At 45.7% G+C, this 70,018-nt stretch overlaps 1 protein-coding gene and 1 long non-coding RNA gene across 8 annotated transcripts; both read right to left on the bottom strand.

The window, feature by feature from the left end:
* Positions 1-16,340: 16,340 nt before the first annotated feature.
* Positions 16,341-23,850, bottom strand: LOC102549265 (uncharacterized). Of its 3 annotated transcripts, XR_005502443.1 has the most exons (4): positions 23,719-23,850; positions 23,467-23,629; positions 19,240-19,355; positions 16,341-17,513 (listed from the first exon to the last, which is right to left on the bottom strand). It is a non-coding gene; the product is annotated as an uncharacterized LOC102549265 (long non-coding RNA). The 3 variants fall into 3 exon arrangements; XR_001837236.3 differs by having other exon boundaries at positions 23,467-23,809; XR_010064892.1 differs by lacking the exon at positions 19,240-19,355 and having other exon boundaries at positions 23,467-23,822.
* Positions 23,851-31,409: 7,559 nt separating this feature from the next.
* On the bottom strand, positions 31,410-45,305 carry Slc20a1 (solute carrier family 20 member 1). 5 transcript variants are annotated; one of them, XM_006234991.5, is made up of 11 exons: positions 45,166-45,305; positions 44,098-44,712; positions 43,828-43,968; positions 43,433-43,518; positions 39,557-39,653; positions 36,475-36,594; positions 34,986-35,249; positions 34,323-34,881; positions 33,653-33,838; positions 33,020-33,104; positions 31,410-32,336 (listed from the first exon to the last, which is right to left on the bottom strand). In XM_006234991.5, exons 2-11 carry the CDS (start codon positions 44,441-44,443, stop codon positions 32,175-32,177), a joined length of 2,046 nt encoding a protein of 681 aa, XP_006235053.1. In that variant the 5' UTR covers positions 44,444-44,712; positions 45,166-45,305; the 3' UTR covers positions 31,410-32,174. The 5 variants fall into 5 exon arrangements, with proteins under 5 accessions (XP_006235053.1, XP_038961855.1, XP_038961856.1 ...); NM_031148.2 differs by lacking the exon at positions 45,166-45,305 and having other exon boundaries at positions 31,421-32,336; positions 44,098-44,494; XM_039105927.2 differs by lacking the exons at positions 43,433-43,518; positions 44,098-44,712; positions 45,166-45,305 and having other exon boundaries at positions 43,828-43,952.
* Positions 45,306-70,018: the final 24,713 nt, after the last annotated feature.

Below are 70,018 nucleotides of genomic sequence, written 5' to 3'. Positions count from 1 at the left end.
GTTGGTTTTCCCCCCCTTTGTTATTTTTGTTTTGTTATGATCATTTTCAAGTTTTGTTTGGTTTTGAGACAGAGTCTAACTGTATAACCCTAGTTGACCCAAAACTCTCTATGTAGACCAGGCTGGCTCAAACCCGTGGAGATGAGCCTACCTCTGCCTCCCAAGTGCTGGATTACAGGTGTGCATCACCATGCCTGCCAAAAATCCTGGTCTTTATGCATATGAGAAAGTTATGAGCTTGCATGACCCCTGACCTGTTATGTTAGTACAGCCTAGCACATGTCTGCAGTTCCTTGTCTTATGTTATCTTACGATTATGGGAACATCTTCCCCCTGTCATTACATAGCTAGCTATTTGGGGGGGGGGCATGATATATGTACGTATGTGCAAGTTCATATGTTCACATGAATCTCCCATCTCCCCACAGGGGCACTGGAATTACTAACGTGTGCTACCATACCTGGCTTCTCTACAGGGGTTCTGGGGTGCTAAGTGCGGACCCACACTTGTATGGCAAGTACTTTACACACCAAGCCATCTCCCCAGCCCCAGTAACTTGATTCTTAATGACTTCAAATGTCTATCATACAGAGTAATGTATACACTATTCCCCTGTGATGGGCATGTATTTTTTTTTCTTTCAAATAACTCAGTAGTGAATTTCCTCATCCTTACGCCAGATTTTAGAAGTTACTTAGGACTCTGTTACAGGTTGCAAAATGACACCTGACATCACCACGAGTAAAGTCAGTGGAGTCACTGTGCTTGTGACACATTCTGATTCTTGTAATAACAGCCAGAGCTTTCTTTTAACCAGCTCCAGCTCAAACCGGATCAAACACAGAGGCTTGTGGAGCAGGTGACTTCATCCTGGATCCGTGAAGGACTTTGTGACCAAAGCCTAACCCAGCACCCCTTCCCAACCTTAGTCAGCTCTCAATGGGTGAGGCTGCAGAGACAACTCCAGAGTTTGGAGGATTAGTGCGAGTAAGATATCATGTCCAATTACTTACGATGTGAATCAATTGTGATTTTGTTTTCTTCTTATCCTGAGGGTCACATTGACGAAACAGTCCAGCCCCTAGCTCCTGCCTTAAGGTCATGAGTCAATGACATAAAGTAGAAAACCACATTGGTGGGGCTGGAGAGATGGCTCAGTGGTTAAGAGCACTGACTGCTCTTCCAGAGGTCCTGAGTTCAATTCCCAGCAACCACATGGTGGCTCATGACCACCTGTTATGGGATCTGATGCCCTCTTCTGGTGTGTCTGAAGACAGCAACACTGTACTATACATAAAATAAATCTTTAAAGAAAAAAAAAAAAGAAAGAAAGAAAAGAAAAGAAAACCACATTGGTGCTTAAGGTTTGATTGAGAGGTGGCAGTCATCACTCCGCTCTCTTCCCATTGGCCCAAAGAGGTCATATGGTCAGCCAAGCCCGATGCCTATGAGAGGAGAGAATTCAATTTTCTCTCAGAAAGGTGCTGCAGCTCAAATTTGGGTGCGAAGATTCAGAATGTCCTTACAGAGGGGTGAAGGACAGCGAGGAAGAATGCAATCCCCACAGAGATGGGCAGTCAGACCTCCACCACACCCTGTTACTAAATCTGTCATCAGGGATGTTGGCTACCAGAGCCTTTTTTCCATCTAGAAAATGCCTCATCCTGGATACCTTCTCCAGTGAGGGTGTTACTGAGGTGTTCCTCTGTGCAAACGAAGGAAAAAACTCAAGCCTGAGATGGTGTACACATCTGCGATCCCAACGTTTGAGAGGCTGAGGCAAGAGTCAATGAGGGCACAGAAAGAAGAAGATTGTGTGTGTGTGTGTGTGTGTGTGTGTGTGTGTGTGTGTGTGTGTGTGTGCATGAAAACACATTTATAAAGAGCTCCATTAAAAGTAATAGGGCGCTGCTAAGTGTACCAGCCACCTTCAAGCTTCAGTTTGTTTTGCTTTTGGTTTTCAGTTCTGGGAAATGAACCGGAGGCCCTGCAGAGTCTGCACTCCAGTTTCTTTCTTTCCTTTTTTTTTTTTAAAGGGTAGAATATTTCCCAAGAGACCAAAACAAAAATCTCTGGGGGCTGTGGTCATTTTGGGGGCACAGAGCTAAATGACTGAAGGTGGGGGAGGGGCTTGCTTGTCATCAGCCCCCTAGCTTCCAGCTAGAGTGTGTGACATTCTCCCTCCTCCGGATTTTCTTTTAATTGAAATTCTTTACTTGTACCTTCTCTCTGACTCAGGCTCTCACGTGGCCTTCCGTCTGTTCTTCCTTCCTTCAAGGATCCCTTATTAGCACATGCCCTGACCCCCCAGACCTAGAGCAAAGTTTTCAGAAAGCACTGGAAAAAAACCAAGAACAAACATCAACAATTACAAAGCAAAAACCAAAGGGTTCGCACTCCATTAGAGGCGGCCCCAGTAGTGAATGGCAAATGATCCACTCATCACCTCCAGATAAGCCCTGAGTGGGGCAAGATGAAAAGATTAAGCTAAACTCACTCATGAGTCAGGACTCCCACCCTGACAAGGAGAAACAAAGACAGTAAACAACAGAGAGAGCAATGTGACAAAACCAGTCGGGCTGGCTGAAGTCCAAGGCCAATGGTGCCCAAGTCCCAAGTCAGGGCAATCTACAGATGCACATGGTACCATTCTATGCAGAGACCACCCCCCCCAATCACCCACACATCCCACTCCTGTTCCCAGTCTTCGGGAGGAGCCACTTTGCCCTTCATGCTGTGTGGGCAGTTCCCTTTGCAAAAATGGAAAGGCCTGGTATTTGCCATCTGGGTGCAAAGAACAGACACAGCACCACTGGGAAAGCTCAGAAGCCTGAAGCCAGAGGACAGCCTGAGGACACAGGACCTTCAGAGAGAGTGGGATCCCTGGAAAGTGTGGGAGATGGCTAGAAGGCATCAGATTTGGAATTCAGACAAACTGTGTCTAAATAAGCTAAACTTGATGTAGATTCAGGATCTCCAAAGATCCCATGTGTTAGTCACCACCAGCCTATAGTCAATCAGGAAACTGAGGACTAGTGGGTGATCTTCTAGTAAATGGTGCCATGTCCTTTAAGAATTCGTTGGTGCCCCAGCCCTCTTCTCCTCCTCTCTTTGGCTTGACTAAGAAAAGCACAACTTTGTGGTTGGGGATTTAGCTCAGTGGTAGAGCGCTTGCCTAGCAAGCGCAAGGCCCTGGGTTCGGTCCCCAGCTCCGAAAAAAAAAAAAAAAAAGAAAAGAAAAAAAAAAAAAAGAAAAGCACAACTTTGTTCACCTTGAACTTCCTGCCATTATATCTCACTTTGCAACAAACCTAAAAACAATGGGTCCAACCAGCCGTGGGCTGAACCCTCCAGACCATGAGCCAAAATAGACCTTTCTTCTCTGTAAATTTTATCTCAAAAATGTTACTACAGTGCTGCGTTGGTGGTATAGTGGTGAGCATAGCTGCCTTCCAAGAATGTTCCTACAGTGGCAGAAAACTGACTAATGCAGTAAGACCTGGAGCCCACAGTGGTCAGTAAGGCATGAGCACAGGGGCTCAAACTGAATGGCTTTGCACAGATGCTGGAGGGGCTGCACCGCGCCGCTGATGATGTACTCTTGGGGTTGCTAGAAGATGTCCACACACTTAGAACCCTTCTGTCCACTCTAACAAGACCACTATGCCCTAAAGAAACGTGCATTTGCAGAAGACACTGTTACTGAGGTATTGACTGGAGCATCTTGCTAGATTTCCTGATTAAACTCTCAGGGCAAGAGACAGGTTCAGAAGGACTAGCACAAATCCCTAGACTCCTTGATCCAAAGGTTAACATGACATCCTTAGGGTCCCACGGAACAGAGAAAGCATGATTAAGTAGTATGGTGACATACATTGTAAGCAAAGTCAGGAGTGTTGGCACTCACCTCTAATCAGAGCATTCAGGAGGCTGAGGCAGAAAGATTTGTGAGTCTGAAGCCAGCCTAAACTAAATATCAAGACCCTGTCTCAAAAATAAAGTGTGTGCATGTATGTCTACTCTCAGTATAGTGGCTTATAATTTCTTATGAGTTCGAGGTCATCTTAAGCACATAGTGGGTTCAGGCCAGGCTGGACTGTTATCAGACCTTATCTGTGTGTGGGTGAGTAAATAAATAAGTAAAGTCAAGGAACACCCTGGGACTAGGGACAAAAGGCATGTCACAACCTGCAGGGGAGAGGGCTTTGCATCTTATGTCACAGGCAACGTTTTCTAAAAGTGCAGTTTCTAAAAGAAAATCAATAAAAGACAAAGAAGCAAGAGGCTCTCAGCTGTGTGTGTGTGTGTGTGTGTGTGTGTGTGTGTGTGTGTGTGTGTGTGTGTATGCCACCATCAGACTCATCAGAGAATTGCAAATTAAAGTTACAGATGCCAATTTTCACCTATGAGATTGGGAAGAATTCCGGGAGTAGAGAACACGCTCTGGGGATACATGAGGAGGTGGGCCTTTTGCATCATCTCTCGTAGAGGCGTAAATTGGAACAGCCCCTTTGGGAAGGCAACTGAGAGAAATCCTCTTCACACATGAGACTGGCTTACATATATCCAGAACAGCCGGGTGGACACAGATACTCAGGGCTGCACTGTCTACAACAGCAGGGACAGTTCATCAATGCTACCAAGAAGGGCTAGCCAGGGACGGTAAGACACCTCCACAATGGGTGTCTTATACACATGTATGTAGACAATTCCTCCAAAAGAACAAAGGCAATAGTAAGGAGGCTTCTGGGCAGGGGCAGGAGACAAAGGACACTTTCTGCTATGAGGTGGGGAGTCCCAGAGATCTGCCGAGGAACCTGGCACCTACAGGTCACATCATTGAACCATATGCTCCAGGATGCGAGAGTCAAGGCCTGGCATGGTGGACTCACCTGTGATCTCAGTATTTAGGAGACAAGAGGATTGGTAGAAATTCACAATCAGCCTGGTACATATAGTAAGCTCCATCCAGGCTAGCCTGGGCTAAAAAGCTCTTGTCACCAGGAAAGAAGGAAACGGGGACACTTACAGGTAACAACTAAGTTTATGGCATCTCATATATTTATCTCCAACACATTAGGATGTACCCGGGCAGTACAGACAACTTTTGTAAAAGTCAGTCATACTTCATTTGTGATAAAAGAGTAGGATAGCCCTTCACCTATCAATAAGAAAATGTTTTCAAGATATGCCAACTACTGGGGGCATAGGGAGCCTGAAGAACAGATAGGGTGTCTTGGTCTCTGGATAGAAGGGTATGAGAGTCCCTGTTTAGATTGGCTCCTTGTTTGTATAAAGAAAAGCTGGGAGAATATCTGAGAAACTAAAAGTTGAGCTTGAGGAAAGAGAAAATGATGGGAAAGATAGCAGTAAATAAGGGGTAACGGTTGTCTTCCACAATCCCCTGGGTCATGTTTTGCAGTTGTGAGCCATGTGCTGCATTACCTGTTCATAAAAGTAAATGAAAGACTACGGCTAAGTATCATATAAGAAGAGGTAATTATAACCAAAACCAAAATTATACCCCAAGCGCCACAATCACACCCTAGGATAAAAGATGGGTTTTAAATTTTATGTTGACACTTGGGTGTGTACTATTCTTTCTCTAAGTCTCCCTCCCTCCCCCACCCTCTCTCTCTCTGCCCATGCTCAAATCTATATTAAAACATTTTCTCATTTAAGCTCCGACTTTGCTTCAAGAAACCAAAGGAAAAATTCATATGGGCAAGATATAAAATCATGCATAAGGTTTGAAAAAAAGCACTTCAAAATAATTTGTCAGAGAAACATGCTAAATAAACCTGAACTATCAAACTAGGGAACTGGTGTATATCTTCATTTTTTTTATTGAGCTTTTGTTTTGAGACAGTGTTTCATACTGGTCTTTAATACGTGACAGTCCTCCTCCCGATGTCTTTGAGTTCTAAGATCACAAGCTCGCCACCACTCAGGGGAGCACTTTCTTATTTTTGTGATGTTACCGTAGAAAGGGTGCAGTGAGGGTTTTGTTGTTGCTGCTGCTGCTGCTGCTGATGTTTTCCTGTTTTTTTTGGTTTGGTTTGATTTGGTTTGGTGTGTGCTTATAGGAAGGAAGGAAGGAAGGGAGGGAGGGAGGGAGGGAGGGAGGGAGGGAGGGAGGAAGGAAGGAAGGAAGGAAGGAAGGAAGGAAGGAAGGAAGGAAGGAAGGTCAGTCTTCTAGAAACCCTATGGGCTTTCCAGAGCCCAGGATACTATATTACTTGAAAAGCTGTTGTGTACAAAACCCAGCGAGCTTTCTGAGCGGTTGCAGGACCAACCAAGACACATTGTAGACCCCAAGTTCAGCAAAAGCTTTGCTTGAGGATAACCAGGAACCAAGTCGGTTTCCAAAGTCAGCTGAACAGGATTCCTTCTGCTTGGTTTGTCTTGTTTTTTTTAGTTTGTTCATTTTGGTTATTTGATTGTTTGCTAACTTGGTTATTTGAGACAAGATCTCACTACAGAACCCCTTAGCTGTCCTGGAAGTCACTGTGAAGATCAGGCTGGCCTTGAACTCACAGAGATTGGCCTGCTTCTACCTTCCAAGTGCTGGGACTAAAAGAGTGTGGACAGGATATTTTAAGTTAGTCATCCTTTGTCCCCTTTTGGGATACATAACTCCTCTGGGGGATAAGCAGAGCTCTGCTGCTTTTAGGAGAAACTGATGGTTAAGAGGTTTCTGTCTTGCCCCTCTAAGCAATAACCACAGAGTGCCTCAAGCACTTGTTGAAGTTGGATGCCTCGTTTCCATGGAAACACAAGAGGGGGATTTGAAGACCTGGAGGTGAGTATGGGAACTGCCTAGGGAGTCAGGGGAGCAGCAAGGATTGTGGGTGCCCCGCTCCTATCATGCCCACCCTAGTTTCCCTTCCAGGTCAGAGGCAGTCTCCTTTATCCAGTTCATATGTTAAAATGCTTATCCTCCTCACACCGCCTGATATTCTCCTGACAAAGCAGAAGAGACTCATAAATGGAGTAACAGTGTGGCTGGCATGTGCTGTGTTAAAGCCTCCGTGGTTTCGGCTCACAGCCCTTTCTGCCCTGCCTGTGTTGCTCCTGCCTGACTTCCCCAGCACAACCACCCCTCAATTCCCACTTCTCCAGCCACACTGGGTAAGCCAGCTTCCTCTCTTCTTTCCTCTCCCAGAACCCAATATTCTTCTATTCCAGGCCTAGTTCTGACGGACCTCTTTCAGCGTTCACTGGAGAGCTGCCTGTTCCAGAGAGGACCGGTGCTTCTCTAGCCAGGCAGACTGGCTGTACAGGGTCAGACTCAGGCTAATGCAGAATGGGCAGGCAGGAAGCCCCTCCAGGCCCCTCCAGGCCCCTCCAGGCCCCTTTTCTCTCCTTTCTGGGGATGTCCCCTCACGGCTTCAGGCGCAAAAGAGACTTATGCTGGGAAGTTGAAAACTATCAGAGACAGAGAGAGTGTTCAGATGGTGTAATAGGCTCTTAACTTATGTCACCTTAAATGTATATGTTAAAAATGCTTAACTTCCACTTGGTTGCAATAGAGGTGAGTTGTTTAGAAGATGAGACCTCTGGAATTGGAAATTGCCCTCATAACAGCTCCTGGAGAGCTACCTACCATCGCCTATACACCAGAAAATGATTTGATCTTGCCCTGCTCAGTCTCTCGAAGGTGAGTAAGAAGTTTTTACTATTTACAAGATACTTGGTTCATGATATTTTGTTAACAAAACAAGCCAACCAAGAGCTGAACACAGAGACCCACACCTTTAAAATCCCAGCATTCCGGAGACTGGGGTAAGCAAAACTCTAAGACTCTGAGGGGCCTACTTAGTGAACTCCAGGACAGCCAGGGAGATCCCATCTCAAAAAAAAAAAAGAAAGAAAGAAAGAAAAGAAAAAGAAAAGAAAAGAAAGAAAGAAAGAAAGAAAGAAAGAAAGAAAGAAAGAAAGAAACAACAAAAACAGCATCAAGAAACAGCCCAGACAGACAGAATGCTTTAGACGGGCACACGGAGACCATTTCTGTGTCCCTGAGCTCAGAGGCTTATCACAGGCTTCAGTCGAAAGACAGGCTCAGCTTCTGTCTCTGCTGTGTCTGAAGAAGATACCCAGACAAAGCCTCTTTTATCTGCTGTTGTCCCCATAAGATTCAGACCTCAGGACGGGCCACAGAAGAGCAGACAGGCTTCTTCTTCTATTGGAGAAAAGCAGCAGCAGGGACGAAACTAACTCGCACTAACAGTCATTCAAAGCTCCCCACCCAAAGACCCTACAAGGTAAAGAACGTGAGGGATTGGCATATCCTGCATGACGAGAAAGGCAGCATCAAGGAAGATCAAATGCCCTGCATGCTACGCTGGCTCTCAAACCCAGTTTCAGACTTGCTTTTATTTTGAAGCACCAAGTCTGTGTCCTCTCAGTGCTTACTCTATGCTCTTCTCCCCCACCACCACCCCAACCCGTGTGTGTGTGTGTGTGTGTGTGTGTGTGTGTGTGTGTGTGTGTGTGAATGGCCACACATGTTGGAGGAGGGAACTCACCTAAGTACACTCATGTGGAGGCCAGAAGTCATTAGGCGTCATTCATTCTCTCTCTGTCTCTCTCTGTCTCTCTCTGTCTCTCTCTTTCTCTCTCTCTCTCTCTGTCTCTCTCTCTCTGTCTCTCTCTCTGTCTCTCTCTCTCTCCACCTTATTTTTAAGACTGAGTCTCTCAATTGACTTGGAGATTGTCATTCCAGTTAGACAGTATGGCCAGTGAGCTCCCAAGTTCTGCCAGCCTCTGGTAGCCCCACTGGCTGGGGTTACCCTACACACACTACCATGCTCAGATTTTACATGGATGCTGCGTTCAGCAAACCCTTTACCTGCTGAGCATCTCTGGGTCTTTTTTTTTTTTCATTTTATTCTATGTACATGGGTGTTTTACCTTCATGTATGTCTATGCATCCCACAGAAGCCAGAAGACAGCATCAGACCCCCTGGAACTGGAGTTATAAATGGTTGTGAGCCAGCATGTAGGTGCCAGGAACTTCAGGGAGGGTCCTCTCCGAGAGCATCCAATGCTGTTGACACTAAGCCATCTCTCCATCTCTCTTTACTAAGCATTAGGAAGAAACAGGCAAATGACAGTATCTGGGTTAAATGGGTTCACAATAGGAATGTTTTCATTTTCTCAAAGGATCTAAAATAAAGATCCTGTAGTAACACTGTCCAGCTGAAGGGGAGAACATTCTGGAATGTTTAGGTCCCAGAAGTTCAGTGTTCATCAGCTAAGCACTTAGCCTTTCACACACTCATTTCTTTCTTTGCCTCCTATGTCCTCTCTCACACACTTGCCCATTCAGACATAGCTGCCCAGAGTGACCAGGGACAGAAGTCACAGAGGCAGGGAAAAACTGACATAGCATATACTGTAGATGAGACCCGAGGGGCTAGGGCTCTGGAGGAGGGAGCAAAGAAGCCGGGTTAGTGGGAGGGATCCTTGGCAGGGGGCAACAGAGGTGGCCCACAACAGAGCGGGGTAGAGAGAGGCAGACCCTGCAGAACTGGGGAGGGGGTTTCTGTGGCTGTGAGTGCTGCCTTCTCTTCCACTGCAGATCCAGTGATGAAGTTCACGTTTGCCAGATTCTATCAGCATGAGCACGACACTCCTTAGCGGGGATCACCCGCTCATGGTTCTGGGAGCATGTGTAATGAGTCAGTCCAGTGACATTTCTCTAGTTCCAGCCCTACTCCACGCAGCAGTCAAAGTCCAGGATGGAGTCCAAAGGCTGTGGCTCGCCTGGAGCACGTGTCCTCACACTTGGTTTGTGAGCAATGCTTCCTCCCAAACCCCATCTGACCTTGAGCTGGAAACTCATCAGAAGGAAAGAGAGCTGTCACATCCAGAATAAGGCTAGGAAGTCAGACGACCAAACATCTTTATTTCAGTCCAAAAGCAGAAGGACTGACCGGGGTCTATTTCCCTCAGTGTGATAATTTAAATACTCAGTAGTTCTTAGGATGCTGATTAGACCTAATAGTCCCGTGAGTCCCAGGCACTTACTTTCTCTAACAGTCATTTCTTGGGGTTGCACAGAGTCTTGCAGTTTCCAGTGACTGGTTCCAGGCATATGGAAGACATGTGAAGCACTGTGCACACAGTGACTGTTTGGGTTGTAACAGCTCCCTCTGCAGATCTCCTGCCAAGCCTGACCCAGGTTTCAACACCCGCCCACTAGGCATATGGAGACTTGGCTAGAAACAGCTCCTAGGAAGCCCACTTGGCCCAGTAGGACTTCACGCCAAAGGTGTGATGGACTAGGATTCCTCTGCAGCGGGCTAAGCAGGCTTCCTAATGACAAGCACACGGGTGCAGCTCTGGTCAGATTCTTGAGGACTGACAGAGGCCTAGTGTTCATCAGAAGTTGTTTTCAAGAAAGCACTGGTCTCGAGGATAGCTCAGTAGCTAGGAGCATGTACTGTTCTTCCAAAGGACCCTACTTGAATTCAAAGTTTACAACCACCTTAACTCCAGCTCCAAGAGATCCATCACAGTCTTCTGGCCTCCAATGACACATGTACTGACATGCACAGCTCGACACACCTATGTATAATTCAAAATAAAATCTTTTTTAAAAAAGAATGAAATCTCCTTCATCAATATTCCAACATGTGTGGGGAAGGGGATCACGAGGTCCCTCCCCTGCCTGAGGCCCTTTGGACCCTGGAGTAATGGTTGCTGGTGAGGTGGTTTTTCAGTGGCATAGTCTCTCTCTCTCTCTCTCTCTCTCTCTCTCTCTCACACACACACACACACACACACACACACACACACACACACACACGTAGGAGGGAGGTCATTGAAACAAAGAAAAAGTTTAGTAGGGATGGCAATAAGTAAAGATAACAGGGAAATATAATAAAATACACATATATTTCTATAGATAGATTCGAAATTGTAAAAGAACACATATTTAAAAAAATAACTAAGTCATCCGCTATTTAATGCCAATGAGCATAAGGCAGAACTCCCCCTATATGAGAGCAGAATGGATCCCTCTCTACAGTTCAGAATAGGTACCAGGCATTTACAGAGGGTGGTAATCCTCTGAGTAGGCATGTATGTTGCACTCCTCTCTGTCTTTCTCTGTCTCTGTCTCTCTGTCTCTCTGTCTCTCTGTCTCTCTCTCTTCTGTGTGTGTGCATGCGTGTGTGTGTGTATGTATGCGTGTGCGTATTTTTGTGTGTGCATGTGTGTGTATGCATGTGTGCATGTGTGTATGCGTGTGTGTGTCTGTGTGTGTGTGCACGTGTGTGTGTGTGTGCGAGTGTGTGTGTGTAGCAGGGGAGGATCCTTACACCCTTCAGGAGCACACCTAAGGAAAGAGGAAGTGTCTTGTGAGGATGAAGGACCTAAAATTAAGAGGAAGAGACTGGGGACAGATGAAACGTGATGTTTGGGGCTTTGCAGGGTGCTACCATAGTAGACAATTTCCATTCTATTTGTGCCCCTAAATTCTACAACCCTTCATTAAGGAAGTCCCCTCTTTAGAAGGCAGATTTTCCTTCACAGTACAAAGTAAAATGTCAGAAGCTCAAGTTCCCGGTTTCTCTATAGGAAGATATGGACCAGGGCTCCACCAATCAGATAAACCCACACAGCATTTGACTCAGAAGCATGAAGCCCTCTGTAAAAGCCACTCACTGGAGACAGTGAGGTGGCTCTGTGGGTAAAGACACTTGCTGCCAAACAGCGAGAGTCCCATTGGATGTCTCGAGGGTTAGCAGGATGACAGAGATCACTCTCTGCAGTGCACATGGACACACACCGCACAAACAAACAAACAAATCCAGCTACCAGGGATAAGGGAGAGTGCCCTGTCTCTGTGTAAGTCAAGAGCATGGAAATAGGGTTTATTTTTATTTTTTAGTATTTAGTGGTGGTGGTGGTGGTGGTGGTGGTGGTGGTGGTGGTGGCGGTGGTGGCAGCGGTGGTGGTGGTGGTGGTGGTAGATGTGTATTAGTGCTCTGCCAGTATGCATGTGTGAGCACTGCCCTCAGACTACAGAAGAAGATGTTGGGTCCCTGGAACTGCAGTCACAACAGAAGTTGTGAGTCACCATGTGGGTGTTGGAATTGAACTCAGGACCTCTGGGAAGAGCAGCCAGTGCTCTTAACCACTGAGTCATCTCTCTGGCCACTTAATTTTTTAATATTTTAACAGTTTTTCTTTTATTTTTATTTGTGTGTCTGTGGCGTGTGTGTGTGTGTATGTGTGTGTGTGTGTGTGCACATGTGTAGCACATTCATGTGTGTGCCTGAGGAGACCAGAAGATGGTGAAGACAGTGTCGGATCCCCTAGAGCTGGTTCTGAGCTTCCAGCTGTAGGTTCTTTTTTTTTTTTTTCGGAGCTGGGGACCGAACCCAGGGCCTTGCGCTTCCTAGGTAAGCACTCTACCACTGAGCTAAATCCCCAACCTCCCAGCTGTAGGTTCTTGGACCTGAACTTGGAACCTATGGAAAAGTAGCCCATGCTCTTAACCTCTGAGACATCTCTCCAGCCCCAGGTTATATTCATGATCCTATTGGACCTTGTAAATGCCAAAAAGGTTCTCACCAACCTGTTCTCAGAGGGTGGTCCTAAGAAGTGTCTTTTTAATTTTTTAAAACCAGATTTATGTCTTTTTTTCAATTTTTTGAAATTTTTAAATAAAGAGCAATGTATTATTCTACAAATCTATTAATGTCTACACAAAAGGAAAGGTAAATTATGCACTCTAGAAAAAAAGGGTGGGTCCTTTAAGGGGCAAGCGGTGAGGGATTGGTGTTCCTTTTTATGTCTAAATCTATTTGTGGAACTGACAGGATAATTTATACTTTTCATTTCGATTTCTTTAGTTGGAATACTTTCATGTTACTTTATTTTAATGTGTCCAGTAATGTTTCTTTAAACATACTAAACAAGAAGCAGGAGGCTATCTCTACTCTTCATTAGGTACCACCCAGAGAGGACAAGAAGCCTGGCTTATCAGGAGAAGATGGGTAAAAGTCCATCCCATCCCATCTGTAGCCCTCCAGCAGCTCCAAAGGTCACTTCCATTTGGGCTGAAAAGACTGTATTTGCAGCTCAAAACTGAAAGTCATTAAAAGTTATGGTATGCTTATACAAAGGAATATCCCTCAGCAATAAAAAGGGGATTATCACAGATATCCTTAGGTACATGCAAAACCTCACAGACATCTTGTTAAAGACCCAGGCACAATTGCCTAACCTTATTTCCGTGAAATTCTAGAAAAGGCAAAACTATGATAAGGAAAGCAAGTGCAGGGGAAGAAGGTGACAGATCTGGGGCTTCACCAGTTGAAATTTGTTTAACTTTATTATGATGGTATTTATCTTGGTCTGCACATTTATTCTATCTTGCCATACACTGAAAATGGGTGCATTTTATTGCATGCGAAGTATATGGCATCCAAAGTGTTGTAACCTCACAATGTTCATCATCCAAGAGCCCCTTTCTCCGTCTACTCTAATACGGACACAGGATGGTGTTTTTTAAAAGCTACCTCACGGGGCTGGGGATTTAGCTCAGTGGTAGAGCGCTTACCTAGGAAGCGCAAGGCCCTGGGTTCGGTCCCCAGCTCCGAAAAAAAAAGAACCAAAAAAAAAAAAAAAAAAAAAAATAAAAGCTACCTCACAACTTGTTCAGATTAATAAGGACACAGTTTCTGTTTCTCTGCTCATCGCAGCAGATTGAAGACCCTTTGTTGGCCATCTATAGTCCCCTCCCTGCTTCTTGAGAAACTGTCAGTTGCATTACAAAGCTGGTCTCAAAGTCTGAATCCTCCTGCCTCCACCTTCCAGGTGGGATGACAGGCAAGCACCACAGTGCTCTCTGGCCAGCCACTCGCTCTTTCTTTTCCTCTTTTTATTTCTTTTCTTCTTTATCTTCCCTCTCTCACCCCACTACAGAGTTCTTCATGGGGCTTTGCCAGATCTAACCTCACTACGTAACTCAAGCTGGCCTAGAACTTTCAACAAAACACCCACCCACCTTTTCCTCCCGAGCCCTGCGAGCCCTTGCAAGTGTGCCACCAGGCCTAGGCTCTGTGTTTCTTTTTTTGGTAAGTAACATTCCTAGTCATGCATTTCCTTTGCCCATTTTTATTGGGATCTTTTGTTTTTCTTAGTTATTTCTGCAAGCTCTTTGCATATTGAGGATATTAACCCTTTGTCTCCTGTATTACAGCTCCTGTTTTGCATGTGGTCTGATCTGTGCTCTTGTGTTATTCTGGGTTAACTGTACTAATATTACTTTTATTATTTGTGCTCTGTAAAAATCCTCATCACAAGGATAAATGTTTTCTTCTGGACCTTAATAGAAATGGTTAAAGAGTTCACTAATTATTTTTCAAACTCTGACTTGAAATTATCCTTTGGCAGGGGAAGTCAGCCCCAGCTAAGAAACCCTCGTTTAGGCTTTGCCCACTTTCCCCAGACAGTAAATTCTCATAGCATGTATGTCTAGTTCTTTATTCTCAACTCTAATCCAATAAGACAATGCCTGTTCTTGGGCTAGTAGTATTCAACTATTTTCCCTATTGCAGTTTATATTCCTTTTAAAATAATTTCTTGTTCTCTCAGCTATTTCCTCTTCCTCCTCCTCCTCTCCTTCATCCCCCTCCTCCTCCTCTTCCTTTAGTCCTCCTGAGAATATAATCTTATTGAAGATTTCCAGGCAGAAATGGAACAAGAAAGACCCTGACAGAGTCTGTGGGATGGGATCACCAGCAGAGCACCTTAAAGGCCAGGCAGTGCTACTGGGGTGGGGCCCACAGGCCCGCAGCTGCCTGGAGCTGATAGGTAAAAAGGCACCAGATAGGCTCATGGGTGGGACCCAGAGGGAAGGAGCTACAGAAGGTAGAGGGGGAGGAGGCAGAGTTTTGATCTACTGATACCAAGTGGGGACAGAGAAGGGACATGGGTGCTACTCACAGGGTGGATACAGTTCTGCTGCCCACAACCCCAGGCATCATCAGAGAGAGAGAGAGAGAGAGAGAGAGAGACAGAGACAGAGACAGAGACAGAGACAGAGACACAGAGAGACACACACAGAGACACACACAGAGACACAGAGAGAGAGAGAGAGAGAGAGAGAGAGAGAGAGAGAGAGAGAGAGAACTGAAGGCTCTCTAATCTCTAGAAAGAAAGGCCCTGCCTCTGCCAGGGGATTCTGGGATGAGCAGGCCAGCCAGGGTAGCCTGCCCAGGAGCCCACAGTATCAGAGTTCTGTCTGCTCAGAGGGCTCTGGCCCTGGCTGTACTGCTCTTTCCCAAAACATCAGGGATTTCTGTCTCTTCCCGACAACTCTATTCAGAGCATGCCTAGCACCTGGTAGGGCTGTTTCAGGACTGTCTCAACCGTAAAGATGCAGCCCAATCTGGCCTGGACCACTAGCCATTTTGAAAAGGGCAGGACCCAGTAGCTTACTGATGTTACCAGCACCGGTTTCTTGCCTCAGGTCCTTGACAAAGGCTAGGACCAGAGCTCCATGTAAACTCAAGACTGCATGCCCCTCCCCATCACAAGCAATCCCAGCAGAAGTCCCCAAATTCACCCTGAATAGACAGACTGGACTTGGTCACCTGTCTGTCCTGGAAGAGGACAGACTTGACATGTCTTGACTGGCTTCAAGCTGGAACCACTTGTGTGCCCAACAGAAATCTTCAACTTCTGGGAAAGGGAATGGGCCAGAAATGAGGGCATCCCCCATGTGTGCTGCCCCCAGTACTGAAGCAACTCAGAGAAGGAGGCTCAAAATACTTGTCTCATAGAAGATGCTACCTCCAACATCTAGGGACTCATAACCTCACCTTCATTAACTTCATCTTTAGCATTTCCTGCCAACCCCAGGATCCAAAAACCCTATGAGCCCTGGGTAAAGCTAACTATGCAGGAAATGTGTGTGGCCTCAACAGCTGATAAGACCAAATTCTTACCGCATGCTCTGGCTTGTCCTTCACAACGCACAAGCAAAACTCTATGAGAGAAAGGTCGTGTAGTATTGTGTCTGGGAAATAATCTGGTGTTATTACAGCTAAAAGGGCCTTGACAAATGGCCTGCCCTTGAGCTCACCCCCACCCCAGCCCTGCCCCTGCCCCTGCCCCTGCCCCTGCCCCTGCCCCTGCCCCTGCCCCTGCCCCTGCCCCTGCCCCAGCCCCTGCCCAGGAAAGTCTAGAAGGCTTAGACTGAAAGGAGCAATGAGGCAGCCATTACCTGGGGCTGCCAGCCTAGAGCTCTGCAAATCAGTCCTAGGAACAGCCTCCCTATCTCTGTAAAACATGCATCCTCTCCACTGGCCTGGCATTTTCTAATCACCTCACCTCATCAAGTAACCCAGTGCCTCCTACTCGTGTACTCTGCTCTGTTCAAAAGAACATTCCGGAAAGTCAAGGTGGAGAGGCTGGGGGCAAACCCAGGCTTGGCTTGTGAAGCTGCCTAGACTACACTGGGAGAGCCTACACTGCACGCCCGCCGTTCAGTGACACGATTGCCGTCTTTAGTCGTGTTCGTGAGTCAGGCTGTCTTTAGTCTAACATTATATCTTGGCCCATTCTTGGATGCCTTCTTTCTCTCTTTCTTTCTTTCTTTCTTTCTTTCTTTCTTTCTTTCTTTCTTCCTTTCTTCATTCATTCATTCATTCGTTCGTTTATTTGTGATAGGGAAGGATATGTACCAAAGCACCTCTGTGTCAGAGGACGATTGTAGGAGTCAATTCTCTCCTTCTGCCATGTAGATCCCCCAGCCAGGACTTAATGCCATCAGTCTTAGAAACAGACACCTTTTACCCACTGAACCCTCTTGCCAACCCTATGTCATTCATTTATATAGGGAATATTAATAATAGTTTGAGACCTCAGCAACCCAATCCCCAAGTAGCCTCAAATAACTCCTTGTGCTTCATTTCCCTGCTCTTTCAAATCACACACTTATTTGTATTGGCTTTAAAAACCCCAGAGGCACAGGTCTCAAGTTTCATGTCTTCATGTCTGAAGTCTCGTGGGTCTCCACTGGGGCCTCCAGATCTCCTGAGGCTGCAGGCTCTTCTCTGGGAAGGATTATGAAAGTACACACCGGGTTGTCTTTGTCTCTAAACTAGTTCTCTACATTTTCAGCTTTAGTTCTCCGTGGTATGGCTGATGCACACACCTGATGTGGCGTACGCGTGGAGGTCAGAGGACAGCCTACAGGAGTCGCTTCTTCCTTTCCACGATGTGGTTCCTGGGATGAAACCTAGGTTACCGGGCTTAGCCTTTCTAAGGACCTCTGAACACGCACCTTGGAAGGAGTAATCTGAACGATATCAACGCCTTGTCGTCTTCGGGCTGGTGTGCCTGTTGGTCATCTCCTTGTACTTCCTCGGCTCCTGGGTGACATGTTCCCTCTCGTGCAGACTGTGACCTCAAATGGCTTTCTCAATATCTACAGTGTTTTAATCTACTCCTCAGGACGGTGCGACTTCCTGACAGTTCTTGTGAGCTTTAAATGAGACAAAACAAGCAGGGGTCAACTAGAGCCGGTTCTGACTAATCCGTGCCATCCTCATTATTACTGATTTCCCTTTGGCCAAACTCATCTAAAAGTTATATAACATAGGAAATCTAAATTGTATTTATCTGTTCCATAATTACACATTTAATTATAAATTAAGTATGCACTTCAAGCAAAGACCAGAACAGAACATGGGAAAATTAAAACAGGGCTGGAATGGGGGCTGGAGAGATGGCTCAGCGGTTAAGAGCACCAACTGCTCTTCCAGAGGTCCTGAGTTCAATTCCCAGCACCCACATGGTGGCTCACAACCATCTGTAAAGAGATCCGATGCCCTCTCTGGTGCGTCTGAAGACAGCGACAGTGTACTCATATACATTAAATAAATAAATAAATCTTTAAAAAAAAAAAAAAAAACAGGGCTGGAAGTCACAGGTCGGCAATTTGCAACATGCAATGTGCTGTTTATGTAGCCCAAGGAAAGTAAACTCGTGAGAACTGAATTGGGTATTTCAGCCTTGAAATACATGTGTTTTCTGGTATTTACAAAGAATAAAAACATCTCCACTCCAATCTCTACCTTTGATAGAGCCCTACCATTGCTACCTCACAAAGCATAGCAGTTAAATGAAACACTACTTTTTCCTGAATATGGAGGAACCACCCCTGCCAGGGCTTGAACACCGACTTCCAAGATGGCTGACTCCCATGGTGGCAAGTGGGAGTAGTTGGTATCCACAAAGCACCAGTTTGGGAGGCTGTCAGGGCTGTTTTGTTTGAAAGGTTCTCTCCACATAACCCTAGCTACCTGGAACTCATTCCGTAGGCCAGGTAGGCTTCAAACCCATCTGCCTCTGCCTCCCAGGTGTTGGAATGAAAGGCATCACTGCTATGCCTGCAGCAGTCAGCAATTACCTTTCCCTCAGAGGAAGCGGACTGAGGGGTAAGTACTTAGGCGTGGACCTGGAAACTGACAGTCACCTCTGACAAAGTTGAAGGCCCTTTAGGGAGGGACAGCCCAGGGTCAAAGAAACCATGCCATTTTTCAGTGGTCAGTTATCCCTTCTGAACACCAGCCTTGCGTGTTGGTGCTGTAGACAGGTGGTTCCCATTATGCCTTGCATCCCCTCCTAAATCCGGAGTCTCCTCCCATTTCTAACACCTGCTCACACTCTGCCCTAGTGACAGCCCTCTATGTTTCCATGACTTCATGTCCAAGAGCTTTGAATCTAGCAGACCTGGGTTGGATCCAACTTGCTTATTACTTTAATAAACCTTATTTGATGTAATTTAATACTGGACATTTGAGTCTTTATCTGAAATGAAAAGGATTCATGATAGGATTGTTAAGTGTAACAAATAACGTATTTGGGAGGGGAAAAGTCTGCCAATATCAGGTGCTGGCCAAGGTGCAGATCTAAAGCTTACTGCTCATGAAAGGACCACCTGGCTTAGCTAGTATCCAAAACCAAAGGCAAACATCAGATAAAACACACAACTCTAGGCTTAGACAGAAACGCCCAAGGAAACTACTGTAACAAGCTGATGAATGGCTGGAGAAATCACATTTAGCATGCTCAAGGTCTTGGGTTCTCTCCCCTGCACCCCACTCCCAAAGGATGCTAATAAAATCGCTCTTCCCCCCTCCCCACCCCCCAGAGATCGAGCCCAGGGCCTTCCACATGCTAGGCAAGTGCTCTACCATTTATCTCACCTTCAAACCAGAAGCGCTCTTCTGAATTGTCCAAAATATGAAATCGCCAATATGTCGATGAGCACAGATAACAAATTGATCATGAGTGGCCAGAGCTACACGTTACCAGGGGGAAACTTCACCGCCATGTCAAGTAAAAGGAAAATAATGTGTATGAGACCACATAAAATATGAGATCATTTGCATATGGCTTAAAAACATGCAGAGTGAGGTTGTACGTGCCTTGAGGACATGTGCATGTGTGGACTTAAATCCAGGAAGGAAGCATCCAGACCTGAACCCGCAAGCTGGGAAGTGGGCACCAACATGTTTGTCATTTAATTATCTTACAACCGTGCAATCTTTAAAAGCTGGTGTGCATGTGTGTGTGCGTGTGTGTGTGTGTGTATTGTGTGCATTTGGATGCACATGTTATAGCACACATGTGAAAAACAGAAAACCATGATGTGGACTCAATCTCTCCTTCCTCCTTTACTTGAGTTCCAGGGTTCAAGCTACAGCCAAGCACATTTACCCACTCAAGTATCGCACCGACCCCATAACATTTTGTTTTGTTTTGTTTTGGCTATTTGACTTTGAAAAAGAATAAAGTTTCCTGAGCTGAAATCCTGCCAGGATGTGATGGATTCTTTTTGTGTGTTCCTCCCATGCAATGACTTCATTGCATTTTGCAACTCCATGCCGGTTTGGGTAAAATATTGAGCGTCAAGTTACAAACACGACCTTATGAAAATGGTGAAATAGCTGTTTCTAGTGTGTGGAACAGACGTGTCCATTATGTTATTTAATTCTTTGTTATTGTTTGGGTGGGTTTTGTGTTTGGGCGCTGGAGACTGACCCTAAACCTCCTACATGCTAAGCACATGCTTCATGACTGACTTACATCTAAGCCTGACCTATTAATTCTTCATACCTTTTTATGGATAAAATACTTGACAGCAACATTTTTAAAGGAGAAATGCTTTATCTTTTGGGTTTTTCTTTTGCTTTGCTAGGCTTTGCCCTTGTAAGACGGGATCTCATTCTGTAGCCCTTGATGGCCTGGAATTCACAACAATCCTCCTGGCTTCATGTCTCCTGTCCCAGAATTCCAGGGGTGAGCACCACACACCCATACCAGTATACAGCGCACGGCCCAGTAGACAGCAGAGCCTACTTATCTCTTGCATTTACTGAGCTGGTCCTCTCCTCTCTCCATACTTAAGACAGAACCGTGTCCCCACTACCGCATAGCTCAAACAAGCTTGAAATTGGGGTCATGAAAGTACTTAAGGCCAATTACCTGGATCAGAACCAAGGGAGCTGCAATAAATGCTCAGAGCAGTGACCCTTTCCGAGGGTGGTAAATCAAACCTGTGGCTATGCCAGTGGTCACACAGTAACAGCGGATGGGTTTTTGAAACTGCTGATTTAAAAGCAAGTCATGCCAACATACATTTCTGGCTCCATTTAGTCAAACATACCCGACGGACTCTGACCAGAAGTCCTGGTGCTCTCCATCTAGGCTGTTTATTTCAGGATTCTCAGCTCTGCCAGAATACTGAGTCCCCACTAGAGGTTTAAACACCTTGAAACCCAGGTTTTACCTATGTGGAATCATGGGTCCCTGGAAGAGACCTATGCCCAAACATCAAGGTGAGTCCAGTGCACAGGCCCGGCTGAGAACCACTGGACCTTTCTTTCTGTTTGCTTTGGAGAATGAAGGTCCTAAATAAAGGATACCAAACTGCCATTCCTTCTTATTGCTTGAAGTTTCTACAATGTAAGTATTCAAAGATTCAAACACTATGAAGAACTTAGGAGTGTCACAGAGAACCCCAGGGGCTGATACCTGGATATCTGCTCTCCACATAATCTTCAATAGAACTCCAAACCCACCCAACAAGAAAAACCTCATCCCAGGGCAGAGCGTGAGGGAGAAGATGATGTTCTTCTTTACAGTGAATTGTGCGAGGAACGAGAAAAATAGAAACCCAGTTACAAAGTCACCTTAGTGATTAGCAATCCAGACAAGATTCACCCACAGAGAGCGGTCACTTGGTACGGGATGGTCATGTGATGATGTCTGAGTATCACCCATCAGATAACACACCATTCCACAGAGCATGAAATAGATCAACAAGGGGAAATGCCAGCAGGCACGAGCTGTGTGGTCAGGGGACCTGTGTCAGCTCAGCTTCAAGCCCAGCCTGCTGTTCTCTGCTGGTGGTCTTGGAACTCTTCTAAGTTTGTTTGCCAATGGCTGCAGGTTTGCACTGCCTGTAGAGAGCTTTTTGGACTGGAGAAAAGAAAAGGAACCCTCTGGGTCTGCTTCCTATCCCGGAAAGCTAACCTCGTATTTCTTCACTCAGTGGTTTCTTCTCACGTGCTCAGTTCCCATGTATAGTTCTTTGGCTTTCACAGAATTGGCCAGTCCTCACAGCGTTTGACCTCACCAGCTGCTAGCACTCTGTTCTTGGCAATCTTGCACCACCACCCCAAAAAACTCATCTATATAAGACTCTTTCACAAGGACACAGCACACAAATTAGGCAATGACTGGAGGCACAAGGCTTCTCCTGTTAGCAACTCAATCCTTTCTCTCCTCCTACCTTCTTATTGCTATCAGTGATGCCTCAGAGTTCCCCTCTCTGTCTCAGTTGCCCAGTTAGCACTTCACACCTACTTAACAACTAAAATTCAAAGTCTAATTCTCTGTTGAAATAATTACTATTTTGGGGTGAGGTGTGGAACAATGCTTCAGTGGGTGAAGTGCTCCCGTGCAAGTGAGGGAACTAGAGATCCTTGGCTCTCAAGTACATGTCAGGTAGGTGTAGAAGACCACCTGTAATTCCAGCTCTCCAAAGTGGAGACAGGGGATCCCTAGAGCAAGCTGGCTAACAAAACCAGACAAAATAACAAATTTTCTGTTGAACTCAACAGATAAGTAATTGAGGAAAACACCCATACAATTAAAAACAAAAAACAAAAAACAAACAACCTATGATTTCTGTCTTCTAACTGGATCCTGATGCAGACTGGTACCAGGAGTGGGGTGGGCACCTACCCTCTGACTTATATATACATCTGAATAAGATATATGTACTAGTTCCTACTCATTAGAACTCAGCGGCGCACTCAGACTTGCCATTACTCATGAGACATCTGGTGACTTTGGGTACTTATTCTGTGAAGATGGTAATCACATGCTTAAGATAGAATGGAAAGAAAGAAAGAGCTTGTCTTTGCACCGTGATCACTCTGGAGCTGTTATAACAGACTGGGATTTCTTGTGCTGCAGACAAGAAACTATCTTCATTTCTTTGTATCATTCACAGCTCAACCTAAACTGAAGGTCATACACTCATAGCTCAAACTTGAGATAAAGTTACCAGTTCAGAAAACCTGCTTGTCACATCACACAGTCAAGGTAAGATGCCTGGAGAATCAGCAACTAGCAGACTACTACCTTGTCAGGAGAATTGCAAAGCCAGGCAAGCTTGTGATCTCAGTAGCTGGGAAGTTGAGACACAGAGCTACCACAAGACCAGCCTGAGTTACCCAGCAAAACTATGGGAGGAGGACTAGGTAAGCAGGAAGGAGGCAATGAAGGCAGAGGCAGCAGCTGTTCAGAGAGTATCATAAGCTAATAAACATGACAGAGAGGGCTGAGGTCATTGCCCAGATCACATGCATCATTTTATTTAATCCTCATGAAACCCCTGGGACGTAAGTGTTGTTGTCATCCCCAACTTTTAGATGAGCAACCAGCACTTCAATGAATGAATTAGCCTACCAGGCTACCCAACTTAGAAATGGTAGAGCTGGAGCATGAGCCGAGACATGTTGGGTCCCAAAGCCTGTGCTTCTCAGCCTTCTGCTGCACAGGGAAGGCTTGCTACTGACAGTGAGATCGCGACGTCCGCAGGAAGCTCCAGTGCAAAGCTTTCCTCTACTGTAGATGGTGTTTCTGTGTATGAAGAGACAGACCCATCTAAAGTAGTGGGTGGAGACCCTTTTAGGGTTGAATGAGCCTTTTACAGGAGTTACCTAATGTCATCAGAAAACACAGACATTTACATTATACGTCATAACAGTAGCAACATCACAGTTAAGTAGCAACAAAAATAGTTTTAGGGTTGAGGGTCACTGCAACGTGAGGAACTGGGTTAAAGGGTGGCACCGTTAGGAAGGTTGAGAACCACTGCTCTAAAGGAAAACCAAATTCTACACACAAGCACTACTTACCCACTCTCTGCTCCCATGCTGATTTGAGTCTCAGAATGCTGATGAGGTTGAACACACGGAGGCCAATGGGGAGCTTGCCAGGAGCCAAGATGTCAGGTAAAAGAGAATTACCTTCATTCCAGATCAATAAGGTGCATGTAAGACCCATCATGGGACTGTTCAACTAAAGGGACATATTGATTAGTATTCCCAGGAGCTGGCTCCCCAAACATTTTAATTGAAATTAAATTTAATAAAGGCTCCTAGAACAACCTAGAAGTCAATGGCACATGTTTTCAGGCCAGAGGATATTCTCCAATTGTTCTTTACACAGTATAAGCGCTTGCACGCTCTCTCTCTCTCTCTCTCTCTCTCTCTCTCTCTCTCTCTCTCTCCTTCCCTCCCTCCCTCCCTCCCTCCTTCCCCTGGGACCCTTAAGGGTCTACTGTCCTTCACACTAAACTACAAAACACTAGTTCACTTGAGGAACAGAACTGAGAACCCAGCTGCCAGCCGTTATTGTGCAAAGCAGGACACAGTGAGTTGAAAATTATATTTTTCCAATTAGCACAGTGGGAAACACTGTGAAGCATTCAGCTCCAGCCTGCAATTAGAGAACATTTGCTTCCAGAAATAGAATGAATGGAAGTGGAGACCTGCTATCTAGGTCTTCAGCAATAATATCCCAGGCAGGGAGACCTGCTACCACTTCCCAGCAAATAACCGTCTCACTCTTTTTAAAAAGAAGCATTGTGCACTGCCCCACAGTGTACTCAGCAGGGACCAAGCACTCAACACCATCCCTGGCTCTAACAGCCCAGTCTTCTGGAAAGCAAGCACTACCAAATGAGGAGCCTGGGTTTCATTTCACATATACAAGCATACTCCATCACAAAAGTAGCATCTTCACCATCTCCACTTATGTCAGCTACCTGACCCTTCTCAGTCCTCTGAGCATCCTTGTCTCTCACACAAAATAGCAAAAGTTTAGGAGATGATGAAGAGATGGTTCAGTGGGCAAAGCCCCCCCGCTGCACAAGCATGAGGGCCTGAGTCCGGATTCCTAACACCCACATATAAGCCAAGCATGGCAATGCGTGTCTAACACAGCCACTCAGAGGAGGCAGACACAGGTAGATCCCCTGGGGCTTGCTGGCCAGTCACCCTCATTGAAACAGCAGACCTCAGGTTCTGAGAGACCCTGACTCTAAAAGGAAGTTTGAGGGCAGTTGAGGTAGACACCTAGAGACCACTGACCTCCATACATGTGCAAGTACACACATGCACAGATAAACAAGGAAGAAAACAAGAGGGGCTGGGGATTTAGCTCAGTGGTAGAGCGCTTACCTAGGAAGCGCAAGGCCCTGGGTTCGGTCCCCAGCTCCGAAGGAAAAAAAAAAAAAAAAAAGAAAAGAAAACAAGAAAAGCCGACGTTTAAAGAATTTAGGTTTCTTAGACCAGGTAAAGATCGAGGCAGACCAGCAATAGAATGGATGCGGTGACCTTCTTAAGAAGGGCAAAGCACCAAACACGGGTTTTGAAAGCAAGGGAAGAAGATGGGTAATTAAGATGTGTGCAAACATCCTACATTACAGAGGAGGGAAGGGTCAGCAGACCAGGCACTCTGTACCGTGAGGTTTTACAGGGAACACCAGAGCATTTACTGAGAAGGCCGTAAAGTGCTACCTTTGCTCTGCAGGCAGCTTTATAAAGCCCGAAGGTGAAAGAGCGAGGCAGAGGACAGCAAATGCTCTGATTTGCTGCCAAGCAGGTAATAAAGACTGAAAGCCTGGCTTGGCCCAGCGCAGCCCAGCGTGGCCCAGTGTAGCCCAGCTTGCAACACTTAAGGCCACTTGCAAATGAGCAATGGCAGGATTGTGCAGTGTTCCTCTCTTAGGATAGAAGGTTTACCGGTGACTCAGGACTGACATTCGTTCTAGGAATGACGCATCTGACTTCTAGACTCCAAGGGGGCTTACCAAAAATAAACAGCTCAGGGGTGAGGGAGGGGGAACGGAAGGGGTCAGAGGTGAGTCATCCCAAACTAAGGATGTGTGGGAAGCCCTGTGCAAACCCACTACTTCGTATGCTATGATTTTTATTTTTCGTTTATTTGGTCTTTTTGAGACAGGGTTTCTCTGCGTAGCCCTTGGCTGTCCTGGAACTCTGTAGATCAGTCTGGCCTCAAAGTCAGACAACCACCGGCCTCTGTCTCAATTGCTGGAATTAAAGGCATTTGCCACCACAGCCCAGCCTTAAAATATATTTTAATTGAAACAATTATATCACTCCACCACCACCCATTTCCTCCCTCCAGCCCCTCCCATTTTGTTATTAGTGCGTATGTGTGTATATATAATACATAAATATATAAATATAACCTGATGAGTCCAATTTTTGTTGTTTCAGTGTATATGATTTCAGGGTTAATCATTCTGTACAGGACAACCAATAAGGGGGTTCATTCCTGGGAAGTCTAATCCTCCTTTTCTCTCAGCAGTCAATAGTTACCTGTAGTTCTTTTTTTTTTTTTTTTTCTTTTTCTTTTTTTTCGGAGTTGGGGACTGAATCCAGGGCCTTGCGCTTGCTAGGCAAGAGCTCTACCACTGAGCTAAATCCCCAACCCCTACCTGTAGTTCTTTGTCTAGGGAGTGGGACAAAACTAAAAATGTCCCCCTTCCTCGTTAACATGTCTGATGTTGTTGCCATTGTTTTAATCTTTTTCATAAACTCATTTCTAGGAAAGGGTATTTCATAGCAGACTTCCTAGAATTCTCTTGCAATCTTCCTGCCCCCTTTTCTGCAATGTCCCCCGAGCCACAGATGCGGGAGCTGTGGTGTGGATGTATTCAGTGGGGCCTGGGTTCCTCACGTTCTCTTGATCTCTGCATGTATAGGAAGGAATTGTGCTGCTCTAGCAAACTGATGACTGTAGTAGATTCTCTTCTAAAGTCCCTTGGTGACACGAGGCCCAAGAAGCTGGCTAGATATAATTTTTATAGAGGAAGTTTGAATGGAGACACCAGGCATGGATGGTGTATGACACTACTCCTATAAACCCTGGGTTATTAAACAAAAATCCAGAGCCAACTCAGGATACCTCCCAATGAGCTGTAGTTCGCAGAGGCCACAGAGGTTTCCAAAGCAGCACAAACTACGGCCATTGCTCCTGACTACCTTCTAGAACTTACCTATTGCTGAAGACACACCGTATTTCAGTTGTAGAATGTCAAGCTGGGACTGACCAGGAATGTCTCTGTCTGGCTACTTTCATACTGCTAGAAGGTGCTATGCAGCTCACTGGAAAAGTCATCGCTCTCTCTTCTTCCACAACTGGACCCTGGGTGTTACCAAACCAACCTGTGAGGCAAGATGTACCTATTGGTGCATCCATGTCATGAGGATTGTGGGAGTTTGTAAGCAGCCACTTTCTGATTGAGGTCCATGCTACAGGAAGGACAATAAATGACGGGTACTGTACATTTGCCTAAGACCAAGGTAGGAGTCTACTAATGTTATTCAAGTAATGGACAAGTTGTCAGAATGACCTCTAAGCAACTGTGATGATACCTATTGATCTGTGCTAAGCTCAGCCTTCACCTGTGAAACTGGTTTGCAGAGCACCGCAGTTAATGCACAATTAGTCAAAGTGCTAAGGATAAATAACTAAGTTCTCTGCTCTAAATGGGACATCAATTTCACCTCCAAACCCACCCAAGGCTCAGAGAATGTAGAGTTGGAGGGTGGAGCAGTGTGCTGGAAAATGCTGTCTTCTGGCACAGGACACTGCAAGAAGTGAGCTCCCAGTACTGTGGTTACTTGGAAAGGTTCGAGCCAGCCATGCAGCCCTCCAGCATGAATAGAGGCTCCGCCCCAGCTCAGGGGCTCCTGGCATTTAGCAGCTACTAAGAGAGGGAGGGTCATTCTCTCCCCAAGTGCTATAGCCACTGATGAGTTGCCCATGAGCCAATAAGAAACCCCACACCCATGCACAGGCAAGCAGCTGTTATTAAACTCAGTGGGTTACTCTTTAAGAAGACATGGGGGGGGGGGGGCTGGAGAGATGGCTCAGTGGTTAAGAGCACTGATTGCTCTTCCAGAGGTCCTGAGTTCAAATCCCAGCCACGTGGTGGCTCACAACCATCTGTAATGAGATCCGATGCCCTCTTCTGGTGTGTGAAGACAGCTACAGTGTACTCACATACATAAAATAAATAAGTCTACAAAACAAAACAAAACAAAAAAAAAAAAAGAAGACATGGGGGATATAAAAAGGCACTACAGAATGAGTAGGAGAGAGAGGAAGGACATTTGTGTGCATATGGTCAATACAGTATACACATGGATGAAATTGTCAAAGGATGAGTATCAAAACAGCTTCACTTGTCAGGAAGATCCCACAAACGAGTGTGTCAGTGTGCACAGATGCATGAACGCCATTCTTTAAAGGTATGCAGGCTTCTGACAACCACTCCCTTGGTTGATGCATCTGGGAAGGGGAATGCAGTGAAGTTCTCTCATTCTCTCCTACACCTAATTATTGAAAAAAAAAAAGTCTATGTAAATATTCAGTATGCTATTCATTCTGCGTGTGTGCGTGTGTGTTGGGGGATTGGGAGTGCTCACCTGTGTGTGCACATGTTCAGGCCAGAGGTTGACTTCGTCTGTCTTCTTTTGCCCTCGGACCTATCTTTTTTTATTTTTTTTTTGAAGATTTATTATTTTTATTTATAGATGGTTGTAAGCCACCATGTGGTTGCTGGGAATTGAACTCAGGACCTGTGGAAGAGCAGTCAGTGCTCCTAACCGCTGAGCCGTCTCTCCAGCCCGACTTATCTTTTTGAGACAGGTCCTTCCCACCCAGTGCTGCTGGCCTTCCTGTCTCCACCCCTCAGCGTTAGGTTTATAAGCATACACCAACAGATGCAGCCTTTTTTATTTAATATTTATTAATTTTATGAAGGTAAGGTACCCATGTCATGGTACATATGTGGAAGTCAGAAGACGACTTACGGGAGTTGGTTCCCTTCGTCCATCATGTGGGGCCCAGGCATCAGGGTATCAAACTTAGGTCATCAGGAATTGGCCACAAATACCCTATTCCATTAGGTCATCTTGCCAGCTTTTTTTTTTTAATTTTTTGAAAAAATACTTAAGTTTTTAATTCATTATTTGTGTGTGTGTGTGTGTGTGTGTGTGTGTGTGTGTGTGTGTGTCTCAGAGGGCAACTTCAAAGAACTTGCTACCGCCGTTCACTTCTAAGTGGGCTCTGAGTACTGGACTAAGTAAGGCCTACAGGCTTACCTAACACACAGCTTTGCCCACTAAGCCATCTTGCTAGCCCCACATGCTTTCACATCAGCCATCTTATCCACTGAGCCACCTAACTCCTAGCCCTAAATTTTCACTTAAAAAAAATAAAATTTACTAACCTATGAATGACTCAAGAATCCCTAGAAAATCAGATTGAAAACTTCCTGTTTGCTCTCCCTGCAGTAGCATTAAAATGGCCGTCGGGATGATCAGAGGCCAAGTGGAAGGAGATGGAGTGTTGCTCTGCAGATGTTACAGGAGACAGAAACAGACTTGCACCCTGAAGGGTTAATGCTAAACTGGCCACTAGAAGACTCAGAAATTGGAGAGTCAGAGCTGGGATGTCCGTCTGTTGATAGTTTACCTGCCTAGCATGCAGAAGGCTGTGAGTTTAATCCCCCAGCATCATATAAACCCAGGGGTAGTGCATGCCTGTCTTCTCAGTAGGTAGAGGCAGGAGGATCAGAAGCCCAAAGTCATTCTCAACTATATAGCTAATTTGAGCCCAGCCTGAGTCACAAAACCCTGGAGAAAGGGAGAAAGAAAAGAAATCCTGTATAATTGAAAGAAAACTAAGCACAATGTATTAATACAATGTAATTAAAAATACTGGGAATATTGACACGGTTTCTGAATCAGCTTCCAACGTTCTATGCTTTACACACTTTGCCGTGCCATGTCTGTAAGATCCCTTAGGGACATCTGCATTCTTGTCATCACAAACCCATCCGTTTTTCTTGTTAAATTCACCATCACTAAGTCCCTCTGGATGTCCATTTCTCTCTAACGGCAGCCCCAGATGTAAATAGTGATCCATGCCTGTCATCCCGGGGCTGGGGAGAGACAGTAGCAGAGGAGCCACAAATCTCACACCAGTCAGCGCTACATACCAAGACCTTGGGCTCAAAAAGCAAAACAAAACCAAACAAGAACAACCCCTCCACAAACTCCAGCAACAAGCACCTATGTTCATGTGTGATTTGCCTCCTGCAGCTATTCAGTGCCACAATGAGGCTACCTATCCATTTCTGCCAAAGTGCTTTCAACTTACTCTCTACTTCAGCTAAACAATTTGCAAGATCTCTAGATATGATAGTAAGGAGTCATACAAGAGGCCATATTTATAGAAGCTTTAAGAATTGAATTAACGCTGTCCAGTGGCTGCATTGAGTTGTGTAATGGTAAAAGCAATTTTCCTTGAAGTCTGAGGAAAGCCTAGCAGCAAAGCTGGCCTAAAGGAGGTAAGGCATCCTTGTCATCCTCTAGTGAAGCCACACACTCAGAACACAGTCATCTGCAGACTTTGGACCACTGATCATGAGTGGCTGGTATTTTCTAAATGTGCTTTTCAGACTCAAAACCTAGCATTGAAGTTTGCACTTTACACAATGACTCACACACATCAGGGTGACTGCCGTGTGAACCAGGCTGTTGACCACTGTTTACCTAAACCACAGCAACTGAAATCCACAAGCAGCCAAACAAAGCAAAGGCTGCCTATGCTGAGAAGGGAGGTTAGACTGTGTGCTGACCCCTCTCCTGAGCAGTTGGGACTTCCATCCTCCTGAATCTCCCTATGGGATCCCGGGGAAACAGCCCAACTAGAACTGCCCTGCACTAGGTTTCTTCCATCTCAGAAGTGCTGTAAAATGTGCATAACATTTCTAGTCAGTAGCATCTGCTCACTTTAACAATCAAGGATGTGTGGGACAAAGAAAAACCACTCCAGTTGAGAACCACTGAGGCTGACAACCAGATGCTTCCCAATATAACTAACCAAACAGAAAGGACTAACAAGTACCATGTTTATGCAGCAGTAAAACCAAAACAACCAATTTGGAGGTACCTTACTCAGGAAAGGTAAGCTCAGTCTTCTAAAAATCTTCTGACTCCAATACACAAACATCTATAACCCCACTCCCTACCCCCAAAAAAGGCCAGCATTCTTACTAGCACATGCCCAGCCTTTATGGTGTCACCTCACCTCCCACCTCTAGAGGCTCTTCCTTTTTTGATCTGAGTATATTCTCCTAAGCTAGGAAGAGAGCTGGGAAAAGCACTGTGCTGTCATTTCAACTCAGAGGAGGAAGGGACTTCATGCTCATGCCATAGATCATGTGAATGAAGGCCAGGACCAGTTCTCAGCATTTCCTTCCAACCCTCAGATCCATCTTCCTCACTCTACTGCCAGCCAGCCTGAGCCTCCAGATTTTGTCTATTCTCTGCCAATATACATCAAACACTGAAGTGCTCCAAAATTAGGGTAAGACCTGCCACAATGTTCATGAGGACTAAGTGTCAACTGCTCAGTGCCTGACAGTAAGAGGAAACATTTACTGATAGTTCTCCAGTGGACAACCTTCTTGGACAGAGCCTTCTACAGGCTTAGTCATGAGTTTTATTATAATTCTTTGAAACAAAAAATGTCAAAAGCATTGTCCAGTAACTCTCAACCCCATGAGAATTCATCAACCCCATGCACCATGTTGCTCTGTGGGGCAACATTGTTCAGGGGATCACAGAAGACAGAGTGAGGAGCTTGAAGTCGGCCAGCACCTTCATTTGGGAAGGTGCAATGTCCTCTAAGAATGTCATAGGCTGCATGGTCAGGGCTCTGAGGACTCAATAAAAACAAAAAGCACAAGAACAAATTTTCTAAAAACTGTAGGCTTTTTATTCAGTTAAGAGGTAGACAGATGAACATGGAAGGCTGTCCCATTGAATTTGCCCAAAGTTCCCATTCCACTTCATTCACCCATCCCACACTGCCAGAAATCTCAAAAGAATAACCACAACCACCAGGCTTTGTCTTCCTACTTCTTAGCAACACGTCCACGAACTGTTTGCAAAGAAGTTACTACAAACTTAAATTTTCACTGTGCCAAAGATTCTCGGCCCTCTAAGAAGTTGTCACATGTCAACAGAACCTGCCACTAGTGACAGGGAGCAGAGTGCCGTGACTATTTCTATGAGAGACTACAAGGGAAGCTTCAGTTACATGTTTGTTAAATCCCTGTGCACGCTGGGGAAGAAGCTGGTGAGGCCAACAAAGCAGTATATGCCATCAAATGGCTCTGCTTGGCTGTTTAAAAAGAATCCACATTAAGTTATCTCACAGACGACATTAAAACATAATGGAATTGATGCCTGATACAAAAGTAGAGAAATATGTACAGGAAGTCATAGCCCAGGAGAAAAGGGACCTTAGAATGAATCAATGGAAACCTGGCTATTTTACACAGCTAATTTTGAGATAAGTCATATTTAGCACAAAAGCAATTATAGTATAAATTACACTTCCTTCCCACAGCTCCCCCACTTTAAAACCCTGGCCTATCTTCAGCAACACTGAGCATTCTTTAGGAACAGGGGTGTGTGCGATGGTCCCAGACACTGACACAATTCTGAGCTCAGCTTCACACCGGCAGAATGATGTGCTTGAACACTGCCATGATAGCAGCACTGATAACCCCAGAAATAGGGACGGTGACAAACCAGGCCATAAAAATGTTTCGAAACAGTCGCCAGTCAACAGCCTTCTTGGATCGGAGCCAGCCAACAGACACCACAGAGCCCACCTAGGAGAGAAACAGACCAGACATTACTCAGCAAAAAGACACCTGGGACAGGGAACCCAGACAAGCGATGAAGCCATCTCCAAGGATGTTTGTCTGGAGAAATTTCTCACTGTCGTCCAAACAGGACTGAACTTGTGGTCCTCCTACTTCAGAATCCCAAGAGGTGAAATTACAGGCATGTGATACAAGCCAGAAGCTAACTTCTAACAAGCTAAAATTACCCATGACAAGGTGAAGATGATATAAATATACAACCATTAAATCTGTTGCTAAATGTGCTAAAAAATGACGACAAGACTCCTTTTCCCTGCTTTTTGTAAGTTAAAATTTCTGATTTCCCAACAATTGCTCTAGAGAGTGGCTGGTATATGACCCAACGCCACCCTCGCAGAAAGAGTGACTTGGCAGGCTCCAGGTGGACCAGATTCAGCTCTTCCAAGGATGTTGGTTTCTTCTTTATCCAATAACTATGTTATATGTTCATCAAGCCAAGTTCTTAAAGTTCTGAGCGTCAAGCATGACAGGCCCTGCATATATGCTTTCACCACAAGACTTACAAACTTGTTAAAACCAGTGTATTTACAACTTCCACATGTAGTGGGAGCCCCCAGATCCACCTACAGTGGGGCACACCCAAGCTACTCATCGGCTTCGAGGGCCCACGACAGTCCCACTCCACTCACCTTACAATGTGTTGTGCTGATGGGAAGGCCAATGTTTGATGCGACGACCACAGTGAAGGCAGATGCCAGTTCAATACTGAAACCACTGTTGGTACAAAAAGATGCTTGCCAACAATTTAGGGTTCTCTGAAAACCCAACACTAGCTAAAGTAATTGGTTCTAATCTTGCTTTGCTCCGCTCAGTAACAAAACCTGCTTAAATTAAGCCAAGGTCCTAACATCTGAGGATTCAGTACTTCAGGAATGGTAAAAGCAGAGGCAGATGAACTTCTGAGTTCCAGGCCAGTTTGCTCTATATAGTGAATTCCAGGCCAGCCAAGACAAGACCCACTTCTCAAAAAGCAAACAAAAGTTCAAACTTTTATTCTGAATAAAGTATAAGGTTTTAGTTTAGCTTTCAAATTAATTTACCCCACTATACCTTTCTCAGAAAATTCAAATTACATGATCACTGAACTGAGCAGATTGACAAAAAATGTTTACAAGTCAGACAGTAAGTGCAGCAGAAAATGTTCAGATCAATTGTAACAACAGCAGCAACTGCTACATACTCCTTTAGCTAGAGACCCACATGCTACCCTCCACACAACTGCATCTCTTGAAAACTACCTAAGGTGTGATTCATCTACTCACCTGGAGGGTGTGATTGGTGTCAGGTCCTTCCCCATAGTCTGGATAACTCTTCTTCCCCAAACCCATAGCCCCATGCAAATGCCAACACCACCATAAAGCAGAAGCCATATGGGTGTTGCCTCTTTTGTAGTGACATCTCTCGTTTCATAAACAAGATACAAAGCAACCAGAGGGCCGATGGCATTGCTGGAAGAAAAAAAGGAGGCAGTAGTGACTTTTTAGGCAGAACCCAATCTGTTAAGTGACTGACCAGTGTCACTTAGCAAACTATCCTACAGAAGCCCAGCATGGCTGCTGTGACAGAAGATACATATAACTGGTGACCTCTTTCCTCTCACAAGTAGCTTAGAGCAAGACTCGGGCAACAAAGCTTACTGGCCAGAGAAACAAGGCTAATAACCCAAGTCCATTCTCAGGGCTGTCCGTGATTTTCAGTTTTTCATCACAGAAGTCACAATTTACCAAAGACTCATTCCCATCTGTTTAATTGATCTTGTCTAGAAATAAAGCTAAAAACATGCTTATAATCTGAATGAACTTCCTCTTTGCTTTATTAACTACTACCACTTCATCCTGTTTAGATTACTCAGGGTCCCCCAGGAGGAAGAACACTCCACACAGGAGAGTAAGACTGTTTAAAAATAGTAACACGAGAGTCATGTGGACTAACCTGACGTCATTGCCACCATGGGCAAAGGACCCAAAGCAGGCTGTAAGGATCTGCAGAAACTGGAAGAGAAGGGACACTTCAGGCTTATCCTGATCATACCATTCTTCAAGAGAGCCACTGCTTCCTTTTCTGTCACCCAGACCCATCTCTGCCTTAACACTCATGTCCATCTCAGACTCTGAGTGAAGGTCAGACACAGCATTGCAGTAACTGGTGTAACTGTCCATCCGAATCCGCTTCTTGGTATCTGCATTAGGCCAAGTCAGCGTTTCCATTTCGTCTCCCTTTTGTTCCCCTTCTTTGGCACGGAAGGAATCCAGGGGCATGCCACATATTGCCATGGTGTAGGATGTGTAGCTGTTGTTGCGTCTCAAGGGCTTGTCCCCAGAGTCTCCCATGCAGTCTCCCACCTTGGCCAGATGTAGCTTATGGAGCAGCTCTTTGTACAAGCCAGAATCCTTGTGCACGGTGTGATACTGATAGTGGCCACTGGAGTTGATCTGGTTGCTGACGGTTTGACTGAACTGAACAAGGTTCCCATTAGGCAACTGCACTGCACCTAGCCGAGATCAAAAAGGTAACATTGAATGCAAAGTGCATCAGCCCAGAATGGCAGTCTTCCACCACCACGGGATACTAGGTAGCCCTGGAAAGTTAACTCACCATTGATAGTACCATCTATGTTGGTCTCCTCCTTCAGGTCCATGGGAAGCCGCTCTCGCTCCGGAGCTTCCTCCAGGTCACCGAGTTTAAATGACACCGTTCTCTCCTCCACCACAGCCCGTAGTGGGCCAGTGGCACATACTACCTCAGACACAGGATTCCTATTCTCAACATCGCCAGGAGCCATCTTTGTTTCTTCATGGTCTTTTAAGTTGTTCTTCTTTTCCATTAAGGGACTTTCAGAGGGACTAGACTTTACTTCTCCTAAAAAATAAATGGCATTTTTGACTCAACTATACTACCTTGCTCCACATTCCTTTCTATCCACCCCTGAAACCCATCTCAAAATAGCAGGTGTAAATTCTAGTTAAAATTCAAGCTAACACTGCTGCCCTCTTTTATTATTTCAGGAATCCATCTTTCCATTGGGAGGGAGCAAGGTACAGACAGCAAGCATACCGTCTGCTTGGAGAATTGGGGGTTGACAAACTGCTATGAATTGCCAGGTATTAAATATTCTAGGATTCTGGTCTACTTCTTGCTTTTTTTTTTTTTTCTTTTTTTCGGAGCTGGGGACCGAACCCAGGGCCTTGCGCTTGCTAGGCAAGTGCTCTACCGCTGAGCTAAATCCCCAATCCCTACTTCTTGCTTTTTATTTTTATAATTACAAGTGTAAAATCATCTTTAGCTCTTGGTCATGAAATGGGACCTCAATCCTAGAGGTGGCAGCTGCCCTAGGGAATCTCTTAACTCTTAGGTCAAGAGTACAGACAACTGAGCTGTAACAGTCATGCCTAAACACTTCCATACCTGGTAGCCAGGCAGTATTTCTGCCTAACGGGTCAGCTCACCACGGTCACCTACTGGCTCAGACACCTCCCACTAGTATAGCATTAAAGAAAGATTTGTCTCTCCTTCCAGACTGAGACAAAAATGAGGTCAGAGTCCTGAAAGCCTCATTCCCACTGTGCATGCGGCACAGTTGACTAGCACAGAGCTCTGGGCGGCTCCTCAGATCTGCAATGACGAAGCATTCTTCTAATGCCACTGCAGTCTATGCATTCCTGTTCTGCTGTGCATCCGCAAACTAACATCCCACACACTGAAAGGACAGAATAGGATTCTACTGAGCTATCTTAACTACTAAAAATGATACAAAGACTAGTACCAATGAAAACTTACTCGATATTTAATTATACCACAAAAAACATCCTTCAATGACCTAAGAGATTACTCCTATCTAGAAGTGTTTACTTCTCCATGTGTTACAGCTCTAGCATGATAATGTGTACATGTGTGTCAGCATTACAGTGTACATGTATACACACACTGCCACACAGCCATCTAAGCTTAGTGTATATACAAAGGTAGCTGAGGCAAATGCTTCCTCTATCCCAAAACAGTGTACTCTTATAGAGAAGGGAGAGAGGAGAGGAAGGGCAGGCAGGGAGGAGAGGGAGAAGGAGCACTATTAAACTGTATTACTTACGTTCAATTTTCCTCTTCATCCTGGGACATACAAAGAACCAGACGATAAGGGCACAGAAAACTGCACATCCCACCGAGATGAGGATGGTACCCCACAGAGGAAGTTTGTCAAAGCCCAGCACTACGAGATAAAATGGTGCATCTTGAAAACCCCAGGGCAACAGCCCCCTGCAATAATGTGTAAGCCCTCCTAGGGGAAGGAGGGCTTTCCCAAGCCAGCCCGTCACCGTCACCCTTTACAGCTGCTGCCACTCCAGTTTCATCAGGCTACTGGCTGTACAAAACCATGGAGAAAAGCTCAATGACCATATTAAACCCACAGCAACCAGAGCCATTGAAATGCTTGCTAGACTCACATGCTAGCTTTCTAAATGTCCTGGTCCTACAGATGTAAAGAATCACTACACTAAGGCCTATAGCTAGGAAATCAACTAAAGCATCCGTTCTCCCCCCAGCTCATCCTAACTGCCCCATACTACACTTATATATGATTTATGTCAAAAAGGAAGGTATCTCATGTCAGTGTCATGCTGACACACTGTTGAGGAATGTTACTACATTCACTGTACCAGGCAGCCTTTGGGAAAACTGATTCTTTGCAAAAGTAACATTGGGCTGGAGAGGTGGCTCAGCGGTTAAGAGCACTGACTGCTCTTCCAGAGGTCCTGAGTTCAAATCCCAGCAACCACATGGTGGCTCACAGTCATCTGTAATGAGATCTGATGCCTTCTTCTGGTGTGTCTGAAGACAGCTACAGTATACTTATATATATATAAATCTTTAAAAAACAAAAGCATCATCAAGGAACAGAAAATAGGGCTATTAACTATGGAAAGACACTTGCTTAAATAGTTGTCTTCCACAAAGGACAAGTTTAGTGGTAGTTCAGTAACAAGCCAAAGACTTGTCCAATACTTTTCCCTTGGCTCAACCACCTCAGGATCAGCAGTGTTGGTGAGTGTCAGCTTTCCACTGGCACATAGGCAACCAGGACTGCTGGCCTATCCTAGAGTGGAGACCATTCACAGCACAGAATTCCAGGCCACTGTCTGAGTGTCCCTTCCCACAGCAGCTAAGTCACCTGTGATTGTCTCACTTGATTTTGCTTACTGCATAGTAAATCACTTATAAAATGGAAACATTACTATTCTGTCAAATCTGTTTAAGTCAGAGTTGCAGCTCAGTCTGGCTTGCATGAAGCCCTAGATTCACTCCCTAGCACTGTAAAAGAGACAGAAAATACTAAGAACTAGGCTTTAAGAATCAGACATGGGGGGGTTGGGGATTTAGCTCAGTGGTAGAGCGCTTGCCTAGGAAGCGCAAGGCCCTGGGTTTGGTCCCCAGCTCCGGAAAAAAAAAAAGAACCAAAAAAAAAAAAAAAAAAAAAAAAAAAAGAATCAGACATGGGGTTGGGGTTGGGGAATCAGACATGGTTAGCTCAGAGGTAGAGCGCTTGCCTAGCAAGCGCAAGGCCCTGGGTTCGGTCCCCAGCTCCGGAAAAAAAAAAAAAAAAAAAAAAAGAATCAGACATAAGCTGAAATCCTTCAGACCTGAAGTTCTGTCTGCTGGTCTTTTAAGTTCTGCTTCCAACTGTGTCCAGGCAGTTATGTCACACAAAGTAAAATATCCATGAGGTCTAATCAGTAACTATCGGTTTAAATTTGTCTATATCCCAAGTCAAAAGGGGGAATGAAAGGACTGGGTTTTCTTATAAACAATCTGTAAAGGACAAAAGTAGCAAAGTCCCCACACCACAGCTAATCCCATCAGATGTTTCTTTACTGGCATTTCAAGAACGACAATGTCAGAAATATTCTTCTGTTTTGTTTTGCTCAGTGACTTACTACATCATTTTGGTGGCAATACTACACAGGGCACAATACATGAACCAGAGGTAGAATCAATTTGGAAGTCATGGCATTAAATTCCTTTAGGAACTGAAGATGAGGGCTGGAGAGATGGCTCAGCGGTTAAGAGCTCTGACTGCTCTTCCAGAGGTCCTGAGTTCAATTCCCAGCAACCACATGGTGGCTCACACCATCTGTAAAGAGATCCGATGCCCTCTTCTGGTGTATCTGAAGACAGCTACAGTGTACTTATATATAATAAATAAATAAATCTTTAAAAAAAAAAAAAAAGAACTGAAGATGAGAGCACATGTGAGGATAAATCATTTTGCTGCTTTAGTCCTATTTACACACACAGACATGGGGTGCCCTGGGTAGCACAGTCTTCCATGGAACAGTCAGGGGAATGAGTGTAGTAAATGCCTAAGGTCCTACGTAGTTAAAAACTAGCAAGTCGGGGGGGGGGGGGGGGGATTTAGCTCAGTGGTAGAGCGCTTACCTAGGAAGCGCAAGGCCCTGGGTTCGGTCCCTAGCTCCGAAAAAAAAGAACCAAAAGAACTAGCAAGTCAAACGAGTCTGGATACCAGAACTGTGTTGTTCTGCCTCACAAGGCCCAATCTACCAATCTCTCAGTTGACTGAATCCTCGCCTTCCCTTACTCGAAATATGAAAGAATCAACACTAGACAGAGCCTTTATATTCCTCCCAAATGCTTTCTCTTAGCTGCAGAAATTCTTCTTCAAGGTGCAATTAGATCAGGTATTATACATCCCAACTCTTCTCATTCAAGTCAATTGAGGGGCACAAACTGAGAACTTAGAAACCGAAATGGCTCCAACTGGGAGAGAAAAGTGACATCTAACAAGCAGTCCTAAATAGCTGACTATTGAAGAATGGATTTAAGTAACGACTCTTAGTAGTTGAGGCCAGTATCATTTGCAGCATTTTTAGCAGAGACACAAGAAAGGGAGGGAGAAGGTCATATTATCAGTGGATCCTGTGAAGACTAAAGAGGAAAGGTCTGTAGTGATTTAGAATCTGAGCAGGTCTCTCTGGTTGAAAACCTATCTAGGTTAACTCAGCATACACTAGCCTGCAGCCTTCTGAAATGGGTGCAGGCCAGCCACCTTCTAGGAGATTTCAGCCCTGTAAAGCAAAAAGGGGTAAATTGGGCATTTAATGAAAGTTTTATAAATAAGCTTAAATTCACATTTAAATATCTTGATTTGTACTTACATGGTGCTCCAGTATACATAATGGAAAAGAGGTTGATTCCAATTGTGCAGGCATAAAAAATGGGTAAAGCTCGTAAGCCATTAGGAACTGGATCTGCCTGTAAAACATTAAGATCAGTATCTTAAAAGTTGTAAATGTAGATCTATTTCCAGAGCACCCTATGGCAAGACTAACTAGGGAACCATGGTGCTAGCAACAGCCTCCCACCAGATTTCTACAGAACCAATTAGGCTCTGTCCTACATTTGCTACCTAAGAAAGTCAATGGCACCTTCCATCTACAGGTGACTTTTTCTCCCTATTCTTAGTAACAAGGATGCAGCCAATATCCCAAATAACCAGTTCCTGAGTTATGCAAAGTCCATCTGTAACCTGAACACACACACACACATAGACACCCAGGATGTACTGTACTGGAGAAAAACAGACTAAGGTAAAATACTTATTTCCTGATGTACTGCCTCCTTAAATTAAAAAAAAAAATCTGCAGAGTATATACAACCATTTTATCTATATATCTGATCAAATATCATAGCATAAAGGCTTTACCAAAGTGCAAAGTTAAATCAATTGTGAACCTAGCCATCTACTCAGTCTAGTGACTGTCAAGAACTAACTGATCACGGTACTGGAGTAGAAGAGGGACCAGACCAAGTCCTTATTTTCACAGACATGAGAGCCATTTTCTACTACGAATTAACATACTGGGCTGACAAATGCTTTAAGGGAAAAACAGAAACAGTAAGGATGTTGATGGGGAAGGACATTTTTATGAAATACAGGAGTGAGTCAGTTGGGCTGACATGTCTCAGAGTGTGCAAAGTGTAAGCCGCCCATCCACTGGGGGGATGGAGGGAGGTGGAATGGGCAGAGTGAGTATGAGCAAGTACAAAGACACCCCCCACCCCGGCAAAATTGTGAAATGCTTAGGAATCACCAATGGCCGCTGTGACTGAACGTGAAAATAGTTCCCGTGTTTGTATTATGGATAATTCCACAGAAAAACTTTCAAGCCAAACATTTAAAAGAATGAGAACATAGGTCTCATCAGGAAGGCCAAACCTTCAGCACAAAAGTCTAATGCTAGCCGTGTCACAATTCCAGTTGAAAATCTTAGGGGGCAGACAGAGGTAAAGACTGAAATGGAGTGGAATACCAGAGTTCTGAAATCATTAAGACTTGCAGGAGGGGGAGCTTTAAAATCAGTGTCTAAAGTCCCTCATAAAGAATGGATTTTCCGGGGTTGGGGATTTAGCTCAGTGGTAGAGCACTTGCCTAGGAAGCGCAAGGCCCTGGGTTCGGTCCCCAGCTCCGGAAAAAAAAAAGAACCAAAAAAAAAAAAACAAAAGAATGGATTTTCCAATGAGCACACGCCTTCACTAAAAACACTTAAGCTTATTAAGTGTCACCCACTGTTGAGGAGGTGCCAGGTCGAAAGCAACCTACAGAGCAATGGCTCAGCTGAATAACTAAACAGATGCAGGCTACACCTAAAGGCAGACGAGCTAATCCAAGGTCTCGGGAATATTCTGTAGGCATTAGGTAGGGACTCTCCCATCAATTTCCAAATGCTATTTATATTTAGTAATTGACCCATCAAGTAAAAAACACTCTACATACAATTTCTCCACTTGGGGCCTAAAATTACCTATTCCCTGAAGTAGAAGCATAGCTGGGGCCACCATGGACATGGTGTTAGATACCTGTAAAACCAGCACTCGGCTTGCTGAAGCAAAAGACCCCCAGATTCAAGGTCAACCTAGGCTACAGAGAATTAGTCACAAGATAATAATATATCAAAAATAAGAGCATATAACTTGGGATAGGAAGGGAATGACTAGTCATAATTACTATGAAATATAGACTCAATGTTTAAAAGCAAAAACAAACCACTTCATAACTTCAAAAGAGCCAAGGAAAATGGTAAAGTAAGGTCTCTCTCCCTTCCGGCCTCCTCCCAGGTCTTCATAACAAGGCTAGGGATCTTTATTAAATGGTTTTCTCATCATGTAAACTCATCTTTTATATATAGCGATAAAGATGAAAACCAAGTATGCACTAGGTCATTCTGTCAAGTCAACAGACTTCCAGGAACTATTTCGGGCCCAATACAGCAAGGAATGAGACAAAGAAGTCAAAGCTTTAGTTGGAAATGTGAACACCTGGCTCAGATATGTGGAGACAGGAAAGGGTCCCTCATTTGTTACTGCAGAATCAGTAAGCAAGTGAGAGACAGAGAAGATCCTCGAAGTCAGCACTGTATTAAACGTCACCCACCATTCTTACTCTTGGCTATGCCCATCCTATCCATACTCTTAGGAGAAACATTCTGTTAAACTGGGAGTGGGGGCACACACCAGTAATTCAACAACTTGGGAGGTGAATGCAGGAGGATCAGAAGTTCAAGGCCAGCCTGGGCTACATGAGATCATACAAAAGAATTATTAGTAACACACACAACTTGACATCCCAATAACAGAGCGAGAGTAAAGACACTCGGTATACATTATCAATGAGAAGCTTTGGAGAGCTTCTTCATTGTGGAGAAACCTCTTTGCACCTCTGCTCCCCCTTCCAGGAAGGGCCACCAATCAGTTTTCAGATCTGATATGCGGAGGCTCTCCAGAATCAGTATGATCTATTTCCCCATAATCAAAGGGGCCAGAATAAACCTTTATAAAACAGGAATCCAAACAGTAGCATTCTATTAATTATTCTGTTTTCTGATATGTCAAGAGATACATGGCTCTAACAGAAGCACTAGAACTATGATTCCTAAATACCGGTGAGAATCAAATTACCATATACTACAGATGTGGGGGAGGGGAGTGCATATCAAAACTGCTTGCTAGATGAGATACCAATCCTAGAGGTCCTGGAGGTTAGGCTACTCAGTCACACAGTGCCAGGCTAGAGATATTTCTAATGCTCAACATGTTAAACACATTCTGCTAGACACATAATGATAAGTACAGTGAATCAGGAAGGAGCCAGGAAAGGATTTCTGTTCAGAAAGATATAAATCGCTCCCCAGAGTCTCTGAGAACTAGATCAAGGAGGGAGTCTAAACACACACCTCCCATTAGGATAAGGTACCTATCCTATCTCCCCTCACTCAGATTTCTACTGTTTAGGGGAATTTTAAAAGAACTTAACAAAGGACTGTTAAGAGCCATTCAGCCTAGAAAATAGGACAACTGTCTCCTGAGAAAAATTCATTTATTCTTACTGTAATTCAGTCCAGAGTCAACATAAATCCTTATTGTCTACATTTTTTCTGTGGAGCCAGGATCAGACTGCATGATAAAGGAAATACCACTAGATCTCTCAAAGGGCATTTTCAAGTAGTCAGAAAATTCAATGGCTTCCTGATTTTTTAAAGCAAAAACAGAACCAAAAAAAAAAAAAAAAAACCACCTAACAACTCACCCCTACTTTTGTTTCTGAGAAAGTGGAGTCCCTAAAGTAGAAGGTCTCATCTAGAAACTTCTATGTACTTGACAATCAACACGGGAGAGACCCATTTAGAACGGATTCTGTGGCTTGTTGAACTAAAAGGTTGCGATTCCAACTGTCCTGAACGTAGTAGCCTACAACCGCTAGACAACGCCACCTTAAACAAACATTCTCAGTTTTCACTCCCAGGCTCGATCTTGGCAGACCATAGAACTACTACCCAAGTTTTTCCTTACTAAATGCCCTCTGGCATTAAAAACTTGCTTCTTTCACAGAACTCCACAACACACAGGAGGTACAGAACAAAGAACTTTTTAACTTTCCAAAGTCACATACTTACACACCAGTCCCATCTGAGAGAATACCAGTGAGCCTGAACAAGACTGAATGTGACTCATGAGGTCGTAAGTAGAAAGGTTACCTTACGGAGGATGAATGCACGAACAAGGAAGAATAAAATTCCAGACATAATACCAGAAAGCAGTGGAGAGACGAACCAAGACATCACTGGAATAGAACACATAGTGAAGTGTCAGGCCTGGAAATTAAGGAAACAAGACTCCAAAATGTTTAGGGGTCCATTTCTTTCTTTTTTTTTTTTTTTTTGGTTCTTTTTTTCGGAGCTGGGGACCGAACCCAGGGCCTTGCGCTTCCTAGGTAAGCTCTCTACCACTGAGCTAAATCCCCAGCCCCTAGGGGTCCATTTCTGATACTCAACTTGCCCCTCTACTTCACACCGTGCACCCGCTCCACATACACACTGTTATAGCAGCACACGATAAAAATAAAACCCAGACCATTTAGAATCAAACATACCAATTTTTATCAGTTCGGACCATTTGATACCCTCTTGTCCCTTTGCCACAAGGGAGAAACCAATGGTTGCACCGACAATACAATGGGTCCCAGAAATAGGAAGCTTCAAAAACGAAGCCACTAGTTGCCACACAGCAGAACCTGAAACATAATTAACCAAGTTTTGTCAGGTGGATGGCAAAACTGTTACATAAGCAGTGTGTTCTCATGGAAAGAGCCTTGAGGAAAGGCTCAGGACTGGAAAGAACGTAAGATACAACCACAACTTACCAAACATAGCACTGACAGAGCCAGCCATGAGCAGATCTTGAGTTGCGTTGTACTTCTCCACATCTATCAAGCCCTTCCGGATGGTTTCACTCACTTTGGCCCCCAGCAAGGCGGAGCCCACAGTTTCGAAGATGCTAGCTAGGATGCAGGCTTGCTTCAGGGTCACTACACCTGAGCCTACAGCTGTACCAAATGAATTTGCTACATCATTGGCTCCCACGGAGAATGCCAAGACAAATGCAATGATGAAGCCCAGGATGAGCATCCACAGATTGTCATACTTCGGTGGAGCAGAAGCAGTAACAGCAGCTAGAGTACTAGTAATCGGGGCCAGGGTAGATGCCATCCTGTAGTGTAGTGGTTCTTTAAATAATACGAGAATTACTGAGCGGCTTTCAAGATGTGTAAACGGAATGAGGTATCAAAAAATGCTATAATAAATAGTATATATTATATAAAATTAAATACTGTAAACTACGGCACAGAAACCGAGCTGGGGAGTTACTGCTATACGCTGCGTTTGAGCGTCTGTTGTCTGGGGTTTCTTTGGCTCTGGACGGCTAAAAGCACGGAGCAGAATTCCATGGCGGATTAGAGAAAGGACGCAAGTTCATCCTGGGGGGACGAAGTGGGAGAAAATAACAATAGCGGCGCATCCCTGGGAAGAGGGCAGACTGGGACTCTGCAGTAACCCCCCCGCCCCGCGGTCCGCCACTTCTGTCCTCTGTCCCCCAAACGGTGTGCAAAGGTGGGGCACATGGCGAGCTCTGTGCCACCCCACACCCCGTCCCGCTCCGCCCCGCCCCACGCGTTCTGCTCTGTCTCCGGCCGCTAGCCCGCGCGCGCCCTCCGTGGAAGACCGGAAAAAGGCCATTCCCGCGCGCGCGCCCGCCCGCCGAAGACCGCCGAAAAGGCCCGCGGAAGGGTGCGGCGAGGGGGAGGCGGCAGGCGGACAGCAGCGAAACGGGTTCCTACAGCCGGCAGCCCACACCCTCCCGCCAGCTCCCCTCACCCGGGCCCACTCCAGAGAAGAAAGGACCTTTGCACGGGTGCCGCGCCGTCACTCACCAAAGGAAACTGAGGGCCGAACAGAGACCAGAAGAACGAGGCTGAAACAGGCTCGAGTCACAGTCGCACAACCCAGCACCGCAACACCGGGAACAGCACGGAGGAACTCTCTACCCACTCGTGAAGCAGCCGCTGGCGCCTCAGCAGGCGAGAGAAGAAAACGCGCAATGCGCGCCGGCGGCCATCATCTAGCGAGCACGCCGCCGGCTCCTATTTATAGCCGGTTCCGCGCCCCACGTGACCTGCCGAGCCTCGCGCCCGCCCGAAGTCCCGCCTCCCATATGACGCAACCACAGGCTGGTCGGGCGCGCCTAGCCGGGTGAGCTGGGCAGCGGCGCTGATTGGTCCAGACGTCCACGAGGCTCCGCCCCCAACTGGGAGCTGGTCCACGTGGGACTGCCCGGCCTCCTCCCTGCAGCCTCGCCCGGGTTATCCTGTCTGCGCTGGCCAAGCCGTGTGGCTGCAGGCGGGGACAGTGGGGGAGTCTCGCCCAGGCACGCAGGTCCACATGCTGGGACTCAGAGGCCGCCACCAAGGTCGTTCCGAGTTTCTCCCACGCGAGCTCGGGTCAGCTCTGTGGCGACGCGGAAGCGCGCGTGTACTGGGACTTGCCCTTGGCCAGACCCGATCTGTTCCTCGCCCGGAGAGGGTGGAGGACTCTCACGTGGCCACCTCGCTCCCGCAGTCACGCACTTGGGAGAAAACGGAAAGATTCAGGAGTCACGAGAACAGGCTTGCGTTCCCAGCTGTGGCTCTGCGCTGAGAGAGAGCCATGGGTCATTAGTTTCCCCGCGGCGGACCTGCGTTTTAGGAGCCCCGGCTGTGGCGCAGCGGGGAGGATGTTACTTCGGATTCGAATTCTTAACTCATACTTGCTGCAGTGTGTCACCTTGAACAAACCCTAGGTCTCTCAGACCGAGTGCTCGGGAACGTGAAATAATAGCAGTGTGAGAGGAGACTGGAGGACGGGTTGGGATTGTGTGTAAGGCACAACAAAGATGCATTTCCTGTCTGCTCATCGGGCCTTGTGGCGACAGGCTGTACTAATTCAGGTATTCTGGTTACAAATTCTTACCCAGTAAGGAGACTCAAATTAGCTAAGATGTAAGCATGTGACTGGAACTCAATAGATTTTCAGGAAATGTTCGTTTCCTCGTTACTTTTTTGCCTGTTTTAGAATATAAGAAAAGGTTAAAGAGAATGTCCTCTCATCCTTTTGGTATAAATATTGCTTCTTGGTCCCCTACGTGGTATACGGTGTAGTTCTGACATTAGATTAGTTCTGCATATTTGACTTTTCGTTTTATTGCCCAAGCTCAGAACTAACTAGCCACCGCCCCTTGAGAGATTTAAGTTATGAGGGATATAGTGAAAGCTAATATTCCAGCCAGAAATACCTGGTTTAGAATGCTCTAAAACCCTCCCTGCAGTTTTATCACCTCCAAAGGTAGGGCAGTGGCTAGCAGAAACAAACATGTTGTAAATTATAACTTCACCAGAATGTCCTGTGACCTGTAATCTGGTAGACTCAGAATCGTATAGGTTATACAGGTCTATTGACCCAAGGTCATGGCTGGAAAACAGCACTCATGTTCTAGGACATTGACCCCAGTGTGTAATTCTGGCATCTTCAAATACAACACTTTTTGCCCTTCATTCCAAGGTCAGAAAACAGTGAATTAAAGGACTGGTTTGTTAAAGGTTAAGTGTTCTGCCAATTAAAACAATTTTAAAAGTAATTATTTGCGAGGAAATTGCTCATAACTTCACCCACTGTTTTCGACCTCTTTTGCTTCGTCTGTTGATAGCCATGCCTTTGTCTCTTGAAATTGAGACAACCAGGTGAGCAGCCACGGTGAGTAAGGTCCAGCAAGGTATACAAGAGCAGAATCCTTTGCAAGATATCAAAGAACGGTGTAGTTCTGACGTTAGATTAGTTCTGCATATAAGGAGTCACTGTGGCTCAGACTGCAGTATTCTGAGACTTGGCTTTATGTTGCTTGGTATCCATGTGTTTTCAGGCAGAGACAGACTTCTCTGTCTCTAGAGAGTAGTTGAGATTTGGAATGGGGGGGGGGTGTGATGTGATGGGTTTTTGTTTATCTTTTGGTTTTTTGAGATAGGGTCTCACTGTGTAGCTCTGGTCATCCTGGAACTTAACTGTGTAGATCAGGCTAGCTTGGAACTCACAGAGATCCTCCTGCCTCTCTGCCTCCCAAGTGCTGGGATTAAATTCATGCACTTCTTTTTTTTTTTAAGATTTATTTATTTATTATATATGACTACATTGTAGCTGCCTTCAGACACACCAGAAGAGGACATCAGATTTCACTACAGATGGTTGTGAGCCACCATGTGGTTGCTGGGAATTGAACTCAGGACCTCTGGAAGAGCAGTCAGTGCTCTTAACCGCTGAGCCACTTCTCTAGCCCAAATTCATGGGCTTCTATACTTGGCTATTAGTTTTAATATTTGACCTAGGATCACCTAGGAAGAGAGTCTGGGTGAAGCTTGTCTAGATCGGGTTGACCTGTGAGCAAGTCTGTGGTGGACTGTCTTAGTGTGGAACGCTGAAGTCTGAAAAGTGTGTGGCACCATTCCCTGGTACCATAGTTATGGTTTCTTTTGCTATGATGAAACACCATGACGGAAAAGGAAGTTGGGGAGGAAAGACCTTATTTGGTTCATCACACTTCCACATTGTTTTTCATCATTGAAGGAAGTCAGGACAGGAACTCAAACAAGGGCAGGAACCTGGAGGCAGGAGCTGATGCACAGGTCATAGAGGGGTGCTGTTTATTGGCTTGCTCAGCCTGTTTTCCTAAAGACCCCAGGACCCCCAACCCAGAGATGGCACAATGCACAATGGGCTAGGCCCTCCCCCATCAATCCCTAATTAAGAAATATTTTACAAGCTTACCTGCAGCATGTTGTTAGGAAGGAATTTTCTCAGTTGGGGCTCTCTCCTCTCTGATGATTGTGCACTGTGTCAAGTTGACATAAAATAAGGCAGCATACCTGGTTTGGGTCCCTGAACTATACAAGAATAAGGGGCTGGAGAGATGGCTCCGGTGTACTTATTCTTTCAGAGGACCCAGTTTGTTTTCCAGCACCCACAGGATAGATGGCTCCCAGTCGTCTATAACTCCAGTTTCAGGAGATCTAACACCCTCTTTTGACCTCTGCATGTAGTTGTGTGCACATGATGCATAGACATAACATTTAGGCAAACAGACACATCAAATAAAAGTTAATGTTAGAGAGTGGAGAAAGCTAGCCTAACACTAAGAATGCACACATTCACATGAGTACAGTATGACTTGTTCCAACCGTCTGTCATCTTGGCCTACCCCAGAGTGATGGTTATAACCTGGAATTAATTGTAGGCTAAAAGCCTTGCTTCCCTAAGTTGCTTCCTGTGAGAGTATTTTATTACAGCAGTAGAATGGAACTGTGAGGAACCCTAACTACTCCATGAACGGCACTAGTTCCATTACTCTCTCTACACTAGGGAAAGTAGTCAGAGAGCCTGGGGAGTTTAACCCGTGTTAAAATGGAGGCTGCGGTGCAAACACGCTCGGGTTTTGGGGAGCTTACTAATCAGTAGTTAAAACGATCTGAAGCCAGATTGCTTGCTCTGTAGTTCTCTAGTCTCCTGACACAGTGCAAATGCCAGCCTTCGGCTAGGTACTTCAGCTTTAAAGAGAAAAAGAGGATGGGTCCCGGCTTCACAGGGCTGTTGGGAGGAGAAGATGATCAGTGTAAGGCTCCCCTAAAGGGTATTAGTACATCAAACACTCATTTTCTTTATTCAATAACTAGTTGAGAGCAGAGACCCTGCACCGTCTTCCTTTCTCCAGCCATGAGGGCCAAGTTGTTTTAAACTTCTTGCTGCAGAAGAGTGACCAAGCAAATCGGCTGCTGCCAGGGGGCAGTGTCAACCATGAGATCCATGGCATGTGAATGTCTGGTTTTTGGGTTTGTTTTTTTTTTTTTTTTTTGGTTCTTTTTTTCGGAGCTGGGGACCGAACCCAGGGCCTTGCGCTTCCTAGGTAAGCGCTCTACCACTGAGCTGAATCCCCAGCCCCCTGGTTTTTTTTTAAAGTGTTTATTTTTAATCTCTAAATATGTATATGTGGGTGGGTATGCGCACTTGAATGCAGGAGCCTGTGGAGGCTAGAGGCACTGAATGCTCTTAGAACTGAAGCTACAGACAGTTGTGAGCTGCCCAGTATAGGTGCTAGGAATCAAACTCAGGTCCTCTAAGAACAGTATGGTCTCTTAACCATACTCACTTATTCGCAGTACCTGGGATAGAACCCAGGACTTGCATAGCTAGGCAAAGCACTCTACTGCTAAGCCAAACTTCAGCACCCTACCCACAGGATCTTTAATAAGTTAGTCACTGCCACTGAGCCATGAGGCTGAGACATGCCCCCAACCCCATACCTTGACCTTCAGAGGTCAGAGAAAAAAACAGCCTGCCTGGCACAGTAGTACCCAAAGCTAGGTTCTGTGCAACAAGGTCCTCCATGGCTACAAAATTCCAAACAAAAACAAGGAGACAATACCACATATGGTTATTCTGAGCTCAGGGAGACTTTAACAGTCAAGGAAATGTATCTACAGCTACCATTCAATGCACATGAGTGTACATCCTGGAAAAAGGCTTTTGGGGAGAGAGGAAACTCAAACGGATATGGGAACATTCACCATGCAGCCAGGAACAAGGGCAGTTGCCAAGGCCACCCATAGGACATGAAGGGATCAGCAAAAGAGAACATCTCTGGAAGAGAAGGTACTCCTTAAGGGAGAACGAGCTGCTCCACAGTCCCTTCCCTGTCCCCAATTAAAAGAGAGAATTACATGCTTACTCTGTGCCAGGCTCTGTTTCCTGTCCTTTGCACATAACCCATGCAAAGTATCGTGAATATTTTCATCTTTTTTACAAAGGAACTGAGGCACAGAGCATGAAGTACTTTGTCCCCAGAATGCCAGGAAGCCTAGAGGCAAGTTAGGTGGATTGGGCTGTTAACTCTTATTTGCACTTGCGACATTTATCTCTCTCTTCTACCTGGCTCTTTCATTTACAGCCTGTATTTTACGCTTTCTCAAGTCCTATTGGAATAGGAAAAACTTATCTCCAAGATTGGCCCCAGAATTCCTAGAATTAAGAAGAGGCTGGACACTGGTGTGCATGCCCACTCTAGAGTAAAGTTGGGCCTTGACCTTGCCTTGGAGTTGCTGAAAACCCTGTTCTCTTTAAGTCTTCTTGGAAAATAAAACCTGTCTTGCAAGACAAAACCTTCCCGTGGGGCTGGGGCAATGGTTCAGTGACTAAGGGCACTTGCTGTAGAAGCAGGGGACCTGAGTTTGAATCCCCAGTACCCATGTAAAACAACAGACATGGTCACACGTGTCTATATCCATAACCCTGAGGGAACGGGGGACAGAGAGGGAGCCTTAGAGTTCCATAATCAACCAACCTAACCTGAATAGCAAACTTCCAATTAAATGAAAGGCCCTGCTCAAGCCAGGAGGATAGAGTCAATAGAAGAAAACAGTTAATATCCTCCTCTGGCCTCAACACAGACACAGACACAGACACAGACACAGACAGACCAACCCACCAACAGTCACTTGGGATACAGAAACAGGAAAATCATGAGTTCTAGGCCAGCCTGGGCTATACAGAAAGGAGACTGTGCCCATCACTTCCCCGTCTGCTTTGTATGCATCTCTCCATCTCCAGACAAGTTCGCATCTCCCTAACCCCCATCGCACAGACAATCAGACCATCAGTGTCTATGTGACTCCATCCACATTAGATTCCAGGGAGCTTGGAACCTGAAGCACAGGCAGAGTGCTTTCAAATACCCAGTCACCTGATCTCTGATGTGGAGAGCAGAGCTGAGGTAGAGCTCAGGCCAGCATCCTGAAGCATGAACAGCTAGCTGCACTTTGTTGGGCCAGGGAAAGTAGAGCTCCATTTCACTGTCGACACAGGAGTTGGCCCCCACCCACTCCAGACTTGTTGTGCTTCCTTCCTGACTACTCATCATGTGGTTGCTCCCCCTTGGCTTGTCTTCACACACGTGGGTGTGATGTGGCCGAGGCTCCAGACAGTGGGAAAGGAGCACAGCTCTTCGACATCCTGAAATGGTCCAAGTGTCCTGGCTCTCCTTCCAGCCAACCTCAGGACCACACAGCATTCTCGGATCACTTCTTGAGAAGGTCTTCAGACGTCAGAGGTCTCGCTCGAGGAGACTCGGACTGAGACTGCCTATTTTCTCCAGTGCTCTTCAGCCGAGGTGAGAGGATTGCTGGAACCCATGTAATGGAGAGTCTGCTCATTGTCCCCACGCCCCGGGACATACGGTTTTAGCCTGAGAAAATGAGGGGGTGGCAAGACATGAGTCATCCACAGAGTCCTATCCAGGAGGAGAGAGGCAGCTTTGGGCTCAGCATGGCTTCCCATAGCTCTTCAATCATTCACCAAGCATCCTGCTGCGGATCTCCATCCACAAGGTTGACCAACCTGCGTCCTTACAAAACACAAACTCCTTCCTTGTACTTTGAACACCAACCATGAGCACAACAGCAGAGCCACCAGTCAACCTCCTACACTTGTCACACTCTGCCCCTGCCAGGCCTGCCACTTCTCTACCTGGCCCACATGCCTTTCCTCCGTGTACACAAGGATTTATCAGTGACCCTGATTTATCATTCATTCAGCAAACACTTCCAGGACATGAGAGATTATGCCAGGCCACTTGTCCCCCAGGCCACCGTACTACAGAAGGGTACCCCTTTTACTAGCATTCCCCCTACAAATCAGGACTATTCATTCCTTTGATCCCTTCACCTAAAGAGGGCCCTGTAAGAACAGCCCAATAATGCCAGTCTTGGGGCTGGGTAAGGGGAATTTTTTTTTTAAAGATTTATTTATTATATATAAGTACACTGTAGCTGTCTTAGTTCACACCAGAAGAGGACATCAGATCCCATTACAGATGGTTATGAGCCACCATGTGGTTGCTGGGATTTGAACTCAGGACCTCTGGAAGAGCAGTCAGTGCTCTTAACCACTGAGCCATCTCTCCAGCCCCGGGTAAGGGGAATTTTATCATAGCTTTACTAGTTTTTTTATTTAAGATTAAGATTTATTTATTTATTATGTATATAGCATTCTGCCTGCATATATGCCTGCAGACCAGAAAAGGGGACAGTTATGAGCCACCATGTGGTTGCTGGGAATTGAACTCAGGTCCTCTGGAAGAGCAGTGAGTGCTCTTAACCACTGAGCCATCTCTCCGGCCTCCAGCTTTATAAGTTTCTAGTAAGTGTTTGGGGGCCCAAGAGGTGCTTCAGGCTGGGGATAATGGTGTACACATGTAATTCCAGTACTCAGGAAGTAACAGCAGGAGGACTGAGATTGAGGTCATCTCAATTCTTAGCCAGTTCAATACCGTGCCGAGTTACATAGCAAAACCATGTACAAACAAACAAAAAAGCCATACTAATGTAACATGGTAGATGGAAGCCCTGTGTTAGTTTAGATCCCTAACAGGGGGAAGGCGTAAAGAAAGGAGGGGAAAAGAAAAGAGGAGGGAGAGAGACAGAGAATGAGATTTGATTTGAGCTGTTGGGGGACACTCAGGTTATGAGCAAAACTTTGTCTTTATTTTTGTTGGAGAAATGTATTTCCAGTGTGATGGAGGCTAAAAGGTCTTGTCTTCTGCCTGTAGCCTGGTTCCTCAAAGCATGGTCATAGATCTGTGACAAGGGAACATGCCACAAGCCCACCCCAGACCTCCTCTAGAACCAGACTGCATTTGTGGAGGGGAGCACTGAGGATTAGTCCAAGGGCCTTGTGCATACATACTAAGCATGCACTCAGCCACTGTGCAGTAACCCTAGCCCCTGGAACAGCCAACAAGCTCCCCATGGGATTCTCCGGGGAAGCAATTACAAGAATAATGATTCTTGTTCACTGGTGAATTTAGAAACAGTATGTTTACAGATTCTTTTCCAGTCAGAGGCTGAAAGCCACCACCACTTTTTTCTATATTCAGTCCCATTTTCCTGAGTTCCTGCTATTGTACTCCCACATAAGCTTTGAGGTTAGAGTATCTTTTTCTTTTTCTTTTTTTTTTTTTTTTTGGAGCTGGGGACCGAACCCAGGGCCTTGCGTTTACTAGGCAAGCGCTCTACCACTGAGCTAAATCCCCAACCCCGAGGTTAGACTATCTGAAATTAGAATCTTTGCCAGTTATTTGCCTGCCATGACTTTCGGCAAGTTGTTTCACCTACCTGAGCCTTCCTTCTAGTTCATCAAGTGGAGGTAATAGCATTGTTTCAAGGCTACAAGTAAAGTCTTTGCCGATGTAGCTTGCATCTGGGAAGCACTCATTTGCATCCTGATTGGATCTGAATGTCCCCAGATTTTAGTTTGTGAGACAAAGTCTCTCGTGACTATCAGGCTGGCTTCAGACTCTACTCGATCTGTAGCCAAGGATGATCTTGAACTCTGTACCCAGTGATGGGCTAGGAACCTATCTCAGAGCTGAAAGGATTCTAGGCAAACCCTCTACTAATTGAGCTACGTCTCCCAGGTCCATTTGTTTGTTTGTTGTTTGTGTTTATCTATTTATTATATACACAGTGATATATATATATCACATATGATATATATATCTATAACAGATATATATAGAGAGAGATATATATGAATGAGTGAATGTCAGAAGAGAGCATCAGATCTCATTATAGATGGTTGTACGCCACCATATGGCTGCTGGGAATTGAACTCAGGACTTCTGGAAGAAAAATCAGTGCTCTCAAACTCTGAGCCATCTCTCCTGTCCTGTTTGTTTTTGAACCATAGTCTTGTTAGTAGTCCAGGCTAGCCTTGAACTTGTGATCCTCTTGCCTCTACTTCCAAATACCAGGATTATGTGCATGTGTTATCCTGCCCAGCCATTCATATTTTGTAGAAACCACATTTACATATTTTAGAGTGAAATGATTCTGTAGTTTGGCTCATCCATTATTCTTAGATTATTCTCAGGGTTTGGGTTTTTTTTTCCCCCAAAGTGACTATTTTTCTTGGAGGTAATTTAACTATTACTTCAAAAAAAAAAAAAACCAACCCATTTTAGTCATGTTTGTTAGTACATCCTGTAGCTCTAGCATCTAAGAAGCTGAGGTGGGAAGCCTACAAATTTTAAGTTAAGATAGATGTGTAGTAAGACCCTATCTTGAAGAGAGCTGCCTAAGGGTTTGCATTTTTGCATTTAAATCCTGGAGGGTGTGGTCTTCAGGAAGTTCACTTAAATAGAATGAATCAGCAAAGCTTAGATTGAACACAGGTTCTGGGAAGCTGCAGCATCTGTCAGAATCTAACTTGGATTACCCTGAGGGTGGGTCTTCAGGGAAAGTGGCCCTTTTGAAAGTGTCTTAAAACGATTACAGGAAGAATAACATGAGAAATAAACAACTGTTGAGATGTCAATAAAGCTATAATTAAGCTCATTTAAAAAAAATATATAGCCAGGGTTGGGGATTTAGCTCAGTGGTAGACCACTTGCCTAGCAAGCACAAGGCCCTGGGTTCAGTCCCCAGCTCTGGAAAAAAAAAACAAAAAACAAAAAACAATAGCCATTGTTAGGGTTCTAAAATCACTGAAGGAAGACCCCAGACTTCCTTCAAGAAGTATGCAAGAACGAAGAGTCTTTATTCTACAGAAACAACCAGCATGCTAGCTAGGGTCACCACCACTTCAGGATGGTGACCCAGGCAAAGGTCTTTGAGCCCCGTTTATAACAACTATTCAATTGCTCCTGAGATAACAAATAGACTTCTAACACCTAGAGTACATTCCAGGGGGTTATAAAAAAACCATTAACGGAGTTCATAAAGAGGGAGCTAGAGATAGATACCACAGGTACAAGGACAGGAGAGAAAATATTGACTGGGTTTATCTATACAAAACTTCAAGGGCAACTTAGTTATTGTTTTCAACTCTCCATGAATCTGTAAGCTAGTAACAAATGATGAATGTTTAGCCAGATAATTACTCCTGGTGGATATGCATATAGACATCCTCTGTTATAAACCTCTTATTCAAATTGTAACCTGAATTTATGTGCAAACTCCTAGTGAAGTTTTTATCATGTGATCACACACTCTGAAAGTCATATACAAGTGCTCAGAACAAAGAGCAGAGACAGGCTTCCCTCCCCCTTTTTTCTCAAAACTTCAACTTAGAGCTGTGCAATAGATGAAACAAAGGCTACTTTACCTAACCTCTGGCTGTTTTACTGTGAGGTGCTAAATCGGAGACTGCAGCTTCTCAACTCAGAGCCACCCAGACAGGCAGATCAACTGCAGAAGCAAAGTACCTTACACGTAGGATGGGTAGTAAAATGGTTTTATGGCCTTGTTTCTGAGTGGAGACAAAACAGGATTTAAAAAAAGGACCCTTCACCCTAAGACCCTGTCTTAAAATACATACATTCTTATATAATGTGTTACATATATGTGCACATGTATATATGGTGATAGATGCTCACATCTCCAGGTTATCTCTTCTACCACATGATACCTACCACTGAAAGAATTGAGTTTCTTAACTGTCACCATGTACAATTCATTTTTTCATCTTCCTCCCTCCCCCTCTACTCCCCTCCCCTCCCCTTCCCCCCCTCCTCTTCTTGATATTTTGAGACAGCTTTTCTCTGTATAACAGCCCTGGCTGTCCTAGAACTGGATTTGTAGATTAGACTAACCTCAAATTCACAGAGATCCATCCGTCTCTACCTCCTAAGTACTGGGATTTAAAGTGCACACCACCATGCCTGGCTCCTTTGCCTTTTCTTTTCTTTTTTTTTTTTTTTAATTTATTTATTTTATGTATGTGAGTACCCTGTAGCTGTCTTCAGACACACCAGAAGAAGGCATCAGATCCCATTATAGATGGTTGTGAGCCACCATGTGGTTGCTGGGAATTGAACTCAGGACCTCTGGAAGAGCAGTCAGTGCTCTTAACCTCTGAGCCATCTCTCCAGCCCCTCCTTTGCCTTTTCAAAACAATAATTTGCAAAAGCCTTAAATATACTTTCAGAATTTATCATCTAGGTTCCAGGTACCTTCAAAAGCATTGTTTCATTTTATCTTTACAACTTTTGTGTTGTTTATGATAATATATATATCTCAGACTTATGCTTTGACTAATTAGTTCTCTAAGCGTGGTCATTGGAACTATCAGGCTAACCAAAGCCTGTGCTCCCAGATACTCAGAGGCTGAGAGTAGAAGTTTGCTAATTCAAAAACAGTCTGGGCAACATAGTGAGATCTTGTCTTATAAAAAAGGGGTCTGGGGGCTAGAGAGATGGCTCAGTGGTTAAGAGCTCCGACTGCTCTTCCAGAAGTCCTGAGTTCAATTCCCAGCAACCACATGGTGGCTCACAACCATCTGTAATGGGATCTGAAACCTTCTTCTGGTGTGTCTGAAGACAGCTACAGTGTACTCACTCTACAGTGTACTCACATACATAAAATAAAAATCTTTTTAAAAAAAGGGGGGGGAGGTCTGAGGGAATTGGAGAGAAAGCTCAGAGGTCAGAGGTCAGAAGCATATATTGTTCTTTAAAAGGACCTGAGTTAAATTCCCAGCACCTACACCAGGCAGCTCACAACTACCTGTAACTCTAACTTCAGGAGATCTAATACCGTACTAACGTCCTCATACACAGACATGACTTTTTTTTTTTTTTTTTTTTTTTTTTTTTTTTGGAGCTGGGGACCGAACCCAGGGCCTTGCGCTTCCTAGGTAAGCGCTCTACCACTGAGCTAAATCCCCAGCCCCCCAGACATGACTTTTAAAGAAGAGGGAAGGGGATAGGGCTCAATGACAGAACACTTCCCTAGCATGCACAAAGCCCTACAGTCAATCCTAGTACAAAAGGCAAAGGAAAAAGCCTATCAGACAACGAGTAAAATTATTTACAGCAAGAGGAACTCCAAATCTTGTATTTAAAATAATACAGTCTTGAAAACAGCCCCACAGAGGAGGTTACCAAGTTAATAGGGCACTTCCTAGGAAGAAGACCAAGACCCTTTTTCCTAGGAAGAAGAGGAGAGTGAGACCCAAGATCCTGGTCCTACAGATCCTGGTGGTGAATTCAATGTTCCAAAGTATCCACCTACAGCTACGCGTGTGCGCGCACACACACTCATACACACACACACTAATATTTATAGTTTCTATAATGTATAGTTTCCTTTTTTTAACCAAATTAAATCATACCATGGAATTATGTAACAATGTGTTCTTTGTTCTGCTACCACGATCTTAGATTCCTTTGCAATCTTCTTGATTATTTTTTTTGATTATCAGCATAATAATAGTCCACTACAAAGTGTGTGTGTGTGTGTGTGTGTGTGCGCGCGTGTGTGTGCGTGCTCGCACGAGTGTGTCTGTCTATGTCTGACGGTCCTTGTGCAACTGTATTAGGTGGGTCATAGGCTACGTAAATGTTTTCATTATAAGATGTGCCACCCAACACACACAAGAAAAACACCTAGGTCAAGGCTAAGGGTGCTTTCAGTTCTCTCACAGATCACATGTGGCCACCCACATCTCCCTTTCCAGAGTCAGGCTCTCTCTAACTCTCAGTTCTATTGAAATCTTTTGATTATTATCCTCATCCTAGCAGCTTTCCCTCCTTGCAGCCTGAACCTGTCCTTGCTGAACAAGCCTGTCTCTCTCCCCTTCCCACCACCCCTGCTTCTGTAGACCAAGGTTGCTTCCTTTCTTCCTCCCTGCGCCCTCTTCCCAGCCTGTCTTCTTCCAAACAGCCTCCCACAGGCCAGCTGATGAGGACCTCCTTCCCCCAGCCATGTGGGGTGTATGTTTGCTTATCCAATGAGGTCATCCCCACCTCCACAGAGCCTGCTGTTGGCATGGTGGTTGTTATGGGGTCAGCGTGGGTAACCAAACTCCAAAGAGACAAGGTTCTGCTGCCAACAACTGTGAATCTGTAGTTACCGACTGAAGCTGGCTCAAGAATCTTGCTCCAAATGAATAGCTCAGGATGAAGCCAGCTCTAACCCTCTCCTCCTGGTTGTTACTCACTTTCACTTACTGTCACTCTTGAGCATCTGAGTAGCACCCAGGGGCTACTCAGAAACTTCAGTGGTCAGCAGTTCTAATGGTGCCCTGGAATAGGGGGTTAGGGTGGGGAAATACATGCAGAAGGAAAAAGGAGTAGTGTCTGGTGCTCAGGGTTCCAGCCTTGAGCTAAGAACAACTTAGTGCTCTTGGTCCATCCAGCTACCTGATGTCTTCCTCTGCCTGCAGGAATGAAGACCAGAGCCTAAGGGACCCCAGGCTAGCAGATCTGACACAGGGCTGAGGGAATGAGGGAGCTGCACATTGTTGTGAATTCCAAGATTAGCATCTCCAGCTACACCAGGACATGGGGGTGGGGTAGAGGTGTCTCTTAGCTCCTTTCACCCTTATTGTCTTCTTCGTCTTCTTTGTGTCTTCTTTGTCCCCAGCAGGTTCAGGATCCAGGACTACTCTTACTGTCATCTGTGTCACCTCTAAACATCTCTCAGGGGCCTGTGCTCTGACTGCAACTCCTTTGTACCACAGGTTCCCTGATAGTAGTCCCCACCCACTGGTCTCCTGCCCCTCCATCTGCTGAGATCCATACCATCTTCTACCTCCAAACACTCCAGCCTTCTCGCAAGGCTTCCTAGGTATGCAGTTCCCTGTATGAGTGTATGAGTGTGCGCTTGTGCACGTGTGCATGCGGAAGCACTCAGGCCTGAAACCCAGTGGTTCACCGAAGCAGGCTAGTCAGCTGAGCCCCGAGGATGCTGATCATATCTGCTTTCTCAGCACTGGGATTGGATGTACACACCATCCTGGGCCCCCCAACCCCACCCCTGCCGGTGCGGGGAATTGAACTCAGGTCCTCATGTTTGTAAGGCAAGCATTTTACCCACGGAGCCATCTCTCCAGCCCAAGCGAGGCTCCTTTTGAACATAGTCTCCGATGGTTTCTGTGTGCTCTCTGCCTATCGAGTCGACAACAGCCTCCTTTGCCAGCCCCTCATCATCTCTTTCCTCAGTCTCCGTGTAGAATCTCCCCTAATTTGTCTGCCCTGAAATCACCAGGCACGTTTCGAACCTGTACCTCCCTCTCCACCAATCTGAATACAAGCTATGTGGCTCTTTCAACAACCATAGCATAGTCAGCCCAAAGTCTCACTGACTCCAAGCAGCAGTGTAGTGAGGATTTTGGTTTCTTTATTACACACACACACACACACACACACACACACACACACGCATGCATACACACACGCATGCATACACACACAAATATTACAAGAATCCCAGGTGTGGAATACAGCCCTGCTTCAGACTGTCTACAGCAGCTGACTATGGTTTGCCTCGAGTCCTAGCAGAGGTGTGTTTTTGCCAGCTGCACATAGTTCCTGCGAGTGTGTGACATTTGGAATTCTGGGGACTTTTCAGAGGATGTATAAATGCCAGAGCCCTAGCAGAAGGGGCTGATTGGCTGGTTGGTGGTTGGTTGTAATTTGTTAAGTAGTCATGTACAAAGAAGAAACAACAATGAGAAGAAATTAGGTATTCTGAAGGTGAAGATCAAACTCGCCCTAAGGAACGGGACACCCCTAAACAGCCGGAAGCAGTCTAAGGAAAATGCCTTTGTTCCTCTCCTACCTAGTGTTAGGGGGTTGAGGGGGTGGATGAATAGAGGAGAAGGGCAAAGAAAACACACAAAGTAGCCAAAAGCCCCACCATACAGTAGCCCTCTCAGGACCCACTCCCTGAGAGAATAACCAGATGGGCATCCCTCCCAGGTAGGTACTCTGAGGCCTCAAGCCTACTGCTCTTTGAGTCTCTGAACTCCACATCTCGGCAGTCTGCATCCCGAGGTTTCACCTAGGTTACCGCCTCTTTCCTGCCTTGTTCCTAGATTATTTGGATGCCAGGTGACTAGATGGCTTATAGCCATCTCATGAGCCATCATCAAAGTCATCCCCAGTCCACTGTGTGGCATGTAGCCTAGTGATTAAGACCCTCCCCCCGTCCTTACGTCTGTCCCCCTGGGATACCTCTAACACATGTTTAACTCTAAAACATAGGTGTCTACTAGCCAAGCCCTGAGTATGGTTAATCAGCTCTCTTTTCCCGTGCACTTATATAGCTGTCCCAGCAAAATACTGAGGTGGACATCTTTGTGCCCTGTGCTCAGAGCACAGGCATCGAGGGATTGGCGAATTCCCAAGCTCAGGACAAGTCAAGAAGAGTAAGATATGAGGTACCAAGGAAGGTATGTATATTAGAAGGCAGAAATCCCCAGGGTGGCCAGACCCACCCAGCTCCACCAGACTGAATCACCACTTTTACTTCCTTAGTGAAGTGCCTGCAGCCATTCCATTATATACTTCTCTACAGCTGGGTCCCCAGAGGCACCGGTCAGTCCCTTAATGTCTGGCAGGGTGCAGGATGACCTGTTTTCCTCCACCTAAGAGCAGAGGAAGCAGCAGCCCTCAGCGAGCCCAGAGGTGTCAGCTTCTCTTCTCACCCAAGCAGCTGCACCGCACCTGATGTCAGGCACTGCCGAGGGCTGGGGCTTCCTGTGAGCTAGACTCCGAGCCGCCTCTCTCACTGAAGAAAAGAGTGGGCCTGCCTCTCCTCTGCTCATGACCCACTCAAAGGCAGCCAGCCAGAGCTTGCCAAGGAGCTCCTGCTGGCAGCATTTTGATCATCCTAAGCGTTTGCTAAGTGCCATCAACACACTGACTTAAGTGGTAGAGGGATGAGGGACAGGTGATGTGGGCTGTGGGGGTAGAAGATGAGCCGAACGGGAGGAGAAAGCAGATGTGCGAGGAGCTGTGAGGAGACCAGGCACCTGGACTAGACTCTGGTTTCTCCAGCCCTTACTGCACCGTCTGCTCCCTGAGTCTAGCCGTTCATCTAATGACATCTTCAGCTCTGTCCCAGCCTCTACAGTCCACTGGAGCCAGCAGCCTGCAGTCTAAGCCATTATTTCCCACCGTTGCCTACGGGACACAATCCAGATGGCTATGTCTAGCCAGGGCTGTCCACGGCTGCACCTTCCTTCCAGGCCAGCTTTAGTTTTCCTTTGTTTCACAGTGGGGAAATATGCTGTCTCCAGCCTGCCTTGTCCTCACCACCACTCCCTCCTGTGTACATGGTTATTTAGCAAAAGGCAAGCTTAGATTCTTTTTTTTTTCTTTTCATTTTGGGGGCTTTCCCATAACTATTTACTAAGTACAGCATTCATACAATTAGGAACAAAAATAACTTCCTCAGAAGTCTTACCTGCTTCCCTGTACCAATCTTGAGCAACAGTGAAGCTACCTGAATTCTACAGATGAGAACTCAAGTCTCAGAAGACACAGGCTCCTCCTCAGCCAAAAGAATCCTGGGCCAGAGAGCTCTAGTCTCAGCTCAGGACCTTTTTATTCCAAGGGTCAAGGTCATCCCAGTCTCCCTCACTCAAGTGAAAGCCATATGCATTTGGGAAAACATGGGCCATCCTCACTTCCTATATTTGGCAAACAATGAGCATATTGGTGTCTTAATCTATGTGGGCTGCTAAGACAGTACACCATTGACCCATGGACTGTAAGCAGCAGAAAAGTGTCCCCCCACAGGAAGCCGGAAGTTCCAGATCAGAATGCCCATAGATAGTGTCTAGTGAAGGATCATCATTTGATCCTCTTATTAGAGCATTGACCTATGATGGATTCATCCTATTATCTGATCACCACTCGGAGGCCTACCTCTTGCTGCCACCACACTCAGGCTCGACACACAAGTTCTGAGGAGCACTATCTACTGCAGATGGTTATAACTACACTAAAAAAAAAAAAAAGAAAGAAAGAAAGAAACCCAATCTTTGGGGTTGGGGATTTGGCTCAGTGGTAGAGCACTTGCCTAGCAAGCGCAAGGCCCTGGGTTCAGTCCCCAGCTCTGGAAAAAAAAAAAAAAAAAGAGGCAGTAATAGGTAAATAGTTACGCTTCTCGTTTGTTTTAATTTCCAGAGTTGTTGTGCATGTATGTGCAAGTGTATGTGTGTGTGCGTGTGCCCTGTTACTGAACACACGTCTTCACACCAGTGGGATAGGAGAGTACTCTGACTGGACAACAGTTGCGCCTGGCCCCTCACATTCAGTACAAGGATGAAATTGCTGGGTTTGAAGATGCAGCTCACTAGCTGGAGTGCTTGCCTGGCTTGTTCAGAGCCTCAGGTTTGCTCTCCAGCATCAAATAAACTGGGCTTAGTGGTATGGACATGTAATCCTAACGCTTGGGAGGTGGAGACAGGAACAGCAGAAATTCAAGGTTAGCCTAGGCTTCATAGTTCAAGACCACCCTGGATTACACAAGACCCTGACTCAAAAAATTTTAAATCTCTCTCCCCTTGAGATTTTTCTTTTTTAAAATGTGTATTTTCGCCTGTAGGTATGTCTGTGTACCACATGTGTACTGTGTCCAAGGAGACCAAAAGAGGGTTTCAGACCCCATGGAACTGAAGCTACAGAGAACTGTTAGCTATCTCGTAGGTGCTGGGACCCGAACTCAGGTCCTCTATAAGAGCAGTCAGTGCTGAGTTACCTTTCTGGCCCAATGCTGTTCTTTGACAAACTGAACAATGCTGTCCTAGAAAGTATTTGATAAGGTTGAAAGGACAAAGACCTCAGTATGTTAGCCTCAGCCATATCCTAGTTGGAACGAAACCAGCTTTCCTCATGGAAAAGGAGTGTCCCCTATCAAATGGCTAGAATGTAGCCCTCTTGTCTGATACTTCTTTCTCTGTAAAAGATGTGTGGTTTGTGTTATCAGCAGACAAACAGAATCAAGACAACACTTTGCAATGTAATTTCATGATTTATACATCAATTATGTTTTATGAAGTTATTTTTGACTGACTAAAAGGTTTTATAGCTGGAATGTTGCTATATTGGGATGGAAGACGGGAACAGCCTCCCGTACCCCTGCATTCATTCCTCTCACCTCTTGCTCAGGTCAGGCTATCCCAGGCAGGAGGAGGGGCAACTCTGGAGGGGCTGCTTCTCACCTGCCATTATTCCCACTGAGGTCTAATCACCTCCTGCCTCTCCAGGCCTAAGAACCGCCTTCTGTGTGCCCCACCCCCATTTCTAAAGTCCAGGTTTGTTTTCTTAATTTCTTAGATTAGTAAATCTGAACATAGTATTGTAGGCATACCTGAGTTCTATAAACTCACTGTTAGCTCCCCTCCTTGACCCAGGACAGCTTCTGCCATCCTGAGACAGAGTGACCTGCTTTGTCCTGCCCTGGCCCTCTGAATCCCTCTAGGTCTCCCTAGAAAAATAGGGATCTGCAGACCCTGTGGGTACAATAATAAAGGAAAAACTACAAAGTACGGAAGAGGAAATACACAAGAAAGCAGAAGTAGGTCCTGGTTCTTATCCAGACCATGAGGCCATCGCCACCTTCAGTTAACCCTGAAGGGGCTCCTTCCTTGCAACAAGGTCAAATTCACAGTGTGCAAAGCAGGACCAGCCAAAGCCCTCACTTGATTATAGCTTAATCCTAATCTGATGAGGTTTGGGTGCAAAGCTCTCTCAGGTTAACAGTGACCGGAGGATCCCTGCGCTTTAGGACACGGCTTTCTACCTTAAGGTCCCAGCAAGCTCTTTTTGGTGTTGGTGTTGGAAGTCTCACGTTTGCTGAGCAAGTGCTGTACCACCAAGCCGCATCTCCAAGCCCACACAGGAAGCCTCGTTAAAAAATGAAATGAAATACCAGAGCACATCCAACACTGTGAGTATTCTCTCTCGTGTGTGTGTGTGTGTGTGTGTGTGTGTGTGTGTGTGTGTCCGTGCAAACTGTTGATAATATAAAATGTACTTCTTAGTGTGGGTGGAGGTTAAAAACATTTTTTTTTTTTTTGGTTCTTTTTTTCGGAGCTGGGGACCGAACCCAGGGCCTTGCGCTTCCTAGGTAAGCGCTCTACCACTGAGCTAAATCCCCGGCCCCAAAAACATTTTTAAAATATTGGTTTAAAAGAAAATATCCCTTCCTCAAATATTATACAAATATTATCAGAGCTGTGTCTTGCTCTAGGAGAAAGAGAAAAACAAACGTTGGCCACCACAGCTGGAAAGTTCTGGATGGGGTAAAGACAGACATCACCAGGGCAGGATGTAAAAACCACAGTCTGAACTCTGGATGGGGTAAGGACAGACACCACCAGGGAAGGATGTAAAACCCAGTCTGAGGGGTGTCATGGGAGAAACCATGTCCTTTGGACCCTGGTGGCTGGTTCTGACATGGGCTGGGGAAGGAAGGGAGAAAGTATGTTTCTGATGAAGCATGGATACCAAGCTAACCCTCACTAGCCCCGTGACTGGGGCCGCTACTGAGATGTTAGCAAATACCATCCAACCAACAGCTGGCCAATTGGGGCGCTAGCATTTATACATCCTCTGAAAAGTCCCCAGATTTCCAAATGTCACACAGTCGCAGAAACTATCTGCCCCTGGCAAAACCATGCCCCTGCTTAGACCAGGAGGCAAATCACAGTCAGCTGCTGTGGACAGTTTGAGCAGCCGCATATCCCACAGCTGGGATTAAAATGGAAACACATTCCTATAATATGTGTTTTTCAGAGAAACCCAAATTCTCCCTCCTAAGCCCCAGCACAGCAGGGGGGAATTGGAAGGTGAAGTGTTTTCTCCTGGCCCTTCCTCTGACACCCCTGGGGTTGCAGACAGGTTGTCACAGCAGGATGGAGAGCTTGATTTCCTGCTTCGCAAACAGGGCGTGGCCTAACTCCTACTCCTGCACTCCGCACAGACGCTTGGGGGTTGGGGGAGGGCGGAAACAACCAAAGGAGCGAGCATCAAGTTTTCAACTGTACGTACAGAAGGTCGTGTGTCTGTCCGCCTTTTCCTCAGTAATTATTGAGCCAGTCATTGGAAAGGGGCAAGGCAAAATACCCATTACCAAGATGTAGCTACCGAAGGGCTAAGGTTTGGAATCAGAAACGGGTTGCCTTTACTCCGGCCCGTGTGGACAACTCCTCCTCTGAGACTGAGGAATCTAAGAGGGTTACCGGACAGTTATATAACGACTCCTCTGTATGGCATGGACTATCTACTCACTCCTGCCCAAGCGCCCTCTACAATCAGTGAGCTCTGCTCTTTGTAGTCCCCTCATCCCTTTTCCTGTACCTGTCTGAATCCAACCAACCCGGATCATCTGTTTTTTTTATCATCTAGGAAGGCGATCCACAGAGAGCACTCAGCATGCATAAAATCTCCTCTTGGCACTTAAATGTTTACGGGTAAATGAATCATTCCTCTCCTATGTGTGACCTTACGATGTATGTCACTGAGCTTATAGATTCCAGGAACCTGGGGGACACTTAACTCTCTCAGTGCCTGCCCCAGAGCTGAACTTACAATAGGATCTTAGAGCTGAGTAAAACCTGCTTCAATTGTTGGGGATCTTTGTTTTTTCTTATTTCTTTATTTACATCCCAAATGCTACTCCTTCCCTGCCCTTCCACAGATCCTCCCCCATATCCTTCTCTTCTGAGAGGGTTTCCCCCCAAGGTAACTCCCCCACCTTGGCTCATCAAGTCTCTGTCTGACTCGGCCCATCCTCTTCCACTGAGGCCTAGAGCATTTTTAAGTCACCGGGATCTATCCCAGGCCTTGTCAAAGTGGTCATGACGCCAAATCACTTAAGGAAATCACAGAGATTAAATGAATTGTTTAATTAACTGCTCTGTACATAATAAAAATTTGATTGCTTTAACTATAAAGTGATAAAATGGAGGTCAAAGGGCACTATTTTTTAATTTGTTTATTTCTGGTTTTTATTTGATTTTAGGGTTCTCCGTATCCTTCCAAATTTTATTTTGTTTCAGTTTTAATTTTGCAATGGCTCCTAAATGTCATGTCAGAACAAAAGGCTCTGTTTAGGGAAGTCTGTACCCACCTCATCCACTTTATCCCTCCCACCCCGTCTCCGCCATGTCCTGAAGCAGGTAGCTAAACTCATTAGTCTCTGGTTTTTTGTTTGTTTGGTCCCCCCCACCCCCCAGCTGGGGACCAAACCCAGGGCCTTGAGCTTGCTAGGCAAGCACTCTACCACTGAGCTAAATCCCCAACCCCTGTTTGTTTTGTTTTGTTTTTTTAATCTCTATTTTTGTTCCTTTTTTCCTTGAAGAAATAGGTACATGTTCTTACTTCTTCCCCTAGGGGAGATTCTTGAGGTAATCCCTTTCAAGACTAGTTTTTTCATGACTGCCTTACTACCACCTCCTCCTCCTCCTCTTCCTCCTCCTCCTCCTCTTCCTCCTCCTCTTCCCCTCCTCCTCTTCCCCTCCTCCTCTTCCTCCTCCTCCTCCTCTTTCTCCTCTTCCTTCTCCTCGCTCTCTTCTTCTTCCTCCTCTTCCTCCCCCTCCCCTCCTGTGTGTGCTGGCTGGGAGGATCTGGACAAGCAACAGCCATGACAAAGGGATTTGTTGTGTGTTACTCCTCACTGGAGCTAGTCACAGTGACAAGGAAATAACTTTCTTCCCAGGGCTAGCTCCATTCCAAACCCCGGCCCAAGACTTACGTCACAGGTGTAGCCCTGTGACGGGTTATCTGGTCACAGCGACTCAGGAGGCAAAGGAAACATCCACAACCACGCTTCTGGCTTGCTCATCTTCCTGGAGGAGGACCCAAAGCCAGTGTACACTGGCTTCCTAAAAGCCACTTGTAAGACCTCTGCAAGCACATGCAGCATCCACGAGACCTGCACACGGTGCAGGAAAACCACACTCCGTACCTGTGCCAGCTAGTTTCATGGCAACTTGACACAAGCTAAAGTCAACCGAAAGGAAGAAACCTCAAGAAAGAAAATGTCTCCCTAAGATTGGGCTGTAGGCAAGCCGGTGGGGAATTTTCTTAGTTAGTGATTGATGTGAGAGGTCCCAGTCCATTGTGGGGGGTGCTCCTGTGTTACATAAGAAGTCTGGCTGAGCAAGCCAGTAAGCTGTACTCCTTTATGCATCAGCTCCTGCCTCCAAGTTCCTGCCCTGCGTGAGCTCCTCCCTCCCTTGACTACTTGGGTGATGAGCTGTTTCTGTGGAACAAAGAATGAAACAAAGCCTTTCCTTCCCCAGCTGCTTTTGTTGATGGTGTTTCATCTAAGTCATAGGAACCCCAACTAAGACAATGCATGCCTATGCCTTAAAAAAGAGAGAAAGCTTTAAGAATTGAGGATTGACAATCCTCTGGATCCTTAGGATCCCATTTCAAGGTGGATATAACAAGCCTAAATAAGTTAGTTTAACTTACAGGGAGAGGGCCAAAGGAGTGGAGTGCCTCCGACAGAGGTATTCATTGGAAAAAGCTGGAGTGGGAGGACTCTTGCCTTGGAGTCTAGCTATACAAAGTGGGTTCAGAGGCTGTGACTCACTGAGGAAAAGGAGTGCCCTGTGTCCTAGGGCAGGCTGCTTTCTCCAAACAAGAGTTCTTTGGCTAAGGAAGGAAATGAGGTAATATCAGATTAATCAGCTGTCACCAGCCGGACAGATCTAGAAGTTCAACCATGCCCAGCTCCTTCTGCTCATACTTACCCTTTACCTCCATGGTACGAGGACACTACCATGCCAGGTTCTAATGAGAGAGAGCCTGGAGCCCCTCCTTGGTAAGCAGCTCCTTCTCTCTGGACCTTTAATTTTCTCTTCTATTAAATCAGGGGGTAACTGATCACCAGTAATGCAACTTGGTCCGTGGTCACATTTCTTTCTTTCTTTAATATAAAAATTGTTGGGAGCTGGAGAGATGGCTCAGCAGTTAAGAGCACTGACTGTTCTTTCAGAGGTCCTGAGTTCAAATCCCAGTGACCACATGGTGGCTCACAACCATCTGTAATGAGATCTGATGCCCTCTTCTGGTGTGTCTGAAGACAACTACAGTGTATTCATATATATAATATAATAAATATATACATCTCTTAAAAATTGTTGACACTATATTTTGACCATATTCTTTCCCATCCCAACTCCTCCAAAATCCTCACCAAATGTACCTGGTGTGTGCCCAGTGCCCCAGAGGGCCAGAAGACGGTATCGGATCCCCAAAGACTGGTGTTACAGATGGTTGTAAGCCACCATGTGGATTCTGGGAATCAAACCTGGTTCCTCTGGGAAAGCAGCCAGTGCTCTTAACCACTGATCCATACCTCAAGCTGCCGCCGCCTCCTCCTCCTCTTCTTCCTCCTCCTCCTCTTCCTCTTCCTCCTCCTCTCCTCTTACTCCTCCTCTTCTTCCTTCTCCTTCTCCTCCTCCTCCTCCATCACCAACACCATCACCACCACCACCACCACCACCATCCCCAGTCAAGTTTCTTGTTAGAAAAACAATAGGATTAAGCTGTTTTTTTCACAAGGTTCACCTCCCTCCTTCAACATAGCTGCCACCTTCTTACCTAAGACAGCTTCACAAATTAGGCTCCCCACCTTCCCTTCAAAGCTATTTGAAACACCAACTTCTAGACTTACTGCAACCAACCTTCCACCTCCGAGACTGCAGGAGTCTATGCTTCAGAGAAACGGAGTCTGAAAGTGAGTGGAAACAGTAAGCAGCCAGCACGGGGATGAGCCTTTATCCCAGGATCCTAGATGGGGAATGTGGCAAGGTGCCAGCTTGGGGAGAACTCAAAACCTTTTCACACAGCGTCGCTGTGCATTCTGCCTCTCTAGTGCTGTCGCCAGCGAGTGGGCACCATGCCCAAGCTTCAGTGAGCAGCGAGGGGCTAGGTGCCCATCTGCCTGCCCTGTTTGCTAAACCAGTGGCTGGGGAAAATGGTGCGTGAGTTAGACTGCCCTCTGCTGGGACCTTCTAAGACAAGGCACCCGATGGAGCACTGACATGGCTCTCCTGTCATCTCCCAAGCAGTACCTGGACTTCTCCTTGTGGTGTTAGTATCTATTCTAGGGTCAGGCCTCAGATCCAGGCCTGCAGGATGTGTGGCAGGATGTCTAGTCAATGGAGAACCCTCAGGAAGCCCGCCCAGCTCAGGTGTCACACAGAATCATACAACTGCTGGGGTTTTTGTTTGTTTTGTTGTTGTTGTTGTTTTGGGGGGGGGGGTTCATATTTTTTTGGGCCTGTTTCTCTTACTTGATGTGTTGGTTAGTTTTCGCCAACTTTGACCAAAACTTTAGTCATTTAGCAAAAGGGAAACCCAGTTAAGAAAAATGCCTCCATCCAGGTTGATGTGAATGGGCCCAGCCCATGGGAGACAGTGCTACCCTGGGCAGATGGTCTTGAGGTGTATCAGAAAGTAGGCAGAGGGGGCTGGAGAGGTGGCTCAGTGGTTAAGAGCACTGACTGCTCTTCCAGAGGTCCTGAGTTCAAATCCCAGCAACCACATGGTGGCTCACAACCATCTGTAATGAGATCTGATGGTCTCTTCTGGTGTGTCTGAAGACAGCTACAGTGTACTCATATAATAATAAATAAATCTTTGAAAGAAAGAAAGAAAGAAAGAAAGAAAGAAAGAAAGAAAGAAAGAAAGAAAGAAAGAAAGAGAGAAAGCAGGCAGAACAAGGCCTGAGAAGCAAGCCAGGAAGCAGCGTTCCTCCGTGGCTTCTGCTTCAGTTCCTGGCTCCTGGCTCCTGCCCTGACTTCTCTTAGTAATGCAGTGTGACCTGACAGTTGTAAGATAAACTCAACTCTTTACCCCTAAGTTAGTTTTGGTCACGGTGGTCATTGCAGCAATAGAAATCCTAA

The sequence above is a fragment of the Rattus norvegicus genome, chromosome 3 (genome assembly GCF_036323735.1).
Source record: "Rattus norvegicus strain BN/NHsdMcwi chromosome 3, GRCr8, whole genome shotgun sequence".
NCBI classification, from domain to species: domain Eukaryota; kingdom Metazoa; phylum Chordata; class Mammalia; order Rodentia; family Muridae; genus Rattus; species Rattus norvegicus.
The sequence above is the reverse complement of the archived record's forward strand: the minus strand, read 5'-3'. Positions and strand labels throughout refer to the sequence as shown.

Bases quoted from the DNA above. Each gene is read 5' to 3' on its own strand.
- Slc20a1 (XM_006234991.5), bottom strand. From the start codon at position 44,443: ATGGCATCTACCCTGGCCCCGATTACTAGTACTCTAGCTGCTGTTACT. The intron at 35,250-36,474 runs GTAAGTAATACA...TTTATTTTTTAG, and splicing joins GATGAAGAGGAAAATTGAAC to GAGAAGTAAAGTCTAGTCCC. The intron at 33,105-33,652 runs GTGAGTAGATGA...TTGTACCAACAG, and splicing joins ACACCAATCACACCCTCCAG to TGGTTTCAGTATTGAACTGG.